The sequence below is a fragment of the Eschrichtius robustus genome, chromosome 16 (genome assembly GCF_028021215.1).
Source record: "Eschrichtius robustus isolate mEscRob2 chromosome 16, mEscRob2.pri, whole genome shotgun sequence".
Taxonomy (NCBI): domain Eukaryota; kingdom Metazoa; phylum Chordata; class Mammalia; order Artiodactyla; family Eschrichtiidae; genus Eschrichtius; species Eschrichtius robustus.
The window spans coordinates 28,587,878-28,658,692 of record NC_090839.1 but is presented as its reverse complement, the minus strand read 5'-3'; the positions used below and the strand labels follow the sequence as shown (position 1 = coordinate 28,658,692).

Below are 70,815 nucleotides of genomic sequence, written 5' to 3'. Positions count from 1 at the left end.
TCCTTACAAGTACATAAAATATCTCTGGGCAGATTCACAAGAAATTGGTGACAGGGTTGCCTTGGGGAAGGAGAGTCTGGGTGTCTGGAGGACGGGGGTGGGAGAGAGACTCACTTTTCACTATGTCCCCTTCCTTTTGTACCTTCGAGATTTTGTACTATGGATATGAATTATACATTCAGAAAATAAGTATGAATAGAAAATAAAAGCCAAACTCAATGTCCCTACTTTTCCAGGGGTGCTCGGTCTGGCAGATTCTGCCCCAGGTGCACAGCCCTTCACAGTTTGGGAAACCCTCTCATGCTCCTCCTCAGGTTTCCCAGCACAGGACATCCCTGCCAGGCCGGCGTTGATGGAGAATGATTGCTGAGGGAGAATGCCTGCTTCTCAGAAGGAGAAACTGAGGCTCTGAGCAGGACCAACATTCCTGAGGTCACCTGGCCCAAACCAAGGTACATTGTCAGGTATCTACCAGGACCAGAGGGGCTAAGAGCCAGGGAGGAGGACTGCAGTCTTGCCCCGCAGAGACCCAGACCGAGTCACTTAAGGTACTGCTCGGAGCGGAGCCCATCTGGAAGCCATTACCACCGCCCACCCCGGGCTGCAGCGGAGTGTGGGCGGGGCCCGCACTCTGTGTGCATCTGTTCCTCATCAAGGCTCAAGCTCTGGACTGGGCTCCAGCCCTGGAAATCCCACTTTCCAGCCAGGCCAGGCCACCCTCACACCAGCCACCCTCCCCACCAGGACCTGAACAAGGGTCCTGAGAGCAGCAGGAGGTGGGTTTCCAGTTCCAGGCTGCACGTCCCATTACCTCTCAGAGCTTTGGGTTCCTGTTGCTGTAAGGATTAAATAAGCCAGTTCATACAAAGCACTCGGCCCATCAGCGCTCAATAAACAGTAACTGTTCTTGTCTCCTGATACCCCTCCACATTTCATTCCTGTACTGTAGGTGGCCCAATAGCAACAGCTAATGTGCCCAGCACTGTTGTGAGCACCGTGTATGTACTAACTCTTCACAACAACCATCAGAGCTAGATGCTCCTACTAACTTGGCTTTTCTGATGACCCAGCTGAAGCTCAGAGATGTTGAATAACTCGCCCAAAGTCACACAGCCAGCAATGGGCATAGCCAGGATTTGAACCCCAGGCCACCTGGCTCCAGAATCCCCACTCCAAAGCGCTCCCTACACCACTTCTATGGACCCAAACCTCTTCTCCACCGACCTCCGATTCCTGTGGGCGCCTGTGACAGTGTCACCTGAGATGGAGATGAACACTGGTCTCAACCCATGATGGCTGACTGAGAGACGAGCGTCAACAGCACAGCCGAGAGAGGATGCTGGACCTCCACTCACCTTGAAGCTAAGGAGGAGACCAGAGAGGCAGGGATGCTGGGGCCTTCCAGGGTGGAGGGGTGGGGGCGACAGTCACCCTCACACACAGGCTGGGCGAGTGAGTGTGCCAGTCTAGAGCAGCCTGCTGGGGAGGTGGGATTTGACGGTACCCGCCCGCACGCGTTAAAAGCACGTCAGCCTGGGGTCCAGGGATCTGCCTTAGAGAAACGGCGCCCGTGTGGATAAAGAGGCACGAACGAGGGCTGACCCTGCAGCCCTTTCACCAGTGTACGGAGCTGGGCTGCAGCCCAGAGGTCCACCAGGGGCACTGGCCCCACTGACCGCGGCCCAGCCACACTGCGGCAAACTACACCGTGATGGAAAAGCCTGACACAGGGCTCCTGCGCTGCCGGAACTCCGTCCCAACCCCGCTGTGCGCTGGTCAAAGGGGCTTCGGGGCAGCGTGCGCTGGGAACAGCGGAGGGGTGGGGTCTGTGCGCACAGAGTTGGTGGGGGCGGGAAGGGGGCCGTGAGCGGGCCGACTGACAGGATTTTAACTCTGCTTTACACACTTCTAGAACTTCCTTCACTGAATCAGTCATTGTTTTGTCAGAATAAGAGAGAAAGCAGGTGGCACTGTGCCTAATACACAGAGGGGGCTCAGCTGAAACGGGCGGAGGCGTTCTGATCCCCTGGCGGCTGCTGAGCTGGGAGAGCTGTGAAGAGGGCCGGCCCTCGGCAGCCTCTCCCTGCGCTGTGGCCCCAAGTGCCTGATTGAGAGCTGGGTCTATGGAGGTGGCGAAATGGCCAAGATGAGGGGACAGCAGGAGTCTGAGGGCTGAAGTCTTATGGAGGATTTATCGACGCTGGCAGTGGGTCAGGTAAGGTTCGAAGCATGAAATCTTACATTCTCATCCCCATTCTGCAGATGGAGAAACTGAAGCCCGGGAGTGACCCATGGGCTGCCCACCTCACCCTCCGCTCACACCCTCCGCTCACAACCCCTCCATTCACAGCCTCCATCCCCACCCAACCTGAGCACTGAGCCAGGAGTCTGAAGCCTGGCTTGTGATCCACTCTGGCCTCTGCTCCCTTGTCGGTAAGCCCCTTCCAGTGCCGGGTGAGGGCAGCCAGAAGCCGGTGGCCACTCAGCCAAGAAGACTGGGAGCCATTAGGGTCTAGTCGCATTTTTTGGACAGAGGTGCCTTCTGCATTTTAATCAAGCGAGGCATCAAGAGACCAGCCCAAGTTGCTGCTCTGCAGTGGGGCTGGGGCAAGACCCAGGGGAGAGAAGGAGCATCCCTTCAGGAAAGGGGAGGGAAGGATGGGAGGATGGGACTGCAGCCAGGGTGGGGCAGGGAAGCTCAGAGAATGTGGGGAACCTGGTCGCCTGGGCCCTGACTAAGACCTCCCGGAGGCAAAGCTGGGCTTAGGGCTCATCTTCACTTCCTCCCTGCTTCCTCCAGGCTCTCAAGAAATTGGCCTGAATAGTCCTTTAGGCCTCAGGGATTATTTCTGGTCCTGACTGCTCCGCATGGTGGAAACAATCTTGGATCCCAGCAGAAGGGAGTTGGGCAAGGAGAGTGGCAAGGCTGGAGCAGGAAGGGAGGGACTGGGTCCCTCTCGTGGAGAGGAGGTCAAGCCCCATTCCCCACCCCAACTCCAGGCAGAACATCAGTGAGGTAGGTGAGCACTGTCCCTTGACACTGGCTGAGGTGTGGAGGTATAGGCAACAACCAGGTCAGTCTGAAAGCTGGAAGGGGCCTCAGAAAGGATCTGCATTAATATTAATAGCAACAATAACAATAGCAATAGAATGGTAAAATATAGTAATAATAGTCATTCCTAGCAGTTACTGAGCACCAGTCACTGCACATTTAATCCTCATCATAACCCCGGGGACTGGGCCGTCCTCATTGCACAGATGAGGAGACTGAGGCACAGGGGATTAAATAGCTTGCCCAAGGACAGACTGCTGGAAAAGAGTGGAGCCAGACCAGCCCCCTCCTCAAACAGAGGAGAAAAGGGAGGCCCAGAGACAGGCAGAGACAAGCCCCAGGTCACACAGCAAGTTAGAGGCAGGGCAGAGGCTATGAGGCCTTGACTCTCAGGGCTGTCTGTCTCTGTCCTCTGCTCCGTGTCAAGATCTCCAGGAGGTCAGGAGGGTGCCCCTGTCATTCCAAGGGCCTGTAGATTCAAGCCCGGGCCTCGTTTTCCCAAGGGATCCAGCCTCCACATGTGACAAGAAAGAGAGAGCAAGAGAGAGAAGTCAAGTGGAGTAGAAGAGATAAATGTGGGCTGAGATCCTGTCTTCTCTCTTCCTTTGGATACGCCCTCCCTGCAACCCCAGAGCTGACAGCCAGATGAGCCCTTCCAGGGGAGTCCTCTATCCTCCCCCACCATTGCCCACCCAAACCCGTCCTTGGTCCCATCCCAGCCCCCTCCACAGCCTCATCAACCCCTCCCTCTCCTGCTCACTCCACACCAGCTGTACTGCCTTTCTTTCTGTTCCCTGAAGGTGACAAGCTCATTCCAGCCTCAGGGCCTTTGCACTTGCACTTTGCAGGTGCTGTTCCCTCTGCCGGGACACCCTTCCCAGATCTTCAGGGGGCTCACTCCTTTTGCTCTCAGCTCGACGTCAGGAAGGTTTCCACTGACATTGAAATTCGGGGCACTACCTCCTCCCCTCACCCACCCACATCTTCCTGACTTACTGTCTTCCTGTTACTCATCCTTATCTGAACTCATCATTTATCTATTTGCCTATGTGTTTATTGCTTGTTTTCCCCATTAGGGTATCAGCTCCATGGGGCCTGGGATTTCCCCCTATTTTGTTGACTGCTGTGTCCTCAGCTCCATAAATATTGCCTCTCACATAATGAATGAAGGCACAGGCTCCAAGGAAAGGCCGTGCTGTGGGAAGGAAGCTTATCTCAGAAAAATACTGCACTCCAAAGATGCTGCCCTTTGCAAAGTGTCCTGGGATGTCCAATGAGCCTCCATTTTCTCATCTGTAAAATGGGGCAGTGCCTTCCTTGCTGGGTCATCATCATGAGGATGAAATGAGATCAGGCTTATGAAGCAGTGAGTCCAGCGCCTGGCAAGCGGCAAATGCTCTTGAACACTGGCAGCAACTCTCATTATTGTGGTTATTAGTCTCTCACCCCGACTCCAGGCTTGACGTCATGGGCTGCTGTCTGGCGGTCAAGGGAGGAAGACCCAAGGAGAGTCTGGTCTCAGCACAAACCATGTGGTCACCGCTGGCTCCTTGGGCCTCCTCACCTGCCCCCCAACTTCACTGGCGCCCACATGGTGTGCCCTCCATGGCTGGCCGTCCATTCCCACCCCACAAGACTTTACAGGACCCCCGGGCAGTGGATGAGTGAGGGCAACATTAGTAAGCCCAAGAGACAGAATGCACCAAACACCATAGAGGTTTATTTCTCACTCACCTGAAGTCCACCATGGGTGCTCCCAACGAGTGAGCGGCTCTCACCAGCAATGATTCCAGGACCCAAGCTCCTTCCATCTCGTGAGCCACCATGTCCACCCCGAGGTCTCCAGGCCTGCGTGCATCAAGCCCACGGAAGGGGAAGGCGTGTGGTGGAGCGGAACTCAGGGACATGCCCACTGCTACCTGCAAAGGAGGCTGGGGAATATGGCCTCGCCACCTGCCTGGGTTTGCTTACCGCCGGGTGGTTCCTGCCTCTGGTGGGAGCAGATTTGCTACCTGGGATTCTAGGATTGTCGGGGAAGGCTTTGCAGAGAAAGCACCCTGGCTGTTGCTGCTGGCACAGGACCACCGGGGCCAGCCACTGTCTCTCATGCCATCCTCCACCAGAGGGCCATTCTGTCCCCCATGCTGGAGATGCAGGTGCTTTGAGGTGAGGCCCAGGGCCTGAGTGGCTCAGAAGTCTTACAGGGAAAGCGGAGAGGACTGAGGAGGGAAAGGACTGTCTTCCTCTGCTTTCAAGGTAGCAAGGATTGCAATGTGATAGGATGAATTCAGGAAGGTCACAGCCTGGTCCTGTACACGCTTTACGGCTTGTCCTTTACTCCCAGGAAGATGCCCTATCTGGACAGTTCCCCTGCATTATTCTCCCTCCACCTCCCCGATAAAACACCTGCAGGATAAACGAGCTGTTATCTCCCTCATTGTCCCAGGAAATGATGGACGGAAACTCAGACCAAGAACAAGGACTCTGTTGTCTCCCTGGATCCTGGGGTGTAGGGAGAGCAGCCCCCACTTCCCTCCTCTGCTGACAGCCCCCCGCTCACCCACGGCGGAGCCATCCCTGCCCACTCTCAGCCTGTGTGGTGAAGGTGGCCGCCGGGGTGGTTAGCCGGCATAGCCCATCCCTGCGGGCCACCACGGTTGGTCCAGAAGTAGGAACAGGACCCCATTGGAGCCAATGTGATGCCTTCCCAGAGATTTTATGGGGACTTGACAGAGAGGTGCAGCAGTAGAAACGCTTTCTGCTGCAAGTAACAGGGCATTTAATGCAGTGGCTTAAACAATAGAGGCTTATTTTTCTCTTTAGGAAGAAGTCTGAAGGTAGGAATTCAGCTGATTAACAATGTCAGAGCTAATGTCATGATGATTTTTTTGGCCTTTCCCTCGAGGTTGCAAGATGGTCCATGCTCCAAGCATCAGGCTTGTTTTCATTGACCTGAAGTAAACAGACAGCTAGACATTTCTTCCGCAAAGATGGGTTTATTCAGAATCGGCAGAGAATTGCAATTTGGGGTCGGTAACCACGGTGAGCCACATGCAACTCCCTGCACGGCAAGGAAAGGAGAACAATTTTATAGAGAGGAGAAGGAATTGGGAAGGCTGTAGTAAACAAAATGTCCGTGGTTTTTCATTGGCTGAGTCCTTGCCAGGAGAGAAGAGGAGTCTTTCTTCTTCCTGTTGCTCTGCTACCATCACAGGCTGTGAGGGCTCCCCGTTCTGGTCTCTCGACTCCCTTTAATCGAGGTTTCTGTTAATTAATTTTTTATATGTACAACGCAAGACAAAGTGAGGAAAGGCAGCTCCAGCCACTGCTGCCCTTGTTATTAGAGTAGCAAAAACTCTCTTCCTGCCAGCTGGCTTTGGCTTATGTCATATTGACCAGCAGTATGTCATGTGTCCCCACAGCTGTAGAAGAGGCTGAACAGGTGGATATTTGGCTACACAGCCTCTATAGTGGAAAGAAGCCGATAGGAATGGGCACTTGATTAGCCAAGCCCAAGGACTGCGATTAGACATTCTTTTTCCCTCAACACTTGGTTCTTTGGGGAGGGGAGGAAGGGATGGGAGGGCTGGCATTGCAGGCAGCCATCTTGCTACTATGACATGAGAGGCCATCTGAGAATGGAGCCTATTTTGATGGTGTTGTTTGAGACCTTAGATCCAGCCATGCCTGAAGGCTGCCCCTCATGGATATATTTATTACATGAGCAAAAATTAATAATAACAATGAAATATTATATTTATTTTTAAAATTTTATTAAAATTTAAAATATAAAAATATATCATATAAAATATTTTATAAAGTATTTTATTTATAATTTATTTTATATAAAATAGTATATATATTGTTTTTTGCCTGCCCCCTTAGGCTGGACTTAACTTTTTTTCTCTTCCATAAGAAAGGCCTCATGGTAGAAGAAACAGTACTCAGAGTTTAGACTCAGGCCACCCAGTTTCCAGTTCTGGCTCTGCCTTGAGTTTGATTTTCGCCAAGTCATTTCACCTTTCTGAATTCCCAATGCTTACTCTGTGAAGCAGGCTATCGTGTGAATTGAGCCAAATGTGGTGTGTGAGAGGTCCTGTCCCAGGTAGGCCTCAGCACACGGTAACTGCCTTCCTCCCTCCTTGCATTCAGTTTGCAGAAACTGGAGATGAATTTCCCAGCTATGTTTTGCTATGGCATCTGTCCAGCTTTCTCTTTTTCCTTTAGACCAAGTGCTCCTTGAGGCCAAGGACTATGTCTGCTTTATTTTCGTATCCACAGCCCATAGGCTTTCGATGATACTCAGGAAACGTTTGAATTGGAGACTACAACACTTCGCTCATCCACTTAACAAATATTTACTGAACACCTACTGTGTGCCAGGTACCCAATGGGGAGACGAAAGCAAATGCCTTAGACATAGTCCATGCTCTCGGGGGCTCACAATCTAATGAAGGAGACAGACAGAAAATAGATAAATGAAACCCGATGTCAGATAGTAAGAGTGCCATGAAGAAACCACAGAGGGGAAAGGGATAAAGAGTTTGTTTGATAGGTGCCCAGGGAAGACCTCTTCGAGGGCAGATACTGGAACCTAGCTCGAGTGATAAGATATCCACTGGGGGAACAGTGATCCAGGCAGAGGGAACAGCAAACACAAAGATGCCCAGGTTGGTCCTAGGTGACCCACACGCAGGAGATGTCTAAATGAATGAATGAACCTACGTACAGCACCCGCCAGGCCAAATACTCCTCTCACCCCAATGTGGAATGAAAACATGATCCACTTAAGAAAAGAGGCCAATCTGAGAATGTCTGTCGCTGATGGAACTTCTTCTTGGCTGCCAGCTTTCAGAGGATCATTTCTGCCAAGGAGGTGATATCTGTGAGGGAATACGCTTGTCCTCCAGTATTTCCAGGTCTTGGGCTCAGCCTTCACATCCACTCACTCACGTAATCCTCCCACAACCCCTGTGAGGTAAGGAAAATTATCTCACTTTCCACAGGCAGACCCCCTCGCCCCCCCGCCCGGTTCAAGAAGGTCACGTGGCTCGCCCAGGATCACTCAGTGAGAGGGAGGGATGAGCCCAAAATGTCCCAGGCCAGAAGCCAGTGAGCCTGGCGCCCTCCTGCAGCCGGTGTGTGCAGCAGTGTGGACTGAGCCAGCCCCCCACCCTCAGGGGCTCAGAGTCTGCTCCGTCAGGGCCCACGCCTTGCTGTCACCCTCCTCTTTGATGCACTGCTGGCTATGCATGCCCCAGCATTTTATCTTGGGCAATGATAATGAAATATCGTCAGCAACAACAATACCAGCTATCGTTCATGGAGGGGCTTACTGTTTGCAAGGTGGTGTGCCAGGCACGTGGCTCTCACTAGCTCCTTCACTCTTCCCTGCATTGCTGAGAGGTGATATCTATAACACAGCACTTTCTGGAGCGTATGCTGTGCCAACCTCTGTCCTGACTGTTTCACATGTATTCATTCATTTCGTCTTCTCAAGACCTCCATGAGGTAGAAACTACAGCATTTGGAGTGGTTTGGCTTAATCAACAGAGAAGTTTGTTTCTATCTCAGTTACCAGCCAGGGGAAGACAATCAGGTCTGGGATCCAGGCTCCTTCTATCTGCTGCTCTGCCATATGTGACCTCAATACCCAGGTTCAGCTCATGGTCCAGGATGGGTGCTCCAGCTCCAGCCATCACATCTGCATTCTAGACAGCAAGAAGGAGAAAAAGGGCAGGAGAAAAAAAGAGCCCCATCCCTACCCCAGACGTTATACAAACCTTGGCTTAGATCTCACTGGCCAGAATTTAGTCGCAAGGGAGGCTGGGAAATTCCATCTTTAGCCCAGCTAAAATTCACAGTTTGTATAATTGATGAAGAAGAGGGATATAGATGTTGGGAACAACTCATGGTCTCTAACTTCATCTTACAGAGAAGAATGCTGAGGCACAGACAGGTTAAAGATCTTGGCTAAGGTCACACAGCTGGTCAGCAGGCCAGATGTGATGAGATCACAGGCCTATGCTCTGCTGCCTCTCTGTGCTGGCCAAGGAGATCGTATTACTAACTTCTCTGTTTTTCTATTATTCTCTTCTTCAGAGGAGGAATTGGAGGCCAGAGACATGAAGTGACTTTCCCACTGTCTCATAATTATACTGGAAGAGGTGGAACTCGAACCCAGCTCTGTCTGTAAAGCTGAGCTCAAACCCATGGCATCATGCCACACTCCCTCCTCTCCTGCAGACATACTTCCTCCCTACCTGGGGCATCGCAGGCCTGGCAAGGTCCTGCCACCAGCTCTCCCATTCCTGTGCCAGCCTATGTACCTGGTCCAGATTTGAGCCCAAGCCATAGCCCTATCAGGCCTCCCTGAGGTCCCCAGCAGCTTCCTGGCTCTGACTCCCCCTGCTTCTGTGGTAGGTGGGGGTGGGGCGGAGAAGTTACTGGACAGAAAGCTGGAGAGCAGCCACCCAGCCCGCCCGGCCAGATCCCAGCCCTGCAGGGGGATGAAGTGACAGAGGGGCCATTCCATTCTCATTTGGAGCCCAGATCTTCCTGACACACATACGAGGGAGGTCTTCCTTCTTCATGCCTTCTTCCCTGTGTCAGGCCTTTGCCCCTGCTGTGCCTTCTGCTGGAAGGAGCCTCCCGACCCCATGCCTGAGCAACTCCTCACCACCCTCTAGCCCGCCTCAAATGTGCCTTTACAAGGCTGCATTTCCTGACCCTGACTAGGTTGAGACCCTGTTACACTGGCCTGGGGTTCCCTGGAGCCTCCTTCCCAGCGTTTGTCACAAATGGATTCATTTTCTGTCTATTTTTTGCTTGGCATCACTTTCTTGCACTAAAACATAAACCAACAAGGATAGCATTTCTCCTTGTTTGTTCCTGAATCCACAGGGCCAAGCATAGTTCTAGGCAAGTAGCAAGTGCTCAATAGATATGTACTAGATGGACAAGTGGATGGATGGATGAATGGACAGCTGGAGGCATGGGTGGAGGCATGGATGGATGAATTCTTAGTAGATGGGGAGAGGATGCTTAGGCTCCTTAAGGAAACTCACCCATCCTTATGTTTATTAGAGGTAACAATCTTCACCATCACTTACTATGGTCTTTGGGGCTCTTTTCCTGCATCATTTCCAATCGTCACAAGGGATCACACAATGAGGAAGGTGGTGATTCCCATTTGCTGATGAGGTACAGTGCCTTGCACTTTGTTTCAGAGGCAGGCAGTGTTCCAGCACCTTGGTGATCACCAAGAGTCAAGCACCTTCCTACTGACACTACCTGTTATCGTTTTAATCAGCTTCATTAAGGTATAATTTGCATGCAATAAAATCCACGCATTTATGTTTATAGTTTGTTGTGTTTTAACAAATTTGTACACCTGGGTAGCTACCACTCCAATCCAGAATAGAGCACCTCCATCACCCTAAAATGTTCCTTTGTGATGTTCCTTCCCAGTCAATCTCTACCTTTCAGGCCCCAGCCCAGGCAACCACTGATCTGCTTTCTGTACCTATAGATTAGATTTGTCTTTGCTAGAGTTCCACATGAATGGAATCACTATGAATTCTTTTGTGGTTTTGACTTCTTTTACTTGGGATAATGCTTTTGAGATTCATCTATGTTGTTCTACATAATTCATTCCTTTTCGTTGCTAAGTAGTACTCCACTGTTTGCATGTACCACAATTTGTTTATCCATTCACAAATTGTGACATTTGGTTGTTTTCATTTGGGGCCAATTTTCATTTGGGGGTGATTTTTAATTACGAATAATGTTATTCATAGGAACATTTGAATACATATGTGTAGGCATATGTTTTCATTTCCTTTGGGTAAACACCTAAGCAGAGAATTGCTGAGTTGTATGGTAAGTATATGTTTAACTTTATAAGAAACTGCCAAATTGTTTTCCAAAGTGGCTGTACCATTTTGCATTCCCACCAGCAATGAATGGGAGTTCCAACTGCTCCGCATCTTCACCAGCATCTGTTGTCAGTCTTTTTGATTGTAGTCATTTGGTGAATATGTAGTAAGCATCTCACTGTGGCTTTAATTTGCATTTCCCTAATGACTTTTCATGTGCTTATTTGCCATTTGTGTCTCTTTCTTCATTGAGAGTTTTTGTTCAAAACCTTAGCCCATATTTTTGGGGGGTCGTTTTGTTTTTTTATTCTTGAGTTTTGAGATTTCTTTATATACCCTGGATATAAATCCTTTATCAGATATATGTTTTGCAAATATTTTCTCCTCGTCTGTGACTTGCCTTTTCATTATTTTAATCGTGTCTTAGAAGAATAAAAGCAATTAACTTTAATGATGTTCAGTTTATCAATCTCTGATCTATATGTCTGTTTTTGTGCCAATACCACACTGTTTTGTCAATTTATCAATCTTTTCTCTTATGATTCATGCTTTTGGCGTCCTTAGAAATCTTGGCTGAAGTTGCTTTTGTAACTTAATATATCATGGATCTTTCCAACAACCTCACTTTTAATAGCTCCTTGGTTTTTCAGCCCACGAACTTGCTACAGTTTCTTATTCCCCTTCTGAAAGAGGAATCCAGACAGAGGGCCTCTGAATCCCCAAAGCTGGACCTGTGGAGCCTCCTTCCCGTCTCTACAAATGCCATCTCCTCGGAAAAGCCACACACACATCCACCTAGTCACCCTGCTCAGTGTTGACACCCCCTAGTCAGCCAGCTCTGTGAGGAGGGGCCGTTTTGTTCACAGTCCTTCCTCGTTGCCTAGAGAGAAGTGCTGGGCATACAGTAGGCATGTGGTAAATAAAATAAACAGGAAAATAAATAATACAAATGAGTGAATGAATATTGTATGTGGAGCACTGAGCAATGTGCCTGGTGCACAGAAAATCTCACTAAACAGACACTGTGACGACTGCAAGAGGGAACCTTCATTGACTGTTGTATTAGCTAGTGTAAGTTGGTGAATTCGTTTCCTGGGGCTGCCATAACAAAGTACAGCAAACCTGGTGGCTTCAAACAACAGAAATGGATTTTCTCACAGCTCTGGAAGCTAGAAATCAAGGTATCAGCAGAGCCATGTTTCCTCGGAGACTCTGGGTAGATCCTTCCTAGCCTCTGGTTTCCAGTGATGGCCATCAATCCTTGGCGTTCCTTGGCTTGCAGCTGCCTCACTACAACCTCTGCCTCCACCTTCACATGGTGTTCTGCCCTGGTATTGAAGCTGAGCAGGACCCTGTGGGGCCTTCACAGGTACAAAAGCCCCTCTGTGTTCCCCGTTTCTTATTTGTAGAAAAAAGGCTTTAGTCTCCTAGGCCTTCCCTGAGTTCCAAAGAGCAGACACATTCGGTTACTAATTAGGGAAGTGAGGGAGTGCAGAAACAAAGGAAAAGAAGGCAAGCAAGAAAAGTGATGATAGCTCAAACAATGATTCAGTGATAAAACAGAGTCCTAGTTCCTCCTCAAGTGATGTACATAACAATCTGAACACCCCCACCCAGGTGGAAGATGGTGACTACATGCTGACCCCAGACTGGTTGGAACCAGAATGTTGATGATTAAGATTCCCTCAACCCTCACCCCAAATGTTGCCTTTAAAAACCCTTCCTTAAAAGCCAGTGGGGAGGGGCTTCCCTGGTGGCGCAGTGGTTGAGAATCTGCCTGCCAATGCAGGGGACACGGGTTCGAGCCCTGGTCTGGGAAGATCCCACGTGCCGCGGAGCAACTGGGCCCGTGAGCCACAACTACTGAGCCTGCGCGTCGGGAGCCTGTGCTCCGTGACAAGAGAGGCCGCGATAGTGAGAGGCCCGCGCACCGCGATGAAGAGTGGCCCCCACTTGCCGCAACCAGAGAAAGCCCTCGCACAGAAACGAAGACCCAACACAGCCATAAATAAATAAATAAATAAAAATTAAACTTTAAAAAAAAAAAAAAGCCAGTGGGGAGTTCGGGTCTTTTGAGCATGCACTGCCCATTCTCCTTGCTTTGCACCCTGCAGTAAACACTGTACTTTCCTTCAACACAACCCAGTGTCAATAGATTGACTTTGCTGCCCAGGGGCTAGTGGACCTGAATTCCATTTGGTAACAGTATCTTCACATCATCTTCTTATGAGGACAACAGGCATATTGGATTAAGGGCCCACCCTACTCCAGTATGACCTCACCTTAACTAATTACCTCTGCAATGCCCCTTTTTCCAAATAAGGTCACATTTTGAGGTACTGGGGTTAGGACTTCAACATATATTTTGAGGGACACAGGTCAGCCTAAAATAGTTGTTATGCTGCCATAACAAACAGCACAATACAACAAAGGTTTTTTTCGTCTTTCTCCTCCTTCTTGTCCCCAATGGGGATCATCAGGTAAGCTTATGGAAACCTCACTGGGACCAAGAATTTTGACCATTTGATGTTGCTGCTGTCTTAACACAAGGCTTCAGTTTCTCTGCAGTAAGGAAAGGAAGCAGAGAATCCCACAGTGGTTCTTAAAAGTGTCCAGTCACATTCTGTGGTCAAAGCAAGTCACATGGCCATGCGTAACTTCAAGAAGGAGTGCCCTGGAAGGAGAAGAGACGTGGAAATCTAGCACTAGGGATGTTTACTTAAGTGAACATCAAATACTTAAATTATTACGTTTGCCTTTACATTTAAATAGTGATACCCTCCAGAAAACCTGGAAGGATGAGGAAGTTTTGGATAAAGAGGGGCAGCAGGGAGAACAAAGGGGACATAAGAAAAGTCACAAGCCTAAGACCACCAGGACATGAAAGAGGACCTGTTAGGTACCAAGTCCTCACTGGGTGATACTGATATGCACCATCTCATTCAATCCTCACAACGACTTTGAGGGATAGATATTAACCCCCATTTTACTGAAGAGGAATTGAGACTCAGCAACCTGCCTAAGATACACAGCCTTAATGAGCTGAGCAAAGGGAAAACCTGACTGGATCTGCATCAGCTTTTAGTATCTCACAAATCATTCCCAAATTCAGTGGCTTAACACAACAAATATTTACTATCCCCACCTTTCTGTGAGTCAACTGGACAATTCTTCTGGTCTGAGATGTGTGGCCTAGGATGTCTTCAGCTGGCCTGGTGGTCAAGGATGGCCTCACTCATCTGGGGGTTGGTTCAGTGTCAGCTGAGGTGATAGGATGACTTGACCACATGTCCATTATCATCCAGCAGGCTAGCTGGAGCTCACTCACACTGTGGTCCCAGGATTCCAGGTGAGTGAGAGAGCAAGCCCCAGGGCACAGTCTCTTTCAAGCCTCAGGAGCCTCACATTTGAAGGGGTCCCATTGGCGAAAGCGAGTCACATGACCAAAGCCAGCTTCGAGGGGTGGTAACATAGACTCCACCTCTTAAAGGGAGGAGCTGGGAAGTCACATTGCAAAGAAGCGTGCTTACAGGGACCGGAATCTGTGGCCAGTTTTGCAATCTACCCCAAAACAAAGCCCAGTGTCCAACAACAGAGAATGAATTGAGAAAACCTTGGCTGCACCAGTGGAGGCTTACGCCACCATTAAACATGTGCTTATAGAAGAACCTTCTGCTGTAGAAAGTACTTCATAATACATAGAGTGTTAAGTGGGAAACACAGGCTATAAAATTACGTGTACATAATTTCACGTTGATTTCACAGCCATCAGATTGCCACAAAAGTAAAGCCAGACGATACCAAGGGATGGCAGGAGTGCTGAGCAGCAGAGACTCTCCTGCCTGCTGGTGGGTGGTACCTCAGTGCAGCCTCTTGGAAACACAGACTGGAAATCTACTCAGGCTGGCAATGCACATACCCCACATCCCAGGAGGAGCACCCCTCCATTAATACCCTAGAGAAACGCTTGCTCATGGTACAGGGCTAGTGTAAAAGAAAGCCACAGAAGCCTCGTTAGGAACTACAGAAGAACTGAGTCAACCCAAATGTCCATTCGCAGAGGCTGAATAAATAAAGAGTAGTGTGATTATTGATGCAATGCTGCACAGCAGTGAAAAGAAGATGACCCCAGTCACGGGATCTATCTGTGAAATTTGTATAGATCTGGAAAACATGGTGTGCACGCAGGACATTGCTTACAGCTTAATAGCATATGTTTGAGTTTTGGAAACACAGAAATAGTATCATTATTTATGGATACATACATATGGACCTGTGGGCAGGGAGAAGAGAAAATGAGACTGGGGAGGAGGATGTAAGGGATGCCAACTTAACCTGTAACAATATTTCATTTCTTTAAAAATATCTGGGAAAATTTGCAAAATGTGGACAGGTGCCCATTTGGAGTGATGGGTATATGGGGTTGTATTATATTACCCTGTGCATTTTTTATATTTTGTTTTTCAAAAAGTAACACCAACGTAAGTAAAACAAATTTTTAAATAGCTTAGAAATGTTCCTTTGAGGTTCTGGAAGATTTTTGTTTTGGGGGATTGCTAGAAAACCACCCCAAAATATACGTGTCTCTATGTAGAGAGAAATGATTGGGGGAAAAATACTCCAAAATGTTAGCTGTGGTTTTGCCTCTGGCTGGTGAGAGCACAGGCAACATGTATTTTTTTTTCCCTCTTGCTAAGTATGTATTTTCTGACTTTTCTATGAGGGACATGCTGTGCTCGTTTAATAAAAACAAACAAAATACAGAGGGGCCTGTTGGTTCTCTGGGTCACAGGCTCCCCTGGGCCTCCGGGGGGTGCCAGGTTCCAAAATAGATCTGCCCTTCGACCTGGCAGCCTCACTCTTCACGTCCTGCAGCGAGTGCCAGGCGTGGACTCAGAGGCAGTGGGGCTCCCCAGGCCTGAGAAAGGATGGATATGGATAGTGGCCCAGGCTGAGTGGCACAGCTAAGAGGTACGTGTCCTCCACCCTGGTCCCCTCAAACTCTGGGGTAGCAGAGTCAGGCCTGCCATTGTTCAGAGGGGAAACCGAGGCCAGAGGGGATACCCCAGGGCGAGGCAAGTGTCGCTAACAGCAGAGAGAGCTCTGTCCGAGGCCCATCTGGCTGGAACTGGACTGAGTGCTGATATGCTGGGTGGCTTTGGACAAATCTCAGAGCATTTCTGGGCCAATTTTTCTGGCACCCCCGATGGAAATAATCCCACTTCCTGCTGCACCTTTAGCCATTAGAAGGGCTGAAGGACATTTTCATGCAAAGAGATGCTGGATCTTGCCCATAACAGCAGGGATAATAATAACAGCTACCAACTATTAAGCACTTTTGTGCTAAACACTTAAATGACATTTTCTCATCCTGCCCTTCTGTGGCAGATTATATTTTCCAAAATAGGCCACATCTCCCGTCCCACATGCTCTTCTAAAACTTTGCCACTCTCCATTAAGAGGTAGTCTATTCCCTTGCTTCTTGAACTTGGATGGGACTTTGTGAGCTGGCCTTGCATGATTCATGAGGCTAAGTCGTAAAGGTCATATGCCTTCTGCCTGATTCTCTTGAGATTCTCCCCCTTGATAGCCAGCCACCACGTCGTGAGGACCACCCCGCCCCATGACATGCGGAGGCTGTACGTAGTCTTTAGGGCTGACAGCCCCAGCTGAGGTCTCAGCTATATGAATGGATGAGCTTTCAGATGATTCCAGGCTCTAGCCTTCAAGCTGTCCCCGCTGATGTCAAATGGAGTCATGTCAAGCTGTCCCTGCTAAATCTGGCCCAAACTGCACGTTTATGAGTAAAATAGGTGTTGCCATTGCTTTAAACCACTAAGTGTTGGGTGTTTTATTACACAACCCTGGGAACTGGAAGCCCCCCCAAAATCACCTTGCTAATGAGGGACGGCTCTCTCATTATATAGATGAAGAAACCAATTCTCACCTACTAAAATGGAATCAAGATTCAGTACCATGAGTGGGGAGCTCTTAATTGATAGGTGTGTGTCACAGGAGTGACCTCAATACCTAGCCTGGGCCCCTCCTGATCCATCAACTATGTTGTGGCTCTAGGGTTGGGGTGGCAGAAAGCAGAGGCAGGGAACAGTTGACAGACTTGTCTTGAGTGGAAAGTCTCACGGGGGCACCATGATTCGTGCTCCAAAGATCCCCGCCTTGGCCTCCTGGGGACACTGACAGACCATCCCCCCGGTGGTCAGCAACCCCAAAGCTTCCTGCCAAGACTCGCTCTGTTGCAATCAGCAGCCCTAGCAGATGCCAGGCCATGTTCTCAGGAATGTGAATAGTAGAGAACAAGAGGCTTGGGGGCACTTCAGGCTGCCCACTTGCTACCCTCAATTATCACCCTGGGTGTTGAAATGTAGGAAGCTGAAAAGGGAGACGGGCGGGGGAAGTGCTGGATTGTGGAGATGAAGCCAGGAGTAGGAGACTCAGACTTGTGACTAAATCCTCTTCTTTGGATCCAAAATCAGTAAGTGACTCTCCAAGAATGATCCCGTTTTCCCCGCCTTTGTCCCCAGGAGCAGGAAGAGCCATACTTCCAGGAGAATCGACCCCAGTGTGTGACTTGGGGCAAGTCGCCTCATGAGCTAAATGCGAGGTGAGAGACCATGGTATCCCTGGTTATGCCAAGGCTCCCCTGGCTGGGGGCAGGGGGGCAGGAAGCCAGTTCACTTGGTGAGTGACTAGGATGGGGAAGCAGTGGGCAGGTGGTCTGTGCCCATCAACATCCATCTCCCTTCTGGTCTCTCTACCCCAGGTTTCCTTGAGAGCCACCCCACCCTTCCCTCAATCCCTTCGGGTCCCATGAGGTTGACCCATGAGGCACATGGCCCAGCCTGACCTACCAGAGTACCTCATCTCTCTGGCTACAGTAGTCGGTTCAGGAATGTCCATGTGACCCAAGCCAGAATTTTCCCAAGAGCTGTCAGGAAAGGGGTACTCCATTTCTGGGGGGATGGCTAAGTTGATAGATTGGAGCTGCCCTCATCAATGGTAGAGGTGATGGTGGTGAGAACTGTCTGGCGATAAGCTAACAGAGGAAAACAAGAGCCTAGCGCTAGAGAAAAAGGGGAAAAAAAGAATTCCTAATATCATCTGAGTACCTGGATCCAGGCTATGCCTGAAGCCAGGTACCCCTACACTTTTCAGTTACATCGGCCAATAAGTTCTCTTTTTGCCCAAGACATTTGAGCAAAAGCCAAATTCTCCAGATGGATATGAGTATTTTCTCCACGTTCTGGCTCCACGGCAACAGCAGGCCAGCAAAGGGAAAATAAACTAGGGGTAGAGGGGCTGTTTTAAGTATTTGGAGGCAAGATACTTGAAATACCCCAAACAGAAACTTCCTGCTTCCCTTGCCCTGGAAAGGGTGATTTCCTGAGTCTCCACCTGGGGACTGCAGCTCCCGTCCCCACACCAAAGTGGAGACTATTGATTCAACACTCTTGAGGACTTACTATGAAGTTGACCTTAGGAGAGGCAACAGACACAGAAATGGAAAGTGGGGCTGATGCCCTGAAAGAGTTTTCAAACCAGAGGGGGATAAAGGCACACAAACAAGGCTTTATAATACAGGGTGAGAGCTTTGATGGGGAAGCACAGGCAGGGGGCCCTGGGGTCCCAGAGGAAGAGGGCCTATTTCCACCAGAGGAGGGAGGCTGACGGTGAAGGCTTCCCAGAGAAGGTGATGCCTGAGATAAGACCCAGAAGACAGGTAGAAGGAAGCCAGTGAATAAATGTGAGGAGGATTGTCCAAGCAGAGTGACTACAAAAACAAAGGAACTGAGGCTGGAGATAGCAGAGAGAGTGTTGGAAATTAAAACCAATTCCTCATCACAAAGTACCAAGTCCTAGGATAAGAGTGGTGAGGCTGGAGGCCAGATCCTGCAGAGATTTATAAACCATGTAAAGAATTTGGAGTTTAAAACTGAAGGGTCTTAAGCAAAGGAGTCAAGAGCTGGATTTGTGTCTTAGAAAAATCACTGACTGCAGCATCAAAGATGGATTAACAGGAGTTCGATTCTGAGGCTGTTATTCTCCCTTTGGCAAGGGATGAAGACACTGGGTTAAAAGAGTGACAGTGGGGGGAATGATGACATTGCGCTGCCATTTATTGAGCACTTCGTATGTGCCAGACTCTGTGTTAAGCCTTTACAGGGATAGGCTTTTTAATCCTTTTAACAACCCTACCAGGTAATTGCTAGTATCAACCCCATTTGACAGAAGAGAAAACTGAGGTACCAACAGGTTAAGCAAATTGGCCTAGACCATACATTTGGGAGATGGGAAAGCCAGAATTCCAACCCAGACAGGCTGGCTCCAGTATGCCCAGAACAGTGAAGAGGGGCAGAAGGGAGAAATATTTAAAGGGTCATTGGCAGAACAGGTCTGATTGGATGGCAAGTGGGGTTAGGGGGGTGGTGGGGCCTTGTGTCTCCCTGGCAGGACCGGCTACATAATTTGAGGGGCCCGGTGCAGAATGAAAGGGCTGGACCCTTTGTTCAGAACTTATTAAGAATCTAAAGATGGTGACAGCAGAGCATTAAACCAAGTGTGGAACCCTTCTAAGCATGGGGCCCTGTATGACTACAGAGGTCACACACCCATGAAGCCGGCCGGCCCTGCTTCCAGGTTTCTGGTCCAAGTGCCTGGTCAAGGTGGGGCAACTCCCAGGGATGGAAGAATCCAGAAGAAGTTCATTTGGAGTGGAGTAGGGGAGGAGAAAATGAGGAGTTCCGTTTGAGACCTAGGAGATCATGTCCAGAAGGCGAATGGGTCTGGTGCTCAGGAGGGAATTCGGGGCCAGGAGTCCACAGCACAGAGCATGCTGGTTACCAAAGACCCTTCAGGTCCAAAGTTCAATGTTGCCTCTAGGCTCCCTGAGCTCGCTAACCGACCCCAGACGGCATCGTTCCAGTTTCCTCTCTGGGTCTAGGCACCAGCTCCTGCTGCCTGCTGCCACCTGGGCACTTGCTGCTTCTCGTGGGACTGGCTGGTTCCCTTTTCCCGGAAGGCCAAGAGGTCACTTTGTAAAACCTCCGTCTCCTGGCTAGACCTATGCCCAAACCACCTCCGACACTGGCCCTGAGGCCCTGTGTTCAAAGATTCTCAGCGGCCTGAGAGTTTGTAAACTTTCCCTAGAGCTCTCCTCTGCGAGATGTCCGGAGACCTGGTGAACCTGTTCACGCCCTCCGCCCTCCGACTGAGGAGGAGGTAGCTTTGGCCCCAAATGGTGATCTGCCCGAGGCCTCCCAGCGTTGTGCCAGCTGGGACTTGCCCTGGTGCCACAGCCCCGTGGCAGCTCCACGGCATCCCGCCTCCTGCCCCTCATCAGCCCGACGGGGAGAGCCTGGCTCAAGCATTCATTCACTCATTCATTCATTCATGCATTCATCTGACAGATATTTACTTACTGAGAACATACTGTATATCAAATGCTGGGAACAGAGGGAGATAAGTAATTACACAAGTAATTAACCTCTGAGCACCTTGAGGAGGGTTAAGATAAAGGGGTAGGGCTCCAAGAGGGGCGGGTCTGGTTTGAACAGGGCTGAGAGGGGCCGTGTAATCATGTGTCAGTTCTCCGGCCTGTAGCACTTCCCAGAGGCGGCTACACTAACGCACCTCCTGTCCTGCAAGCTCCTCTTGTGACAATGACACTCCTCCATCAAGGGATGGTGTCTACATTCCTGCCGTGAACCTGGGCAGACCCCAACCAATAGCATATGGTAGAGCTTCCACTGAATGCCTTCCGAGGCTAGCTCATAAAAGGTGAGGTAACTTCCACCTGGCTCTCTGAGGACATGTGCCTTTGTAGCCACCGTGCTCGAGACACCACCGTGTGGAGTGAGGAGGATGCCCAGGTACTGACAGGTGAGAGAAGCCTTCAGGATGACCTCGGCTCAGAGCCACCATCTGATTTCAACTTCATGAGTGAATGGAACAGACTGTCCAGCTGAGCTGCTCCTGAATCCCTGACCCACAGAAACCCTGAGAGATACTACATGGTTATTTTTGTTTTAAACCACTAAGTGTTGGGGTCATTTTCTGGCAGCCATAGTAACTGGAACACTGATGAAAGGTGGGGGTGAGGGCATGTGGACAGCAGTGTTCTGGACAGAGAAAGCAGCATATGCAAAGGTCCTGAGGTGAGAAGGAGGTGCTACAATGAAGGTGCACAGGTTGGCAGGGCCATCTCCCAGGCTTTCCAGAACTCTTCTTTTGATTCTACCTGCATTTCTCCTGTGAACAGACAGTCCTATTTCCTCTTCTGTGCAGAGAGCCATTCTGTGTTAGTGCAGTTATGGGGCCCATGTCTATTTAATTAAGCCCTGAGTGGGGGGGGGGGTGGGTAGAAATTAACATTCATTCTTTCTTTCAATCAATAAGATTAAATGCATTGTCTGTGCCAGGAGCTTCCCTTGTCATATTGGTGCCCACGAGGAGGTGTTAATGCTCCCTGCGGTGCACAGATGAGGAGGCTGAGGCTGGGGGGCAGGCGTCCTCACACATGGCCTTGACAGGTACGTGGGAGGAAGTGGGATGGGCTCTGGGGCCAGCATGGCTGTTGAGCCTGCCCTCCTTCGCCACTTCCGGGTCAAGCCCCTCCAGGCTGTGTGACTTTGGACAATTCACTTTCCTTCTCTGGGTTTCAGTTTTCTCCTCTGTAAAACGGGGAGGATAATAATGCTGGCCTTACTGAGATTATCTCGAGGCTCAACCTACACAATCTTAACGATAGCTGCCCTTACTCTGGGCTCATCTGCGCCCGGCACTGTGATAAACTCATGACTTACGTTAACATTCTTCTTTCTTGCAAGGGCAGAGGTGGTGTGACCCCCTTTACAGTGGAGACAGTGGAGGCAGAGGTGGGCAAGCAGGGCTCCGTGAATGCTGGTGGCTGATGACCAGCTGCCTTTCCTTTTCCTGCCAAAGCCTCACACACCTGGTTTCATGTTCTCAGTCCCCCGGATGAGCCCCTACTTTGCTGCTGTCCCAAGCAGCCTGCCCACTTCAAAACTCCGTCAGGATTTGGGAAAACAAAGGGAAAAAAACAATACCAAACAGCCGGGTAAGCCCCCACTCTGGGAAAACAAGCAGAGAAAGCCAGAAGGCAGCCCACACAGGAGGGGCCCAACCAACTCCTGGGCACCTCCTGTCCAGCAACCAGGTCCCCCAAGGACAAATCCTTGCCCCTGTGGTGTTTACATTCCAGCAGGGTGGGGGAGGGGAGGTACGTAATAACTATGACACTGATGACAACAACCAAAAGCATTTATCTAGCGCTCACCTTGTGCCAGCACTGCTGTAACTCAGAATTTTCACACCCTGTGAAGTGCATGGTATTATTTCTCTCTGTTCACCAAGAGGAAATGTAAGCACAGAGAGGTTAAGCGACTTGCCCAAAGTCACACAGCTGATAAGTGGTGGAGCCAGGATTTGAATCAGTAAACAAGTTAACAAGTAAATCCAAAATTCCTCAGTCCCCACGCGCAGAACTCATATATATTCCTCATGCAAGAGATGGGGTTTACGCAGCTTACTCACCAGGGTATGGAAGCCGAGAGAGGTGAAGTTGCCCACCCAAGGTCTCAGGGCCAGTAGTTGGGGCAGGAGGATTTAGAGCCAGCTGCCGCTAACTCGGGAGCTGGTCAAGACACTGCTGCACCCCAAGCTCTTCTCCCCGAAATCTACTTCTCCACTCCAGCCATAGGCGGCCCCAGAACAATCTGCCACAAGACAGGACAATCTCTCATTACTGTCACAGCAATGGAGCCAGGGCCACCTTAAGGCCCAATGTCCCTCCAGGCCCTGAGGGAGAAGGGAGGATGGGAGCCCACTCCGGCTGGGGCGCCCACTTCCCTGGCTTTGCAAGGATGTTCTCTGTCTCTAGAAACAGATTGAACTGGCTGCCTTCTTCCCAGCCTCACCCGTCTGCCCCCCTCCCCTTTGCTCCCTCTAAGGTCACTTCGCTGTGTTCCAAGGCTAACTGGGAATCAAAGGGGGGAAGGTGGAGCAGGGAGAGAAGGGGAAGGCGTTGGGGGCTGAAATTTGAGATCCCAGCCTCCCTGTGGGGGGAGGTTGGAGAGAGAGACACAGAGAGACAGAGACAGGAAGAGAGAATTCAGTTGTCTTTGGTTTTCCAAAGCGGGCAGCTTGGGGGTTTTTGTGTGTGTGTGTGTGTGTGTGTGAGTGTTGTTTTCTTTCCTCCGCTCAGGCAGGGAGGCCAGGCCTCCCCTGGATAATCCAAGGACTCAGAGGTGAGGCAGGCAAGCCAGTGAATGGACATGGCAGCGTGCGGACAAGAGTAAGGAGGCAGGAAGGGAAAGGGGGAAGAAGAGAGGTGAGGGGGTGTCTGGGGCGGGAGCCTGAGGCGGTGGGAGGAAGCAGAGCAGCTGTGGTATTTGGAGCAAGTATAAATAGCCGCCTGGACGGAGCTTGGCCAAACAGGGCTTTGCAGCTGCAGCGGCTGTGCAGGCGGGACTGGCCACTGTTGGCCACGGTGGGTGCAAACTGGGCAGGGAGACAGGCGGTGGACAGGCACGGCCCCTGGGCTCTGACCTGACACCCCTCGCCATCACATCTCTGGATGCCTTCCCGGCCAGCCATGCTGCTGAGTGGCCTCCTCCTCATTGTGGCCACCACGACTGTGGCCCAGCGGAGGGGGCAGGAGGCCGGCGGGCGCCGCCGGGCACACCGAGTCCAGCATGGCCAGTGCAGCTACACCTTCGTGCTGCCCGAGCCTGAGCCCTGCCCGCCCGAGCCCGACGCCTTCGGGGGCTCCAACAGCCTCCAGAGGGACTCCCCGGCAGCCGCGCTGAACCTAGGGGACTGGCCGACCCAGCGGGTACGACAGCTGGAAAAAATGCTAGAGAACAACACACAGTGGCTGCAGAAGGTAAGGGTTGGGCCTGCAGGGCGGTGGTGGGCAGCGAACAGCAGGTGAAACATCTACCCCAGAGGCCTGCCCTGGACACTGATGGCCAGGCTGATAGGACCTTTGTCTCCGAATTGTACGGGTTGGGATGATGAGGCCCAGAAAGAGAGGAGCCTGAGGCCACACAGCAAGACTGGGTGGAGTCAGAGCTGGAAACCTGACTCCCTAACTGCCATTCATTCATTCATCCGATTAAGGGCCAGTCCCATCCTAGGCGCTGGGGATACAACAGTAAACAGAACCGTACATCCCCGTCTGGACTAGTGGAAGAAAGAGGCAATAAAGAGATGAACAATAGACATCTATTCTGTCAGATGGTGAAGCAAAATGAAAAAGGGAAAAAGGCAAGGAATGACCAGAGGTGACTATTTGAGGTCAGATAATCCGAGAGGACTTCTCAGAGGAGGTGACGTTTGAGCCCAGAGAACAAGCAAAGTGATGAGGCAACCCAGGAAGGTATCTGGTGGGAGGGCATTCCTGGCAAAGGGATCAATAAGTACAAAGGCTGTGTGGTGGGAATGTAGTTGGGTTACCTGGGGAACAGCAGGGAGGCCAGCGTGGCTGGAGCAGAAAGGAGGAGGACAGAGGGGTGAGGGACAAAATCTGAGAGATGAGGGGAGGGCAGACCATGTCGGGCCTTGGAGGCCACTGGGAAGGATTTTGGCTCTTTCTCTGAGCATCATGGGAGCCACTGCAGGGTTTTGAGCAGGTGAGAAACACCTGATTTAGTTTTAACAGAATAGACTGTAGGAGAGAGATTCGATGCTGGGAGCCCAGGGAAGAGACCACTGCAGCCACCAGGCAAGAAGTGATGGAGGTGTGGAGCAGGACAGGGCTGGGGGAGGGGGTGTGGCCTGTCAGGTTCTAGTATATTCTGAAGAGGGCGCGAATGGGCTCTGCTGATGAATTGAATATGGTGTGGCACAGATCAAGGAGTTGAGGACCCCACTGCCATTTTGGCCCAAGGCCAGGGCCACTCTAGGGTCTCCTGTCCTCATACTTTCAGCAGACACTCTGAGCACCCTCCATGTGCCAGGCCCTAAGCAAGACACTGAAGTACAGAGGTGAACAAGGCAGGTTTGGCCCTGGGTGGGGTGGGGGCGGGAAAGGCATCCTGTGGTGTCCAAGATGGGGAGCAGTCCCACCTTACCCATGGTTTCCAAATTTTTCAAATCATTCGCCCAATCAGCAAACAATGTTTCGCTCCCCCAATACACGCATATTTATTTAGAATTTACGCACGTGCACCCATATTATTATAGTATGTACAGGGTATGAGACAAATGAAAATGGAACTTTAAGAAGATAAGGTATGAGATCATATAAACTGAAGTTCTGGTGGTTTCCTCCTGTTTTCCAAAGGATTGCCTTCTGCATACCCTGGGTTGATCCATCCCCCAAGTGGAGAGGTTGCCCTATATGTATCTAATCAAGCTGATTTGTGCACACGCTCGAATACACACTTAACCTCCTGTTTCATTCCTGCCCTGGCCATCTATCTCCCTAGCCCCCCACTCATCATCTTCCCATAGTCCCTGCCTACTTGCCCTCCACCCCTCCTGCCCTGCAGCACTTCCAGCTGCCACCATCCCACCCCTGGATCCCCCTTCAAGGGAGCTCTTGGCCTCATACACCAGAGCCCAACCCAGGGGGCTCCATGCTGCCTTGAAATCTGTGTGTGTCTCTTCAGGCAGTTGTTTCCAGTCCCATAAGGGTCGTGCCAAACCTCACCTCCTCCTCAGGCCTCCATCTTCACCCCCTGCCCATCCTCTCACCAGACCATGGACCTCCTACTTCAAAGAGAAATGGGGCCTGCCCCACACTTGCAGATTCACCCGTGCACCCACCAGTCCCCAGGGCCTTTCTCTGGCTCAGAGGGAAGTGTTCCTCCATGAGCCAAGGCCACTCTTCCCTGCCTGCAGGTCCCATCCCTTGCAGCCCCTCAACCTCCTGAAACCAACCATGCCCTCCTATGTCTCTAACAACACCTCCCTCTCTGCTGTTCCTTCCCCTCAGTCTTTAATTGCATCCAAGTATCTCCCATGTTAAAAAAGAAAGAGAAAGAAGAGAATGAGGAGGAGGGAGAACAAGCCCCTTCTCCAACCCCCACCCCCTCTGATGTCTGGCCTGGCTCTCAGAAATCCACAAGCTCTGCCTCCACTTCCTCCTCCATTCCCTCCTTTCCTTAAGTAGCCTCCCACTTCCCACTTCCCACTTCCCACATCCAATGGCCACGGCTCAGTCTTCATCTTACTTGACCTCTTGGCAAATTTAATATTGCTGACCAATATCATCCTTCTAGAAACAGTCTCCATCAGCCAGTCCTCAGCTGCTACTCCGACTACTTTCCCTACCTCCACCCAGGACCAGCCCCCTCCATCTCCTACCTGTATGGTCGTCATGTCCACTGCCCTGGGCTCCATTTCCACCCTGACCCCCATAGTTCATTCTGCACTCAGCAGACAGAGGGGTCCCGTTAAAACCTAAGCTAGATCCTCTCCTCAAAACCCTCCTGGGACTCCCATTCTCTTTAGTTATTCTCTTACTGAACAAAAATCCTTACAGCCTGGAACACCCCTCACCCAGACACTTATGTGGCTCACTCCTGACCCACCTCAGGCCTAGTGCTTAAATGTCACCTGCTCAGAAAGGCCCTGCCTGTCCACCCCATTGAAAATAGCCACAGTCCTTCTGCCACTCTCTGTCCCTTTTCTCAGCTTTGGTTTTCTCCCTTAACACCTACCACCACCTGTTCTTAAAAGCATTCCTTTTGGTCTGTGAGCTCCAAGAAGGGAGGAGCCATGTCTGTTTTGTTCATTGCTGGGTTCCCAGGGCCTAGAACAGTGCCTGGCACATAGTAGGTGCTCAATACATGTCTGTTGAATGGATGAATGCATGGACGCACAAGGGTCCTCCAATCTCTCAGGCCACTCCTGCTCCTCCCCCCACCCTGAAATGTTGGTGTTTCCTAGGACACAGTCTCCATTCTTTGCTTCCTCTCACACTTCGTGGCACAACCCACAGGGCTGCCCCTGTCACTTCCAGCAGCACCGTCTCCAACCTGCCCCCCAGTGACACCAAACCAACATCTGATGGGCTCCTGATCTCCTCTCCGAGGGCTCACAGTGTCTCAACTCCAAAGCTGCCTGAAACTCAGCTCTTCCCTCCCCTGCCCGCCTGTCCTGTTGAAGACATTACCACACAGCCAGTAGGTCATCTATGGCCCTGGGGTGTCCTTCACCCCCAACTCACCCACAGGCAGCAGGTCCCATGCATCCTGTTGCCTCAGCTTCTCAGACCATCCTCCTGTCTTCCTGGCCACTGCCCTGGCTCAGGCCTTGTCACCTCTCCTGTGGACACTTCTCTCCCCTCCCACCTGCTTTTTCTCCCCTAGGTCTCACCCTCTCGTCCATCTTTGACTCCCCTGGGTGCCTAGTGCTTGGATAACATTGGCTGAGCCAAATGATGGATTTAAACCAATGGTTTTCAGGTTAGGAGGTCACCCACCTCGCCTCTTTATCTGGCAGTGGAGTGTCCTCTCCAGGTATCTGTCCACGTAGCCTGATAATCCCAGGCAGGGGTCACCATGGAGCACCATGGGGCTAAAGAGTACTGATGTGGGAATCAGGTGGACCTGAGTTCACATCCCGGCCCCAGCACTTACTTGCCACGTGGCTGTGGATGAGCAAGTCTCAGTTTTCCCTTCTGCAAAGTGGAGAAAAGAACAGCGTGTTAAGTGGGTGGCTGGGAGGACCAGTGAGACCACTCAAGCACCACTCACAGCCTGCTGCCCGGCTACAACATATGAAGACGTGGGGTAGCTCACCTGGGCAAGGATACAGTAGCTCAGTAGGCTTTTACTTAATTCAACATCATCTCTATTTGGAGCCCTGAACCACTGGGTGGGGGAAGCCCAATCCCGGTCAAGTCAGTCCAAGGGTGGCAGGTAACCTCGGGGCAGGGAGTGTCACTTGTCCATGCTGGTATTCTCGGGCGTCCCCAATCCTGCCTGGTCTCTGTTGGGGTCCAAGCAGAGGTTTGTTGTGCCATCTCCTGGGTACCCTTGGGTTGAGTGCCCCCTTCATGCCCTTTGGTCTTTGGGTTACTTCCAGGTCACCCTGTGCCAGTGTAGCCTGCCACAAGGTCAGAGCCACTGGCAGTCACTTTCCTCTGGATCCTGTCACCTCCTTGGCAGCAGCATAGCCTGGAAGGTGAGAGCCCCGACTCTGGAGCCCAACTTCTGGGATTCGAGACCCATTCTGCCCCTTTCTGACTGTGTGACTTGAGGCAAGTTGCTTCACCCCTCTGAGCCTCAGTTTCCTCACCTATAAAATGTGGTGACAACACTATCTACCTTTATGAATATTTAATGAGATGATGCATATGAAGTCCTTGGCCTGGCGCCAGGCGTACAGTAAATTCTCAATCAGTGTTGGCTGTTTCTATTAGGAGTTCTCCCTGGAAAGAAACACAAATCCTGCAATTCTTGAGTTCTTCCTCCCCCAGATGAGACATGTGGCCCCTGGCTCAGAGATACAAGGCCCCTGAACAGTCAGCTCTCTCCCTCTGGTCAGGGATGCTTGCTACCTTCTGTGACCGTGACCTGCCTCTGGCTCTTCTCTTGTGTATTCTCTTGGTCTGGGCTTATCTCAGAGTATTTGAAACTTGAGGGCCTCTTTTTGGCTTCCGCTGTAATCTCCCAGAAGAGAAAAAAAATGAGTTTCAAAATATTCTCATCACCATCGCCATCAGGGATAACCAGGGAGGACTGGGGAGGACTGGCCTCCCAGACCGAGCTCTCAGCAAGATTCGTTCAGCTGGGAGGGGGCAGCAAAGAGCCTCCCTGTTGCAAGCTCGCCATAGCCAATACCTGCTCAGCCCATGCCCCCAGCCCCTCTCCCTGTTCGCAGTATACAGGCGAGCAAACTGAGGCCAGGGAGGGGCAGGAACTTGGCAGAATGGCACAGCAGCGAGACCCAAAGTCCAGCTTCCTTCTCCAACTCTGCAGGGTGTCAACGAGGTGGGGGAAGCCCTATCTGAGACAAGGGGTGCTCCCTTCCGCCTCAGAATTCCCGAATCCCCAGTACCTACTCTCTTCTTGCAGCACTCTGCTGTGGTGTCCTCCTGCCTATGCTCAGGGTGCGTGGGGGGTGCCCCACCCCTGCTCCCCCTCCCCCATCCTCACTCCCCTCCACGCACCCTTCCCCTTCCCTTCCTTTTACTAGTCTCCTCTTCGTCTTCCCTCTCCCTCCTCCTCCCTCTCCCTCCTCCTGGAAGCCTCTGCCCCAATGACTCACGTCTGGAGCCGGCAATCAGCTCAGTGGGATGCACATCAGCTCTTGGCTCTGCTCCACCCCTTCATCTGGGTGAAGAGCTGCAGCAGGAATGTTGGGGGGACAGGGGTGGGGGGGACAGAGCCAGCTGGAGAGCAGGCTTCCCTCGCTGGGCCGTGCAGACCAGTGGTTAGTGCCTGGCTCCTGAGTCCACCACGGATTAGCTCTGTGAGCCTCAGCTGCAAGACGGAGAGCGAAAGCTCCTACTCCTGACATTTGATGCAGGGTCAAGAGAGGCAGAGTCCGGAAAGCATCTGCCCGTAGCAGGTGCTCGATAAAGCCCCACTCTTGTCCTGTCATGTCCCCAGCGCCCCAGGCCTCCCAGCCAGGAAGTGCCATACTTGGCCCTCTCCCGTGCCCCGCAAGGAGACCCGTTCCTTCACATGAGGAGCGTGAGGAAACGCAAGTCCCCAGGCTCCCGTCCCACCCCCAGCACCTGAGGGCAGCAAAGCGTCCGCTAAGAGTGGGGCAGACTCTGAACCCGGAAACCATGGAGCCCTCCACTTTCTTACCTGTACTGAGAACTGCTGGCCCTCTCTGCCGATCTCTCTGTGTGCCTCTGCCTCACTCTGTCTCTGTGTCTGTCTGCCTCTTGTCCTAGGGCTCTCGCGGTGGCCTGACTCGCTTTCTCTAACTCCGTGGGTGCCTCTGTCACTCTTATTCTCTCTCCTGTCTGGCTGGCGTCTACCTGAGTCTCTCCCAGTCTCTTGCTCAGGTCTCCCCTCACCCCTAGGCCATCCATCTCTCCTGCCTCTACCTCCCCGGGTGTCCACATGCTCTGTCCACACTGGAGGACCCGGGACGCACCGGCCCAATGGCTAGCACCCCACCCCTCAGCCAGGCTCAGCTGGGGCCTCTTTCTCTTCCCCTTCTGCACCCAAAGCCAAGCAGGGAAGGGTCAGGGGCTGGGCAGGAGCCCCCCAGCCTCTGCTGTTCGCTCCAGGTCTCTGACGTCAAACCTCAGAATAACTCGGCCCCTCGGCCCAGCGGTCGTGAGGCCTTGCCTGGCTGAACGAGGATCGAAAGTGCATCCAGCGGGAGCGCAGCTTGGGGTCCTGGCCCAGCCCAAGATCCTCCCAAACTGGCTGGGGCTCCCAGCTGCCCTGGCCTCCCCAGGCTGCCCATAAATTCTTGGCATTTTCGGCCTTCAGTTATCCAAACAAGGAATGAATCTTGGTTGCCGAACAAAATGTCTTGAGGTTTGATTTCCTAACCTCACCGCTGGCTCCTCTAAAGAGTCTGGGGCTGGGGAAGGGGGTGGGGAGAACAGCATCTACTTCTTGGAAGAATGGGGTTATTGTTCCAAGGAGGGAACCTAGAAATGGATTGCACAGATGCCCTGGGCGCAGGGATGACCAGGGAGCAGAGGCAGTGTGGCCCCTCATGCAGGATTCCCCAAAGGAACAGGCCATCCCATACGGGCAGCTTCTGGCTCTCTCCTCCCGGGCCCCAGAGCTCGGCCTGGCTGGGGTATACACAGACCCTTTCCCCTTCACTCCTTGCGCAGGAAATGTGAGAAAACAGGCCGCAGGTCTGCCCCTCAGCCTGAACCTCTGCCTGGACTCTGGCCTCTGAGCGTTTGCTTAACCCCAGAGTCAGCTCTGAAATGTCTGGAATGGAGCCTGAGTCAGGGGTCATGTCCCAGGGGGGCCACCGACCAGCTGTGGGCCCTGGGGAAGCCACCTGCATCAAGTAGTTCCTCTGCAAAGTGGAATTTAAAATACTGCCTCCCAGCAAGAGGGTAAGATAAACAGAACAGGTGTTATGGCCAGCATTTATGGAACACTTCCTGTGTGCCAGACACTGTCCTATGTGCCTTGTGAGAATTATTGCACTGAATTCTCACAATGAGCCTAAGATTGTTTGCCCATTAACAGATGAGGAAACTGAGGCACCAAGAGGTGAGGTGACTTGCCCAAGGTCACAAGACCAGGAAGGGTGAGGTCAGGTTCACACTCAGGCTGTCTGATGCCAGAAACCACACTCTCAACACAATAAACAAGACATGTCCATTGTGACCTGGTCCCTGGGTACCTAACTGAGGCCTGGGGAACAGAGAGGCCCTTGGCCATCAGAGGGAAAACTCACAGGTGCTGGATTTTCCCCCTCTCCCAGGAGGCCCTCAGCCAAAGAGAACTTCTCTAGGGCTCTTTTGCCAGAGTAAATTCAGGTAGAACCTCAGTCATCAGGGGCAGCCCTTGAAAGCTGAGGGAACCCTGAACTTCCATCTAGGCGTCCTCGTTACAACCTCCATCCTTGGCCCAGGGCCCGGGGTAAATCCCACAGAGACTGAGCGTGGGCCTTGGGGCCCCATTGACTCAATTTGAATCACATCTCTACTGTTTGCTGGGTGTGTGTTCTCAATCACTTTGCCAGTCTGTGCCTCAGTTTTCTTGTCTGTGAAACAAGGACACTAGTAGAAGCTGCTTTGCAGGTTGTCGTGGAGATTAAATGAATTAATACACATGCAGGGCTGAAGACAGCTCCCGGCATAGAGTCAGAGCCCAGGGAAGCTAGCTGTTGAAAACATGCTTGGGGTGCTCGGCACAGGAAGGCAATCCATCTTGGAGTCAGCACAGGAGCCCGACTCCACCTTCTCTGTGTCCCGCCTTGTGTGATCTTGGGAAAGTCCCTTTTTCTTCTCCCTGGGCCTCAGTTTCCTCATCTGCCAAGTGGGGAGCATGAAAACAAGTACCTCAGGTGAGGACAAAATGAAGTAAAGCATGCAGAGATCTGGTGGGGTCTGCAGGCGAGGAGATGACTGGGGACTCTTGAAGCTGAAAGCAAAACAGCTTCCTTTGGACAGAGGAACAGAGCCTCAGAAGCTCAGGCTGGCGGAGCATTGTGGCCCTTTATTCCTGACTCCAGTCCAACACTCGTTGGTCTACCAAGTAGGGCTGAAGGATGGAAGGTGATTCCCAAGCAGCTGAGGGGAACCCCCATATGAAAGCTCTGCAGAGACTGTAAATGGGTCCCCCAGGAACAGAGATGAGCTAAAGAGAGGCTGTAAATAAAGCGGCTGGGGTCATGCTGACCTAGGGTCCAGTTCCAGCTCTACCTCTTGCCAACAGCCCAGTTTTTTTTCTCAGCTTTTGACGAATTTTCAGCATGCAAAAATTGGGAAATATGGAAGTGTGTGAAGACACAGAGGGAAAAAAATCACTGTCATCCCAATCCCCTGATCATCTCCTGGTTAGTTTCCTTGATGTTCATTCTATGCATTTGAAATTTTTACTGAAATGCTTTAGATGTATGAAAAGGTAGAGAGAAAAATCAGATGAAATTTCTTGTCCCCACAACCCAGCTTAAGGAAAAAACCTTACCAACCCAGTTAAGCCCCTGACCCTCTCCTGCCTCCTTCCCCCACCAGAGGTGGCTACTGTGAATTCTGTGTTGATGACCTCCTACTCCAGGTACCTCCCTAACCGATGTATATCTGTTTCCTATATAAGTGGTCACCCTGTCTATCTCTTTCTACAATTTGCTTTTGTTCACTCGACCTTGTATCTGGGAGATTTATAGCTCTGCAAGTGTGGGAAAAGCCTGAGTCACAGTTTTTCCATCTGTAAGCTGGGGACAATGGTAAGCACATGCCTAAGTTTGCTGTGAGGCCCAAATAACTAGTGCATGCTGAGGTCTGGGAGTGTGCCTGGCACTGCATCTGCTTGCAGGGAAGTAGGAGATGCTGTTATTGCTTCTTCTCTCTTCCGGGGTGAATGCGTTGCTGTGGCTACTCCACAAACAGGACTGTCTCTGTGCCAGGCACTATCATACATGTTTTACAAACATTGACTCATTGAACCTCATGATACCCTAAAAGGTGAGGACTCTTATGATCCCCATTTATTGTGGGGAAACTGAGGCCCAGAGAGTTCACACATCTAGGAAGTGAGGGAGGTAGGCTTGAACCCAGGCAAGCTGGCTCCAGACCTCACACTCTTAATCACTACACTGACTGCCTCTCCATGCCACCCATTTTACAGATGAGTACACTGACCCTGGGTGGAGGAATGACTCGACTACATTCACCCCAGGGTCATTGGCAGGGACAATCTTGTGGTGACAGGACACACAGCATGTCAGAAACCTCATGAAAAATCCATGCGTCCTTACAGTTATGAAGCTCTGGGATTATGTGCAGAAATACAGGCCTGCACACGTGCACACATGCACCGTTCTGAACTTAATTTGCCAGGTAGAGTGTTCATTCCTCCATGCACTTCATCTTCCCCTCCACTGATGTTTACTGCAAGCTTACACGCTAGGCACTGTGCAGGTGATGAGGATTCAGCAGTAAGCAAGGAAGACTTGGTCTCTCCCCTCCGGGAGCAGAGGAAGAGACACTAACCTAGTAATTTCTCATGTGTAATGATCAACCATGATACATGCTGTGAGGGAGGGGCTCACCTGTTCTAAGAGGGGCCCCAACCTTGATGGAGGGTCGGCTCCAGGAGGAAGGACAGAGCTGAGATCTAAAGAGTGGATTAGCAGTTCCTAGGCAAGGAAGAGAAAGGAAAAACATTCCAAGCACAGGGAATGGCAAGTGCAAAGGCCCTGAGGTAGAATGGAGCAAAGTGATTTTGAAGGAGTGAAAAATGTTTGGTGTGGCTGGAACACAGAGGGTCAGCAGAGTGTGGCCAAGATGAGACCAGCGTGTCCATCAGGGCCCAGACCCAACCTCCCTGGGCCTGACCCTGCTCTCGAGGCTTTTGGGTGCTGGGAACTGATGTGGCCACTTTCTGTCCTGCCCCCAGTGATGGGCAGTGGCAATGGACATCTGGACCTGCTCCTCCCCTCCTTGCCTGACCCTGGTCCTATCCCTGTCACCCTGTCTTCAATATCAGCCTTGCCCACCAGAGATGGGGGATGGGGGGATGGGTGAGGGAAAGAGCTTAGCCATTGGATTCAAATCCTCACTTACCAGCTGTGGGTAAAGCTTGGCCTCTCTGGGCCTCAGTTTACTCATTTGTCAAGGGTGGAGCAATCTCTCTTTTCCTCCAGGCTGCTGGGGATCAGAGTTACACACCAGAGTTGTGCAGGCAGGAAACCCTGTTGCTGCATGGGGAGATACCCCAGCAAGGCCTCCTTCCATCTAGAACACACTTGACTCCATTCCCCCAGGTGGAGCTGGGGCTGGGAGGGGAGCTGGGGTTACTGTCACATGATCACTTCAGTCAAGCCAGGTTTGAAGTGCAGCCTGGGAGAGTCACTCCCAGGCAGCCTGGATTTGCCCTCGATGAGCTGTCTGTCCTTGGACAAGTTGCTTAACTTCTATGTGCCTCATCTGTAAAATGGGTTGATAATATCTCCTACCATAGAGGGTGGGATTTAATATACATAGAGGTTAGAACAGTGTCCAGCACATAACAAGCACTAAGTAGACACTTGCCAAGCAAAATGGACACACCACCCCACTCTGTGTAAGGGCTGATGCACAGGTGGCAGGGAGGTGAGTGACTGCAAGAAATGTGTTTCTTTACTTCCTCTTGATTAAACTCCCAATTCCTACACTTGGGAGAATAAGGAAGCCTCATCCACTGGGCCTCATTGTAGACAATCCTTCCAAGATCAAGGTTTAGATACAGACAACCACAAAGGGATAGCTGAACCTGAGGCCAGAGCCCTGGCAGCTCCTTCCCAGCTTATGAGATGCACCCACATCCAGGCGGCAGAGGCACCCACGCCAGCCCCTCTGCAAGGAGGAATCAATGAGCCCATTTTCTGATGAGGCCACTGAGGCTCAGAGAAGCTCCACCACTGTCTCGGAAAGCAAACACCAAAGCTGTGATTGCACCAGCGCCTGACTCCCAGAGCCATGCACCAGGCCCACACTAGACTCAGCACTCCAGCTGGAAGTTTGGCGAAGCCGGGCCTGTGCTGGGAATCGCAGCTTGAGCTGAGAGTTGAAAAGCGCAATCCTCCTCAACAGCCCCGCTGGTCCCTGACACTCTCCACTCCTGGCTCCCTGCCCACTCACTCTGCTTACTCTGAGCCCTGACCCAGAAGAAAAGCAACAGAATCTCCTGCAGGGAGGAAAATAGTCTAGGAAGGCTGGGCCTGGCGGCTCAGAAAAAACAAGACAACCCCCTCTGCCTTGAGCCAAGGGGTCAGGGCCTGTGTGGGCCCCGAGGGGACGGGAAGGGCTGGAGCCAGGCAGAGGAGGAGCGGCCATCAGGCTCACAGCCACAAAGTTAGTTCCATTGGGAAAATGAGGAAACTGAAGCCTGGGGATGGCAGGCCGGGATGTGATGGGCCAGGCAAAGGCGGCAGGGCCGGCGAGATAGAGGGTCTGACTTCTGTGACCTCTGCAAAAGCAGTACAGTAGTTATAGTCATCTATTGTGGTGCAACGAATTACCCTAAGATGTTCAGCAAGTTAAAGTAACCACAAACATTTATTATCTCTCACAGTTTCTGAGAGTCAGGAATCGGGAGCCCCTTAACAAGGTAGTTCCGACTTGGGTTATTTTCCATGCAGCTACACTCGGATGTCAGCCAGGGCTGTGGTCACCTGAAGGCTTGACTAAGGCTGGAGGATCAGCCCCTAAGGTGGCCCCAGCACAGGGCCGGGAGGTTGGTACCAGCTGGTGGTGGGAGCCCTCTGTTCCTCTCCAGATGGGTCCCTCCTCAGGGCTGCTTGAGGGTCCTCAGAACATGGCGGCCAGCTTCCCCCCAAGCAAGAGATTCAAGAGGGGGCAAAGCAGAAGCCACAATGTGACGATGTCACCACGGGCTCACCACCAACATTTCTACAGTATCCTGTTGGTCACACTGGCCAGTCTGACTACACTGGGGCATGAGTACTGGGAGGGGGATCATTAGGGCTGCCTTGGAGTCTGGCTGCTACAAGCAGCCCACTGGAGTGGTGAAGGCTGTGGTCTCAGGAGCCCGAAGGCCTGTGTCCCAAGCCAGCCTCTGCCACTCCCAAGCTGTGAGACTTGGGGAGCGGGCTCATCTTCTCTGTGCTTCTTTTCCTCACCTGTGAAATGGGAGCGATGAGACCAAGGACTAAACGGGCTAAGTAAGGCCCTTGGGGCCACACCTGGCACCCCTCCTCAAGCAGGAACCAGCCTGCTCTGGTCACCGCTCTCTCCCCAGTGCCCCGCAAGAGTCCTGGCACTTCTGAATGAGTTTGTTGAACAGACGAATGAGCCCCGAGACTGTGTCAGGTCTCTGGAACATTTTTCCTGCAGATACCACAAGCTGGCTCCCTCCCTTGCCGTGGGCCTCCCTCGGCTCCTCCCCCTTGCCCTCCAGTCTCTGTGCGGCATTTCTTCCTGCCCTTGGACCAGTGGTCTCCCCAGCACTCTGGCCCTCTGGCCATACCTCTCACAGGGCTCCAGGGGCAGCTGGGGCTGGGTTAGGATGTCTAAACTTATTTCTAACAGCCAAACAATGATTCAGTGGAAATCCAGTGCTCCTTACATAAAATGGACCTATTTGTTCTTTTTAACAAATAGTTTCTGAGCACCTCTTATGTGCCTGGCACTGTTAGAGGCACAGAGGGCGCGGCCATGAACAGGGCAGCCCTGCGCTCCTGGGGCTGATATTCCTGTGGTGGGGAAGAGACAAATAGGAAATGACTGCAGTGATTTCAGATGCGTGACATGCTGTGAAGAAACCACAGTCATGGCAGGTGGAGTAGGGCTGGGGCACAGTTACCTTTGATGGGGCGGCCAGGGAACGCTTCTCAGAGGAGGTGACACTTATGGGCAGACCTGAAAGTCAGAAGGGAGCTGACAGGAGAAGCTCTGGGAGCTCCTGAGATAGGGGCGTGTGGATGTGAGTTGGAGGATTCGAGTAGGTAACACCCTGGCTCCGCGGCCAGACCCCAGGGCCCCTCCTCCAAACGCAGTGTGGGAACCACAGACACAACCTCTGCCCAGGGCAGTTTGTCCACATCACTAGTGTACACACCCTTTAACTCGGCAGTTCTGGTTTAAGGGATTTATCCCCAAGCAGCCTTGCAAGAGAGTTAATGACAAGTGGACAGGATGTTCCCAGCAGCCCTGGTGTGATGGCAAAAGCCTGGAAATAACCTACAGCCAACTATAAGCAAACAGTGGGAGGCTGTTAAAACAGCAAGGCGAGTCTCTCTGGATGAATCTAGAACAATCTCCAAATTATATTAAGAAAAAAGACACAGGGTGCAGGATGGTGAGCTGACATTTTTATAGACTAAAAGCAGGGGGATATAGGCATACTTACTGCTGGTACATGCTTAGAGTTTCTCTGAGAGGAAACCTGGAAGCCCCTTCAGTGGCCTGTGAGTAGGGGAAACAAGGCAGGGCTTATATTACCCATTTGAAAAATTAAAATTAAAATTAACATTACAAGAATTTGCGTTTAAGTTGAAACACATACACAAAACCATCAAAGCTCTGACCTTCCAGATGTCCATATGTCTGGCTAGACAGGGCAGTAGCTCCTGTGTGTAACCTCCTGCAAGTTACTTTCCTGATTGGGGCCTCAGTTTCCCTGTATGTGAAATGGGGCTGGGCTGACTGGGCCCTGCATGTCCTCCAGGCTCGCCAGGTCTCTGCTCCTGTATCCCTCCCTGCCTGGGGCCCAGTGCCTGGGGGACCCCTGCTGAAGCCCTTTCTCCTTCATTAGCCTCTAATCTCTGCCCTTCCTACCCTGGGTCCAAGGTTCAGCCTGTCCTGCTTCACCCTAATTCCCATCCCAAGATGGGATGCTCAAGAAGTAATTTCTGAGTGAATACATGAATGAAACTCAGAGGGTGAGGGATTAGTTTGAGGAAACACATTTGTTATTATAACACGTTTTTATATGGGACATTTTATAGAACCTTGTGTTGCTGGGTTTGTTTTATATTGAGATATAGTCTCAATATGTGGATACAGTGAAATTCACTCTTTTAATGTACAGTTCTATGAATTTTGACAAATGTATATAGTCATGTAACCACTATCACATGATATAGAATATTGCCAACACCCCAAAAAAGTTCCCCTGTGTCCCTTTGCTGTGAATCCCTACCCCCGGGCCCCAGCCCCTGACAACAGCTAATTCTGACTTTTCCAGAAAGTCATATAAATAGAATCCTACAGCATGTAGCCTCTTGAGTCTGGCTTTTCTCGTGCAGCATAATCGGAGGTGCCTCCGTGTTGTTGCATGCGTCAGTAATTCATTCCTTCTCATTGCTGAGTAGAGTTCATTGGATGAATGGACCACAGTTGTTTATGCATTTACCAGTTGAAGTCTTTCTCATTTAGATAATGCAGGAGAGAAGCTGGCTTGAGCAGATCCCCTGGGCCACTGAGGCTGCTCATGCCTGCATGCTCATCCCTCGTCTGTCCGGGGTAGCCTCCTTCCTCCCCCAGCCCCTGCCTGTCAAAACTCCTTTCCTTTCCTTCAAGGCCCTTTTCAAATGCCCCCTCCCCAACAAGGAGCAGGGTTTACTGTCCCCGTGTCACAGGTTGGTAAAGTGAGGCTCAGAGAGAGGTAGCCCTCACCTGCTAGAGGCCCACAGCTAGAGCGTAGCAGAGCCAGAAGTCAAACCCAGGGCCAAGGGGAGAGGGGGTAGCTCAAGGGCCAAACATCAGCCTCTTTGCAGGCCAGAGGGGTGGTGGGAGTTCAGAGCCCCATTCCCCCCATCTCAGCCCTGAGAGTTTACCAGCATGAGGGTGGCAGAGAATGGGGAGGTCCAGTCCTGCATGAGGGTGGGCCGTGGCAGATCCCACCAGGGCCTGTTTCTCCATGGGGGTCCTTCCTTCACCCTTCCAGCTGGTGCCTGAGCCCGGGCTGGGCCAAGCTCCCACCACACAGGCTGACATCAGTCACCAGAGCTGCGGGCTGGCTGAATGGTGCCCATCTTGCCCAGATTACCCATCCTAGGGCCCATGAGCATGCATGGCAAATTGGATGATGGGCCCCAGCTGTGGGTGGCCTTCGCCCCACCCAGCCATTGGCAGCCACAGGACAAGTGGGGGACTAATAAGAGTGCTTAGGGAGCTCCCATCGCTCGAGAGGATCCCAAGCTACCCTGCTCTGCAGACCTGAGGAGTCTTGGAACACCGCCCAGCAGCTGGTGACCTTCAGCAAGTCTTCTGGGTCTCAGTTTGACCATCTGCAAATGAGACTCTTGGGGGAGAGGCTTGAGAAGGTCTCATGGCAGGAATAAACTTGCTGTTTGTCTGGGTGGAGCAAAAGCTCAGGGCCTGGGAGTCTATATTTTAAACCAGGCTCCAGGAGGCTTGTGACACATGGGATAGTCTGAGAGCAGCCTCAGTACAGCTCTGCTTACCCTTGTGCACATAAATGCACGCTGGGCCACATGGTAGAATCCCCAGAGTGTTGATAGAGGCATGGCGAGGAGGCTGACCTGTGGGGATGCTGGTAGCCTGGCCCAGGGTGCAGGGAAGTGAACAGATTGGCAACTCACATTAGGATCATAGTGACCAGAACTTGCTAGTGGATTGAGTACGGTGGGTGACAGTAAGAGTCAAGGATGAAGTCTGGATTTGGGGCTTAAGAACTGAGGCCATTTACTGTGATGGGAAAGAGGGAGGAGAATGGGTTGGGGAGGCAGGGACGGGGTGTTGTGGGAGCTGGGGAATCAAGGGTTACGTGTTGGATGCTTCTGCCTGAGATGCTTTTGGAAGCCCGGGTGGCGATGGCAAGCTGGTGGGACATTCAGGAGAGAAATCTGGGTGGGATGGAGACCGCGCAGTCAGCACATAGGGGGATGTGAAAATCCTAGGACCCACTGGAGCAGCAGGGCCCTGATGCATCTGGGGCCTTGGGCACTTTGCCATCTGGTCCTGGGTGGAGCTTATGGGTCCCTTTTCAGAATATTACTTTTAAATGCATAAAATAAAAGCATAAGAACACCCAGTGATATTGCAATTATAATCAAAACATTAAAAATTAAATCTGTGCCATAGTTGTCACATTATCCAGTGGTGGGTTTGAGAATGTCTGTCATTCTGAAGTGATGATCAATATAATATTTTAAGATACTGTAACATCGGTGCTGTGATGTGAAAATATTTGTGATTTCTATTGGTAATGAAGTTGTAGAATCAGCTAATAGTGCTATGATTTGGGGCCTATGCTCATAATTGAAGAAAATACCAAATTTTAATTACAGGTTAGTGAACAAAAACGTAGTTTTTCTCTCATCCAAGTTCATGAACCCCCTGAATTCTCTTCACAGGCCCTGTGGTTCCCCATTAAGCACCCTTGACCTAGGGAGAGAACGTAAACACCCTTGACAAGGGCCCAGGATGGGGCTTATGAGAGCTCCCTAAGAAGCCTGAAAAAGGAGGACTCAGAGAGGGGGTGATGGGAGGGGAGGGGAAAGGAAGGAGGAGGGGAGAAGGAAAACTCAAGGAGGGTACATCTGGGAAATACTTCCAGAAAAAGGGAGCGGCAATAGGGGTTGACTGCTGCTGAGGTGGAGAGTAAGCTGAGGGCATAGAAGCGTCCCCTGACCCTCCCTCGTCAAGGAGGGTTATAACGAGGTGCATTAAAGAGTGAAGGGGCTCCCTGGGGCTGGGGATAGGTCGGCGGGTGCACAGGATTCAACAATATGGATTGTACTTTTTTCTTGAGTGTGGTAAATACACAGATTTTATTATACTGTTCTTTATGCTTTGTGTGTGTGCGTGAAGTACACCATAATAATATTATTAATTTTTTTAAAAGGTGGGGACTTCCTGGTGGTCCAGTGGTTAAGACTCCATGCTTCCACTGCAGGGCGCAAGGGTTCGATCCCTGGTTGGGGAACAAAGATCCCGCATGCCACAGCCCAAAAATAAATAAATAAATTAATTAATTAAAAACAAAAAAATTAAAAGGCGAGCGTGGGAATGGAGGTGAAAATGGAGACAACTTGTTCAAGAAGTTTTGTTGTTTGGGGGAGCAGAGAAACTGGAGACACACACAGAGGGGGGCTGTGGAGTCAAGGATATTCTTTTTCTTTAACTTTTAGCTGGGAGCCCTTGGAGCACATTTGTGTGTTGGGGTGGGGGGTGGGGGCGCTGATGGTGCAGAGGAGGAAAGAAGGGGCCAAAGGGACAAAGGCTTGAGAAACTCGGACGTACTTGTCTCCCTGGTCCTCAAGTCCCCTTTGTGACCTCTGCACCACGGGTTCTCACACTGAAGCGGGCATCAGCTGGCTGGGCCTCTCCGCAGAATTTCTGATTCAGTAGGTCTGGAGTGGGACCTAGAAACTTGCATTTCTCACAAGCTCCCTGGCGATGCTGCCACAAGGACCACAATTTGAGAACCACTGCTCTAATCGACACCACTTGCGCCCCCTTCAGGATTTAACATTGCACTACAATGGACCATGCCCCTTCTAAAGCACTCAAGGGAGGAAGGTATGGGAGCAGACACTTGAGATGGAAGAGACTAAGGAAGAAGCAGCTGGAACCTGACCGCCAGCCAAGGTCACTGCCTCTCTCTTGGAAGCACCAGTCTTCCCAGGGACCCTGGGACCTGCCCTTTTGGACCTCCTGGAAGACTGACAGGAGAAGGGAAGGAGCCAGGGCTGGGGGATAGAGACTGTGGCAAGAGGCCAGCAAGTATGCCAAATGGAGAGGGAGTGGAGGAGGGGCACCGGCTCTCTGCTTTCAGGCACTGAGCCCTGAGAACATGTTGTTCACCTTTGCAATCTGATCCTGGTCTCACACCAGACCAGTTTCTCCTGCTCTTGGGAAAGACAGCCGCCCTGTCAAAGAAATGAACATTAGCTTGTCAGATCCCAAGACATCTGAGCTGGGAGAACCCTTGGAGACTGGCCATTTCAGCTCCATTTCACGGATGGAGGGGGCCAGAAAATAGAAAGCCCAGCTTGGTGGATGGACCTGCAAACTCTTGTATGGGGAAAGATGCATCCCCACTTCCTGCTACGGACTCAGCCCTAGGAAGCTGGGTAACGGGCGTGACACTGGGCGCTATGCTCTGACCCTTGCTGCTTCCCCTTTTCATCGACTCACTGAACACATTTTTTTTGAGCACCCCACTGTAAGCTAAGCATTGTGCTAGATATGGAGATAAAGCAAGACCAAGCCCCTTGCTTCATGGCACTGACACTCCAAGGGTAAATTTTAAAAGGCAATGAACAGATAAATATGTAATACAAAGTCAGGGAGTGATAAGTGGTAGGAAGAGACCTGAAATGACATGAGGGAGTGAGCCTTGTAGATGGTGTGTGGGTGGGGAGGATCCACACAGAAGGAACAGCATGTGCAAAGGCCCTGAGGTGGTTGTGTGCTTGCTCTGTTGGAGGGGTGTTACAGAGGCCAGTGTGTCTGGAGCTGAGTGAGGGAGAGAAGGCAAGGGGAGGAAATCAGAGTGGTAGCAGGAGGCCAGGTCATGAGAGAACCTGCGGTCAGAGAGGATTTTGGCTTTTCCTCTGAGTGAGACAGGAACCCTGGGAGGGTTTTGAGCAGAGGAGAAATGTGATTTGACTTAGGTTTAACAGGATCCCTCTGGCTGCTGAGTGGAGAATGGCCCTGGTTGCTCTATGTCCTTCCATGGGGACATATGGAAGGGACAGGAGCCTTCCCCCAGGCCCTACCCATGACCCCAGCCCACCGTCTGTCTCCCCACAGCTAGAAAGGTACATCCAGATGAACCTGAGGTTGGAGCTGGCCCAGGCCCAGCAGCACATGGTCCAGAACCAGACAGCCACCATGCTGGAGCTGGGCACCAGCCTCCTGAACCAGACCACCGCCCAGACCCGCAAGCTGACCGACGTGGAGGCTCAGGTACCGGAGGGTGAGGGGGCAGCACTGGGGGGCCTGTGGCTGGCCAGGCTGGCTCACAGCCCCAGTCATCTTGCCCTGACCCCTGTCCCTGGGTGAGGTCAGGGCCTACTCTGACCCTGTAGCCTCCTGGGGCTCCTCCCTGATGACCCCGTTACAAAGCTCTCTCCCACCAGGCCATGAGCCAGGGTAGGGAGAGGGGGGAGAGTAGACACTGGGTTTGGCTCTTCTGCCTCTGTGACTCCAGTGTCCGGGTCCGTGCTGGGCACTGGGATGAGGGGATGCAGCAGCACACACACCCCCCAAAGGACTCACAGTGCTCCAGGGGACGGTGGATAATAAACAATTCATTAGAACTCAGGGGGCCAATGACTCTGAAAGAGGAGGCCACAGGGAGCAGCCGAGAGGGAAGGAGAGGACGGGAATATAAACGAGAGGGTAAGTGAATGGCTGAAAAGACACTGACAAATGGGCACATGTTTGTTAAACCCTACTATGTGCCAGGCACTGTTGGATAGGCCTGGTTCTAGTTTACAGCAGTAAATAAAACAGGCGTGGATGCTTACTCCCCATGAAGCTTCCTTTCTAATGAGCACCAAGAAAACAAACAGGATAAATAACATATGTGTGTGAGACGGTGGTAGCACTGGGGAGAAAGCAGCATGGACGAGATCAGTGGGGAGTGTGTGCCAGGAGTGGCAGGAGGGGCGAGTTGCAAGTTTAGACAGTACGGCCAGGAAGGCACCACTGGGAGGGTAGGACTGGAGCCAGGCTTACTGGGAGAACCTTCCAGACAGGGAGAACAGTATATGCAAAGGCCCAGGGGTGGAACGGTGCTGGGAAGCTCCAGGAGCATCAAGGAGGCCGGTATGGCTGGAGTGACCCAGGGAGACGGGTGGGCTCAGACAGGTGATGGGGGCAGATGGCATCACAGGGCTTTGCAGGCCACTGCCGTGTGAGGCGGGAGCCACAGGGAGATTTTGAGCATAGGGGCTGCTTTTTAAGTCTGCCTCAGACTACCGAGCAGACAAGGACTGTAGTGAGCAAGGGCAGGAACAGAGAGCCCTGTGAGTAGGCTGGCGCGGGATATGGCGAGAGATGGAGGCCAGGGCCTGAGTGCGGACGGGGAAGGGCAGGGAAGTGGTCAGGTACCCGTTTGGAAGGTGGAGCTGATGGGACTTGCTGATGGATTAGATACGGGGGTGGGTGGGTCAAGGGTGAGTCCTCCTGGGGTCTGAGCAGCAGGAGGAATGGAGCTGCCATGCACGGTGATGGGGAAGAGTAAATTTAAGAAGCAGATCATAAGCTCAGTGAGGGTCTGTGAGTGAGTGAGTGAGGAAATACTGAGAGGGTGGAAATAGGTCAGCAAGTTTCTGGAACGGCAGGGCCCAAGGTCAGGCGTGTGGCGGTTGGCAGGGCTCCTGCAGGGCTTACATGGGCCCCCACCTCCCCCCATCCCCCCACTTGCCGGGGCAGGTCCTGAACCAGACATCGAGAATGGAGATCCAGCTTCTGGAGACCTCACTGTCCACCAACAAGCTGGAGAAGCAGCTGCTACTGCAGGGCCACGAGCTCCACCAGCTGCAGGGCCACAACAGGTGGGTGCTGGCACCCTGGCACTGGACAGGGACAAGGGCTGGGACCAGGGTTGAGGGCCAGGGCCAGCCGGGACCCACGTGGGCGTGAGACCGAGGGTGAGCACCAGAGCCGGCCAGGGCTGGGCTCGGGCCGGGGCCGAGGTTGGAAGCTGGACTTGGGCTAGTGCCTGGGATGGGGGTTGGGGCCAGAGCTAGGGGCCTGGGTTAAGACTGGAGTGAGGGGACACTTGGGGGACTAGGGCTGGAGCTAAAGCTGGGACGTGGCCAGGGCTGGGGAAAAGACTGAAACCAGGGCTGGGGATCAGACTGAAGCCGATAGTGAATGTGGATCCTGGGGCTGGCGGCCAGGCAGGCATACGGCCTGGCTACCCCGTCCTGGGTGGGACAGGGGACAGGCATTTTCCTGGGGCTCAGGACACTCTGATTCTTTCTCTGTTCTTTCTATCTTTCCCTCTCTCTCTCCCTCTCTCTCTCTTTCTTTCCTTCTTTTCTTTCTTCCTTTATTTCATAAATTTTTAACAGCTTTATTGAACTACCATTTACATACCATACCATTCACCCTGTGCATTTTAATTTGATTTACTTATTTGTAAATACATAAATCTGATCTCATCTACCAACTCTCCTTCCCAGAAGCAACCACAGTGACCAGTTTCTTTTCTGCATTAGCAGACAGTCTCTGCATTTATAAGCAAAGACACACAAGGGGAACACCCTTTAAATTACAAAGAAAGAAAGAGTCCTGGGGTACAGATAAGGCAGAGACATGGACATCCGAAGCTGATTTCATCTTGGTTTCGAGCTGAGTAGAGAAAACACCGCCAAGGTCAGGCTGCCGGAGGAGGCACCGGAGAAGCCACAGGCCTGTGTACAGGGCGAGATATTATTGTTGCTCACATGCTGGGTCAAGATAAGGCATAAGGATCCTCCGGCTCCCTGTGATCTGGGGACCGTTAATGATAGTTTGTGCACCTTCTTATTCTTACTCTCCACCCTGAGGGGGGAAGGACTGGGACACTAGCAATCACTCTGAATTGAATTACCAAGTGCCTAGAGACCAGTGAAGATGGAGGATATCATCAATAAGCTCTTGGCCCATGGAGACAGCTAAAATTCTAGAATCCAAGTGTGCCCAAATTCTCTCTTTTCCTGCGGCGTAATTTGGGGTCCAGGGAAAATTCCTCCTGCCCTGGCTGGACTCATTTTCTTAGTCTGGCGGATGGGTGGGCATAGCCTCATGTATAGGAAAACATCTCCCTCCTACCCCTATCCCTCAGCCACCCACCCACCCACAGCAGCGGCAAATACGTATGCACAGTCCCTTTTTAAACCCAAGTGAAGCAGACTACTCCTTGGCACATTGGTTTTCTGTCTCATTTTTTCAGTTATCCGAGAGATGGTTCCATAACTGCATGACACACTTGCCCGTTCTTTCCTCCAGCTGCATAATATTCCACTGTATGGCTGTCCCCGCATTTATTTCCCAGTCCCCAATTAATGGGTATTGAGGTCGTTCCAGTCTTTTACGAATCCAACCAGTGATGCTATGAATAACATTCCCATATCTTATTGCACACACATGTGAGCAAATCTGTAGGATAAAATGCCAAAAGTGCAAGAGCTGAGTCAAAAGCTTCTTTCTTTTTTAAGGCTCTTTTTTTTAAACTCATTACAAAAATGCCTCATGCTTATTAGACAATCTTACTTATCAGAGAATAGAGACCTGTGCAAAATGAAAGGGAAAGTCAGTCCCCTCCACCCAACCCCTCCTCTCCACCCCCATCTGCTCAAACCCGCTCTGCAGAAGTAACAGCACTTACTGGATTTTCGTTCACATTCTCTAGAAACACAGGCGCCACTATGTCCTTCCACGTGTCCGTCCACGCCTTTTCCTATAAGCTCCCCAGTATTCCTCTACGTTTACATTAATACATTTTTCTTTCTAATTTCCCACATGTGGGGTTAGACTACATGAGGTACTGATGCGCCAGGGCGCCCACTCCAAGTCCCCGGCATCTTTCCAGTTCTGCGCAAATGCTCTCAGCCTCCCTCCTCTTCACCGCTCCAGAACATTTCCAGGGACACCAGAACAGAACAGACTCAGCCAGTCCTGGCTGTTGGCATTTTGGTTGTTTTGTTTTTCCCTATTACAACCCATCCTCCAAAGGGCATTCATGCCCATGCTCCCTGGAGGTTATCTCCGGTGAGTGGACTGAGAGGTCAAAGGGCACGCATATTTGGGATTTGATAATGGCTACCAGGTTGCTGCTGTGTCCCTCCCACCCCACCTCTTTCCTCTACTGGGCTCCAATCCATTTTACTCCAAGGCCAGGTCTGTCTTTCCTCCCCTCCTCACTCTGTGCTATCTGTGGGGACGGACCTCCGGGCTGTGTAACCCTGGGCGGGACGCTACCGCTCTGAGCCTCAGCGCGGGTCTGAGCCTCACCCCGGGGCCCAGGGGAAAGCCCGCGAGTGTGACTGCCAGGTGGGGACGGCGGGTTCACGCCTGTGCGCCCCCGCCCCGCAGCGCGCTGGAGACGCGGGTGCAGGCCCTGGAGACGCAGCAGCAGGCGGAGCTGGCCAGCCTCCGCGGCGAGAAGGAGCGGCTGCGGCGCCTGCTGGGCCGCCAGAGCGGCGCCCTCGCCGGCCTTGAGAGCAGCCTGCGCGCCGCCAGCAGCAACTCCAGCCTCCTGCAGCGCCAGCAGAGCCAGCTGCTGGAGTCGGTGCAGCGCCTGGTGCGCGTCGTGGCCCAGGGCCCGGGTGAGCAAAGGGGGCCCGCCAGACGCGGGAGGAGGGGAAGAGAGGGGAGGGAGACCCCGCTTACCCTCCTGGTTCACGCCAGTCCTGGAAGCCACCTCGGGGAAGACCACCCCCCGCCCCCACCTATGAAACAGAAATAACACCAAACAGTAGTAATAATGGTGACGACAACAGTCCTAAGAGGAACCAATCCAGACTCTTTCCCCGACTCCATGAGTGACCTTGACCGTACCCCTGTCCCCCTCTAGGCCTTCGTTTCCCCATGCATTTAATGGAGGTGATGATAATAAGGAGGATACCACCAGCCCAGACGGACAAGTCCGGGGTCCAGGATCCACCCTCCATCCTCACTTGCTTGGGCTTGCCCCCCTCCCCAGGCCTCAGTTTTCCTATCTGCAGAATGGAGAGGTTGGACTCAATGCCTCCCAAGGACTTCTCTCGCACTAATGGCCCCTGCCCCTAAGCCCAAGAGGGCCAAACAGAAGTGGGGAGGCACCTGTGGCCCACCTAGGCTTCTGAGAAAGGAGGACAATGGCTGGCCCCGCTCCCCAGCCCTCACTTCTAATGGGACCGACTTCAATCACTCAGTTCCAGCTTCAATCACTCAGTCAACAAGCACTTACTGAGCCAGACCCAGTGCTGGGTGCTGCGGATACAGCTGTGAACAGCATAGTTCCACAACTGTCTCTTGCAAAAGGTGCCCAACCCCCGTCTGTGGGTCTCTGAGGGAAGGAGGAGGGAATACATATTTGCTAAGTGCCTACTATGTGCTAGATGCCCTGCTAGCAGTGTTCCTGAAGTTTCCAGTGGTTAAGAATCCGCCTGCCAATGCAGGGGCATGGGTTCGATCCCTGGTCCTCTGGGAAGATCCCACATGCCGCGGGGCAACTAAGGCCGTGCTGCAACCACTGAAGCCCACATTCCTAGAGCCCGTGCTCCACAGTAAGAGAAGCCACCGCAATGAGAAGCCCACGCACCACAAGGAAGAGTAGCCCCCACTCGCTACAACTAGAGAAAGCCCACGTGCAGCAACGAAGACCCAATGCAGCCAAAAAAAAAAACCAATAGTGATGGATTCCAGACACTATGGCTGGCAGCGATTTAGAGACAGAGGATGGCACCATGGCTCCATCTAAGGTGGGCAGGCCCCACCAGATAGGAGTGTGAGGCCTGAGGTAGCCACAGGCAAGAGAGGTGAACACCTTCCAAACCATGAGATTAGGAGTGACCCGAACCCATCACTGGCTTGTGCATAGAGCCGTAGCAATGAGGCTGCCAGAATTAATCCTGTAGCTCAGCCAAAGGCACGGGGCCTGGGCCCAACACCTCTCCCCACAGGCTCACCGCTAACCCAGTCTCCAGCTGTGGCCCAATGTCTGCTCACCAGTCTGGGTGAGAGGTTGTATAGGGGACTTTGCCTCAGGCACCCTTTGACCAAATGCATGTCCTGCCCCACTGTCACCAGGGAGAGGCACTACGGGTTGTTTCTCCCTACTGTCTAGATGGAGAAACTGGAGGAAGATTAGTCACCAGGTGTAGAACAGAAGATTGGACGGAGACGGGCACAGGAACCAGGCATCCATGAAGGCCAGCAGGAAGCCTGCACCCCCTCTCTGCACAGCTTTGTCCTAGGCAGGTGGAGGCTGGCAAGGGGTGGAGAACTCAGGGCATTCAGAAGGTTAGAAGGACGGGGACACAGGTAGAAAAGACCTAACCCATGCATGGTATCAGAAGCAGCATTCGTTAACGAGGTCTGTTTGTCCAGCCTTGTATGGGCTCAGTAGTGGAGACCCAAGGGGAGGTGGGTAGTAGGAAAGGTACTGGCTCTCCAGTCAAATGGACCAGAGTTCAAGCTCTGGCTCCTTCACTTACTAGCACTGGCACTTTGCACAGGTCATTTAACATCTCAGAGCCTTAATTTTCCTCACCTATAAAATGGGGATAATAATAGCTCCTATCTCTCAGAGTTCTGGCGCAGAGCATCAGATGAGTTCATACACATGAAGGGGCTGAGCATGGTGCCTAGGGCCAAAAGGGGGTGAAGGTGGTACAAAGATTAAGAGGGGTCCAGGCTGAGGCCAAACTATGTTGCATGTCAATACTGGTCCATCCTTGCCGTTATGCTCCCTGAAAATACTTTTCCTGGCCCCAGACTGCCCCTGACAGTACCTGGCTAAGAAACACTACAATGCATGGTGGGTATTTCACTTTTATTGCTATGATTGTCGTTAAGGCTATTGTTGTTGACTAAGGAAAACAATAGTGGACAGACCCTGAGAAGAGTGGCTGGAAATCTGAGGCCACCTCCTAGCTCTGCCCTTGCCTAGCTGGGAAAGTTGGGCCTGTCCCAGCTTGCCTCTAGGCCAGCAACCTACCAGGCTTGGCTAGACTCCAGTTCCCCAGGGACCAGGGGCCTGGCAGATGGGGCCGTGGAGACCCTGCCCAGGGAATGTTTGTGCACAGACTGGGATGGATTTGGGGCCTTTGTCCCTTCATTTGTGACCTGGGCATAACAGCCTCATTTCAACAGGGCCTCAGCTCCAGGACCCAGGATCCAGGTTCAAGAATGAGGCCAAAACAGGAAGTCCCACCCCTTGGTAGCTTCCTGGTTCCTCACTGGTCAGGATACCTATCCATCTGGAACTTCAGCCCTATCCTTGGATACCCACCTACCCAAAGATTGGTTTCTGTTGGAATCATAGACCAAAACTCTAATTGGATCCCAAAAACGGAGCCAGAGAGGGTGTTTGAAACCTCTGTAGTTTATTTACCAACAGTCACTTTTTTCAGGTTAATCCTGGAGGCCTCCAGGGCCCTGGTGGGATTTGGCCATTAAATTAATATTCTCCCTTAAGGCCAGAGGTCAGCTCCCAGGGAGGGCATAATGAGGGGGGCCTGCCTAAGAGCTGCAGGGATATCCAGCTGGTAGAGTGGGCTGTGGAGGGGACCCTGGATCTCCTACCCGAGGGAGCTCCAAGGACAAATCCCCCATAAGACCTGGAGAGAGGGAAAGCCCTGCCCAACCCCTCCCACCCGACCCAGCTGTGTGCCCTTGAGCCAGTTACCTCACTTTTGGGCCTCAGTTTCCTGGTCTGTGAAATGGGGAAGTACCTCAGTGGAGTTCAAGCCCCAATTACCTGTCCTGGAAGACTCTAGCAGCCTCATCTCTGGCCTTCCTGCTTTGAGTCTCATCCCCTCCAATCTCTGTTCTATACTCTGGCCAGAGGGCTCTTCTTCTGCACAGTCTGGGCTCCTCAGCCTGGCATTCAAGGCTGAAATCTCAACCTCATCTCTCCTTCTTTAATGATGCTCTCTGGTCCATCAAACAGCCAGAGCTCCCTCTGGCCTTAGCTCTGGATCTGGGTGTGAGTCATCTCCTCTTTGTGGCCTCAGCCAAATCCCCCTCACCACACCCCGATCCCTGCACACACAGGGCTGTTCCCACCTTGGAGCCTGTGCATATGCTGTTCCCTCTGCCTGAGACACTCGCCCCTTCTCCACCTGGGTGGCCTCTGCTCCTCGTCTAGGTCCCAGCTCCCTGTCAGCTCCTCTAAGAAACCTTCCAGGGTCCAATACATCTCCCTATCCCCAACACCTCCCAGCCCAGAACCTGGCACAAAGCAGACAGGAGTGCCCACCTGACCCCTTCCCTCTCTCCTTAGCTCACTTCCAATTGTTTTTACCTTGTCCCATTGCAGCGTCCATGAGGGCAGCTGAGCAGGTGTTCCAGGACTGTGCAGAGATCCAGCGCTCCGGGGCCAATGCCAGTGGCATCTACACCATCCATGTGGCCAATGTGACAGAGCCCAGAAAGGTTAGGGGGCTCCCTGAGGGCTGAGGCTATCAGAGGGTGCTGAGCCAAAGGACTCTCAGACAACCCTCCACCCCACCCCACCCCCTGCCCCCACCAACATCATCTCCAGGCCTTGTCCAACATCTGAGATTCCAGAGAAGGTGGGGGTGACCCTACCCTCTGGAGCCCCCACTCATTCAGGGGTCAGATCATGTGGTTAAAGCAGAAGTTCCCAAAGTTGGCAATGCATCCTTCTCCAGCATGTTTTCCTGGGATGCTTTTAAGTTGGAATAGCAATAAATGGTTCTGTGTTGGTTCAGGTAATGCTAGCTGATACAGCAAACAAACCTGCAAGAATTTCAGTTCCAGGGGCTTAACACAAAGAAGTTTATTTCTAATTTACTTACAGTCCAGTTGAAGGCAGTTGTGGGAGCTTGCTTTATGTGGGAAATTAGAGACCAGGGCTGATGGAAGCTCCACCATCTTCAGTGAGTGGCTCCCAAGGTTACCCAGAACTTTGAGGTCCAGTTATCAGATGTGTGGGGGGAGGGCAGTCAAGGGAAAATGTGGATGTCCGGAGGGAGGGTTTGGGGGCCAGGCCCAGACGTGGAAGAGTTTGGGGAACAACTAGCCAGTCTTCCCACTTCATATTCCCTTTTCAGTTTTCTTTCAACCCTGCTGAATATATCAAGGAGAATGGCTCAGATTATCTTTAACAGTTCTCACACACCTGCTAAATCCCCCTTTTTACAAAGAGAGATCAGGCCCTCAACCTCTAGCTAGAATTTTGTAACACTATTTTGTTTTCTTTATATATATTTTTAAAATTATCTGAATAAAGGCAAGTGTTACTAATTTTCCCTCTATGGTACTAATAAGATTTCCTTTTAAGATGCATTTAGTCTGAGTATTTATTTAAGTAAAAAAAAAAAAAGACACCATTTTTTTTAACATCTTTATTGGAGTATAATTGCTTTACAATGGTGTGTTAGTTTCTGCTGTATAACAAAGTGAATCAGCTATACATATACATACATCCCCATATCTCCTCCCTCTTGCATGTCCCTCCCACCCTCCCTATCCCACCCCTCTAGGTGGTCACAAAGCACTGAGCTGATCTCCCTGTGCTATGCAGCTGCTTCCCATAAGCTATCTATGTTACATTTGGTAGTGTATATATGTCCATGCCACTCTCTCACTTCGTCCTATCTTACCCTTCCCACTCCCCGTATCCTCAAGTCCATTCTCTATGAAAGATACCATTTTTAAAGTAAATATTTTATATGAAATTAGTTCAGCTATGGTGGAATTTGGGAAGCTGTGAATAACTAAAATTTGGGAACACTGATAGAGAGGGAAGAGCTGGCCTGGGAGGCAAGAGATCTGGGCTCAAACCTCAGCTTTACTTTTGACTCATTTGCCTTGAGCAAGTCCTTTCCCTTCTCTGGGCCTCAGTTTCCCTTCCTGCAACCTCTGCTACCCTCACAACAGATGCCACTGTCTTCTCTCCCTGAGCAGACCTTCACCATCTCAGAGCCTCTACTCCTGCTGCTCCCTCCACTGGAAACGCTCTTCCCACTCATCTCTGTCTGGCAGGCACATCATCATCCAAAGCCTTGTTCTAATGCCACCTCCCCTGGGAAGCCTTCCAGGATTGCCCCGTGACTCCCTGGGAACTCTCTGTGTAGCTGCCCAAATGTTCATATTCAATAGTCTGCCAGCCCTATCAGTCTGCTAGCCTCCTCCAGACCAAGCCAGCCCTGGGGGTTAATTTATCTCTGATTTGTCTCTGATTCACCTAGTACAGGGGCAGGCACCAAGTGTTTCCTCATCAAACACTGAAATGTACTGAGCTGGCTGGAAAAATAATATGTGAACAAAAGTTAAACTGAAAGATGTGATTGTGGTGGATGGTAAGCTCTTTGAAAGAATCATTCTGTCTTATCCATATTGGCATTCCCCATGCCTTGAACGGAACCTGGCACCTAGTAAGTGCTCAGAAAACATTTGTCTGCTGAATGTAATAACATTTCCTCTTTTTTTTTTTTTCGTATTTTGGCCGTGCCGCCTGGCATGCAGGATGGTTCCCCAACCAGGGATCGAACCTGGGCTTCCACAATGAAAGCACGGAATCCCAACCATTAGGCCACCAGGGAACCCCTGTAATAACATTTCCTGAGTCTACACCATGTGCCAAGCACTTTACACCTCTTGGCATTTAATTCTTACAGCAACCCTGCAATAATAGCCAGTGAAAGGCCTCCATTTACTGAGTTCCTAGTATGTTATGTGCCAGGCTCTGTTCTTTTGATGGATGACTCATCTCATTTAATTTTCACAACAATCCCAGCGTGCAGATGAGAAACTGAGGCACAAAAAGGTTAAGGTATTAACATCCCCATTTTACAACTGAGGAAAAGAAGGCTCCGAGAGGACATCACTTGCCCACCATTTTAGAAAAATGAAGACAACGGGTGGGGGACTTGGACCTGGATCCTTGGGATGCCCTTGACCACCAAGCTCACCTGTTGCTCTGTGAGGTTCTGTCAGCCAAATCACCCTCGGGCTGGCCCAGACCTGGCTTCTGGCTGCCTCCTGGGACTTCCAACTTCCCACCTCCCCAATTTCCTCCAGGTGTTCTGTGACATGGAGGCCAGTGGAGGTGGGTGGACCCTCATCCAGCGCCGTGAGAATGGCAGCATGAATTTCCAGCGCAACTGGAGGGATTACAAACAGGTAACATTTCTGCCCTGGGGAGGAGCTTGTCAGCTCTGAAACCTGGGGCAGGAAGTGGGTTGTGGGCAGGGGTCTGGTTTGCCCCCAACCCTTCTCAGAAAAAAAATCAGCCCACCTAAACCAACTGCCTTCAAACAGATTTGACCAGTGCAAATACGCTATCAGGGACTCCATCACCCGAAATTGAACCCTCTTTTGGCAAGTCCTGACATATATCCTAAGAATGAAAGTTTAAGTTTTATTTTGTTTTAATTTTTGGAAAAGATAATGCACGTACATTGCTAAAAATTTTTAAAGAATACAAAAAACGGAACAGAAAAAAGTGATCTCCGCTGCTCACCACTGGCTGCATTGCTTAAATGCATGTCTTTGTCTTAGCACACATACATGACTACATCTGCAGGAGAGATTTTTTAAATTCAGAATTGCTGGCTTAAAGACCCCATGCATTTTACAAGACGAGGAATAGTGCCTGATTGTCTTCCAATTTTTTAATTAAATTTTGGATAAAGGATTTTTGGCAAGCTGACTTAAAAGCTCTTAAAGTTTTTAAGAGCAAAAGAAATAGAAAAAGATACACAGAAATACAACAATACTATTTTTTGTGTGTCTGCTTGCTGTTCCTTTGATAAATACTTTTTAAAAAGTACCAAATTAATCTATGAGTGTTCTTGAACCAATTGGGTTTTAAAGAATCATTCAACTGGCAAAGAGAAATAGGGTACTCAGAAGCAGAAATACACAAAAGACTGCTGAATATTAACCATTAGGCTAATAAGTGGTACAGCATAACTAAAATGGGGAGTGGGGCTTAGGTGTGCCCTGTCCTCGGTGCTGAATTATTGTTCTGGCCAAGGGCATTGGTCATGTGTCACTCTGGGACACTGGTGACTCTCAATGCTCTTAGCTTTACATTCCTATGTTACTGAAATTTTGCAGTGGCTGCCATGTCACTGAACAATGTTTGCTCAACCGCTTATGCAGCTGATTTAAGTTTTTAATTTTTTAATTGAGATTTAATATTCATGCAGCTAAGTGCACAAATCTTAAGTGTAAGACTCAGTGAATTTTCACATATGTATTCACCCATGTGACCACCATTCAAAGCTAGATATACAACACTTCCAGCACCCCAGAAACCCTCCTTGTGTCCCATCCAAGTCAAGACTCCCCTAAAGGTAGTAGCTATTCTGACTTCTACCACCACAGACTTTTTTTTGCCTGTTCTTGAACTTCATAGATTTCAATTATGATTCATGTGATTTCAATTATTTTTAACAGGCTTTTACATTTACAAAAGTCTTAGTCTTTTTGCTCTAGGAGTTGGGGAGCTCCTAGCAAAGTGGTTTTGGGTAAGTGTCCCCAGAGCCCAGCCCAGCCCAGCTCCTTAACCAGAGACATAACCTTCCTCCTCGGCATGCAGCCTACCCCCATTCTCCTCTTCCCTAGGGCTTTGGCAACCCAGCCGGGGAGCACTGGTTAGGTAACGAGGTGGTGCACCAGCTCACCAGCAGGGCAGCCTACTCTCTGCGCGTGGAGCTGCAAGATTGGGAAGGCAACGAGGCCTACGCCCAGTATGAGCATTTCCAGCTGGGCAGCGAGGGGCAGCTGTACAGGTGGGCTTGGGGCCCAGGCTCATGGGTGGGCTGGGAGCCCTGGGCTAGTGGCTACAGGGTATGCACCAGCGGTCAGTCCCTGGGCGTCTCCAGTTCCTGCCATCTGTCCCCCATTTGGGCGCATGTCATGGGATCTGGAGGTGGCTGGTTAGCACTCAGCACATCCTGGCCACTGGGTGGGGTGGAGAGAATGTCGCTGACACTGCCATGCCAGGAACAGGAAGGGGCCTTCCAAGGTCAGTCACCCCAAGGCGGTCATTTTACAGAGGCCCAGAAGTGGGGAGGTGACTTTCCCAGCCTGTCCTATGCTGTGGGGTGAGGTGGAAATTCCAGGCTGGGAATCAGGGGAACTGGGCTCATTCTGGCCCTGCTCCAGCTCAGTGTGTGAACTCAGGCAAGTCAAGTGGGCTTCTCTGTACCTCTGCTTCTTAACCACAGGATGGGCTTGAATATGAGCACATTATAAAATCATCAAGGTCTCTCACCCCTCCCTCAGCCTGGTTCTTGGCTCTGTTCAGGAAAAGGAATGAACATTTCTTGAGCACCTATTATGTTCCAGGCACATGACTCCATTTAATCCTCCCCACAACCTTCTGAGGTAAGCATTGCTGTACCTGCTTTAGCGATGTGGAAACTGAGACACAGAGCTCAAGTCCCCTGCCCAAAGTTACAAAACAAGTAGGGCCTGGTTTTGAACTCAGTTTTGCTGCCAAAACTCATGGTGTTTCTCCTACATAATGTTACGTCTCTGAGAAACTCAAGGATCTTAAAGATAAGCTATCTTGGAACCAGGACAGAATTGAATTCATAGACTCATGCTCTAGGGCCGCAAAGGACCTCACATGTCGTCTGGTTCTTCACATGATGCTAGAATCTCCTCCACAGCCACATTCATCATCCAGCCATGCTGGAATGCCTTCACTGATGGGAGGTCACTTCCTCCCAAAGAATCTCTGATGACTCTCTGTCTGCCGGCATTGTATGCCTAATTCCACCTCTGAGAGCTTCTCGGTGACGTGCCCCCAACTCCTCTATTAAATGCCCCTGGTTCCTCCAGCTAGCTGGTTCTGACATCCCTTCTATGGGACCCAACCCAGTCTGTTAATGTTCCTCCTTAAAGTGCAATGTCTAGAGCTGAATGAAACATCCCCGGGTCTGGGCTAGGCGGGGCTCAGCTGGATGCCTCCGACTCCTTAAGCTGACCAGTGAGTAGCCACAACACCCTGCTGACTCCTCTTTAAGCCACTGACCACCAAAGCCAAGGCTTAAACCCTGACTTTATCCCTATCTCTCTGAGTGACCCTGAGCAAGTCCCTTCACCTTCTCATCTGCAAAATGGGCGCCACAGGTGTACCTACCTCATTTAAAGTGTTGTGAAGCTTGAATGAGATACTACACATAGAGCATTAATGCTGGCACTTAGTATATGTTCAGCAAATAATATTATAACATTATATTATAATATTATAATTACTGTCCCCAAGCCAGCCCTTCACACACTTGGCTGGACTGCTCTGTGAGAGTTCACTGCTGTTCCCATCTCCAGTGCCTGGGACATGGTAAGTGCATAACAGGAAGCTGGGGGAGCCTCCCTTTCCTACACAAGTAACAGTTAAACCTCATCTCCATGACCCAATTCTTGGGCAGCAGCTTCTGTGGCCCTAAGTCCAGGATCTGCCATTTTTCTTGGGGAAGAAACATCGGGAAAAGTATCTCATTGTGCTAAAGAACATGGCCCTGGAGCCAGATTGCCTGGGTATGAACCCTGACTCTATCACTTGTTGGATTCATGACCTTAGACAAGTTACTTACCTCTCTGTGCCTCAGTCTCCTCATCTGTAAAATATAGTATCTATGTCATAATTGAGATAATCTGCAGAAAACGCATAGCATATGGTAAGTGTTACATAAATGTTAGAGATATACAAACAATATATTCAAAGACAGAAATATAATATTTCTGCATCTGTGTATATCTCAATTACTTATGTCCATTTATACAAACATATACATGTATGTTACATTTAGAACCCCTTGCTGTGCTGTCCTCTGTGAATTTGATGCGCTGCCACTGGCTTTTTATCTGAGACATGGAGAGCTCCCTGCCCATGGTTCCAGACTGTTATGCTCAGGTTTCAAAGGGCCCACATCTATGTGACCCTTTGCAGAACCCTAAATAATAATAATGATATACTGAACACTTGCCCTGTGCCAGGCATGGGCTGGCTCTGGTCATTTGTGGAAGAATCAGACCTGCGCTCTACCCCTCAAAGTTGTTCACAGTCCAGTGCGTCGAGTGTGTCCACAAGCAAACCCACACCCCCGAGAAGACAGGAGCTGCCTAAGGGGAAAGCACAGGGGCTTAGAGATGCTTGTGCTATCGGGGAGGGCTCCCTGGAGGAGGTGGTGCCTATGAAGAGTAGGCATTCTCCAGACAGAGAGAGGATAGAAAGGGCTCCCCAGGCAGCAGGGAGATTCTGAAAAGAAGGCAGAAAGAAGAGTTGACATGCAGCTGGCCACAGAAACCCCAAACCTGAGCAAGGCTCTTTCAAGGGCTCCGGGGATCGTAAGGAATAGGCCCTGCTCATTCAGGAAAAGCTTGGAAGATCCTGGAAAACACATAGGGACCTGGAAACTGCCAGAGAAGGGCTAAGGGGAGAGTGACAGAAACAGGTGCTGTCCCTGGGTCGCCACCGTACAGAGTCAGCTGCCTGGTGAGGTGGGGTGGATCCCCATAGGGAAGCCTAGAGGTGGCGAAACCTGGGCAGTCAGCAGCTGGGGCATGGGCATCGGGGTGGGAGGGGCACCCTTATTTGTCAGACACAATAATGGGAACCCTCTGGAGCCCGGCTGGGGTGCATGCATAAGCCTGCAGAGAAGTGGCCCACGGAGCGGGATGGGGGAGGCACAGACAAGGCACAGGCACACACTGACACCAGACGCAGGCCTCCCAGAGGTGCCCACACACCCGGACCCGGCAACAAGCACAAGATACACACAGAGATACACAGGGACACACACAGACACACATGCACATGTGGAGGGGCTCACCACACCCCTCGGGTACACACTTGAACCTTCAGAGCACAGACTTACACAAGTGCCATAGCTACACAAACAAGCACAGACACACACCCAGGCACATGTACAAATATACCTCAGAGAAGCCCTCTCAGGTAAACACGCACACAATCTCAGGCACAAAGACATATTCCAGAGCACACACTCAGACCCACCATAGAGATTGCTGCACACACTTAAACGCACACATAAACACGCAGTCACAGAGACTTGTATCCAAATGCTCACGACCTCAGACACAGACTCACGCACCTTGTGTGTCTCACTTGGGGGTGTCCAAGGACTCGTGTGTATGTTTGTGTTCCCCAGGCCTGAGCCATGATTATGTCCAAAGTGCATCTGAGCAATGGGTCAAGTGGGGCTTCCCGGCTCATGACTTGAGGGTCCCTTAGAGATCACAGATCCCCCTTCTGGCTCCCAGAGAGGAGGGGAAGGGAGGCTGAGGACTTGGGGCCAGTGCTGCTGCAGTGACCCCACGAGATCATTCGGCTTTGTCCAGCACTGATTCCAAACAGCCCCAGACTAAAGGTGACGCCAAACTTCAGCCTGCGTCCCGAGCCTGGCCTTGAACTGACATGACTGAGCCCTCAAATGGAGCCCTCAGTGGCCACAAGGAGAAGCTGGGACCATATGAGCAGGTGGGCCGGCCAGCCTGTCCCCACCCCAGGGAGCCCCTGGCCAGGTGGGCCTCTTGGCGGGGGATTTGCAACGCCACTCAGGCAAGCCCAGGGTGGCATATTTAAGGGCACAGTTAAGGCTTCACGGCTGGCCACCCTGAGCCAGCCCTGCCCTCACCACAGACAGAGAACACAGGTGGTAGGTGCAGGGACTGAGGTGGCCTCATGCCCAGACCCCACATTCCCTCTGGATCCCAGTGGGGGCGTCTCGCAGGCCCTGCCCTGGGGAACCAGGGCTTCCCTGAGCTGCCCCAGCTGCATCTGGTGTCCACTTGCCTCCACCCGTAGGACCTTCTATTGCTCCCAAACTGGCTCCCGCCTCAGCTGCCAGTACAGCCCCTGCCCTGCTACAAGCCCCCAACACTCTCTCCTGCCAGGCTCAGTGGAAGCCTGTGCCAGCCATGCACACGGGCTGGGAACACAGGGACAGGACGGGACGAATCAACAGGCACTGAACGTGCCAGGCACTTACCATGTGCCAGTGCTGCCCTGCGCCTGTCACATGCTGAGGTCACCCCATCACAATGACTGTTAATATACTATCGTTACCGTTTTAACAGATGAAGAAACTGAAGCTGAGAGGCGAAGCAATCTGCCCAAGGCCACACAGCTGACGAGCGGCACAGCTGGGATTTGAATCCAGGCATTTTACCCCCAGAACTTGTGGTCATAATCGCCACACAGGTCTGGATGTGCCTGCCAGGGCCTCGTAGCCTGACCAAGAAATAGAAACCCTCCCCAGCTGGCTGCAGGGGTGGAAGTCACAGGGCTGGGGGTGCCTCAGGGCCCTGATCCTTGTGGGCTGGTGTGGTCAAGGAAGGCTTCCCAGAGGGCGTGGGTGAGTGTGAGGAGGTGTGACAGGGCTGGGGTTGCCGGATGGTCAGCTGGGAAGGTAATGCACACAGCTCCCAAGTCAGGCCAAATGGGGCTGGGATCTGGCTCTCACCCTCATTTGTTCTGAGATCTCAGGCAGGCTCCTGTGGCTCTTGGGAGCTCTGTTTCCTCTTCTGTAAAATGGGAATGCTAAGGTATTTTGAGGATTAAATGAGAATGAATTAACCCATGTAAAGTGCTTTAAACAATGCCTGGCACATAGTAGATGTTCAAAAAAATGTTAGCCATGGTCCTCAGTATTATTATTATCATGATCATTCTCACAACTGTCCAAGACTCAGGTTCAGCCAGCTGAGGGAGGCCTGGCACACGGTGAGTGCTCTGTCCCTGCAGGCAGCAGACAGGGAGGGGAGATGCCTCAGCACAACCAGAGGGGAACCCCTTCCTCAACCATCCCCAACCTGACTCTGGGCCCCTCTCCCATCACCACCTCCGGGTGGCCTCCAGGCTTTCTCTGAGTGGGTACAGCGGCTCGGCGGGGCGCCAGAGCAGCCTGGTCCTGCAGGGCACCAACTTCAGCACCCGCGACGCAGACAACGACAACTGCCTCTGCAAGTGTGCCCAGATGCTGTCTGGAGGTGGGTGCCGGGCGGGGTGAAGCCCCACCTCCCCACAGGCACGCCTGGCTGAATACCCCCATCCCCTCCCCACTTGGGTCCTTGTGCAGCCAGGTGCCATCAAGAGGCGGGTGCAGGTCAGGGTCTCGCTCACCCACGGCCTGGCCTGGCTGTGCCTCATCCATACCTTCCCCCCGACAGGGTCCTTGAGGTCCCCTCCAAGGTCTCACCTCCTCCTAAAGCTGGCATCACCAGTTCTCCTCTGAGACCTCTGAGAAGCACTGAGAGTGGGGCCCAGGGTGCACCCTAGGGGGGTACAATGCCTAATCTGCCCAACCCCAGGCCTGAGACTTCCTCCCCAACCCTCCTCCTGGGCCAAGCAGGATCCGGAGGAGGGAGACCTGGGTGGAGGGGAGAGGGGCAGCTGCCGACCAACTCTGGCTTAGGCAGTGTTTTCTGTGGGGAGAGACATCAGAGAGTGGGAGATGAGGAGTGAGAGACAGAATGGGAAGGACAGAGATCAGAGGAGACCTCCAGAGACACAGAGACAGGGACAGATGGAGACGAGAGAGACATCAGGATGGACAGACAGAGTGCTGGGCACAGAGCTACACGGGGACAGAGGGAAGTACAGAGGGAAAGATGGAGAGAGAAACGCAGACCACAGAAAGACAGATGGACAAAGTGTGTGAAAGACAGAGAGACCCAGAAAGGTAGGGTAAGGGAGAGCAAAGAGAGACAGAGAGATCAGAGAGAGACACAGAGAGACAGACATGAGTGCACTGCCTTTGGAGGCCCCATACTGAGCAGAGGGTCTGGGAGCCTCCCCCCGCCCCACCACCCAATGCCCGTTGCCACCCAGCCCCGTCTCCAGCGAGCTGGCTTCCCAGAGGAGCCAACAGCCCTGATTCATCTTTGGGGTAGGGGGCTGCCCTCACCCCACTGGCTGGGCCCCCACCTCCCCAAAGCCTCTTCCTCCCCCTCCACCAGGATGGTGGTTTGATGCCTGCGGCCTCTCAAACCTCAATGGCATCTACTACCCGGCCCGCCACCACGTGCGCAAGCTCAACGGCATCCGCTGGCACTACTTCCAAGGCCCCAGCTACTCACTGCGTTCTACTCGCATGATGGTGCGTCCCACAGACATCTAAGGAGAAGCCACGCCTGGAGGCTGGTCCCGCGGGAGGACCTGGATGTGGTTTCCTCTGAACAAGCTGGACCCAAACACAGGACACAATGCCAGGACCTTGTCCTGGACACCCTGGGTCCCCTGAGCCAGGCCTCCTTACCCCAGGAGTCCAGAAGAGTCACCTCCCTCCCTTTTTCCCTCAAGTTGTGAAATGGTGGGTGCCTGGGGGTTCCTGCCTCTGCATTGTCCCTGTTTCCTCTTCCCTCCTGCCTCCTGCAGAGCCCTCCGGCCAGCTTGAGGGTCACAGTACCCTGGATGAGCTGAGAACAGATTTAACTGGGCTCCTCAAAGGAATACACGACTAATGGTGGGATGTCAGGCAGGCGGGAAGGTATTTACAGGCAGGAAACTGCCCAGATGGAGGCCCAGATTCTGTCCCTGGGTTGTTGGGAAGGCCATCTCTTGTTCCAAACTTTCTCAGCCTCGAGATGTCCTTGAACTTTCTGTTCAGGACTGAAGGAGCTGCATCCACCCTATAACGGGAGTTATTTCCACCGACACTGTCCACCACTCCTAGGCCCCAGCATCTAAAGCTCAGACATGGTTTCTCGGGGGCTCCAGGAGATCTAAGAGGGATTCCTTTACCCCTTGAATGTCCTAGAATATATTCCAGAGAGAATAACTAGGACTCCCCTCTAAAAGTACCTGTGGTCAAGTGAGGGAGGGAAACACCAGGTTAAATCAACGTGAACAGGCATTCTTAGCTGCAGGCCTTGTCAAAGCCATTACTGTGGTCATGTGCTTAGTGACTGCCCATGAAAGGGCTAGAGTAGGCAGCTTTCCCCAAATTTATTTATTTGAAAATGGGCCCTGATTATCCCAGAGCATCTCTCTGGGCTGCGGATACCCTTGGAAAAAGCTGGTCCTCGTATGTCATGAGCTGAAACCCCAGGTCACTATCCCCATCCCCGGCTGCTTTCACCATTTCTAGCTACGAGGGACACAGTGACATTCTCAGCCTCTAAAAACAACTGGAAGGAACCTTTGGGTTAAAACAGACACCCCGTCGCTGAAGAAGGGTCTAGAACTAAGTTTCCTGTCTGTGCTCCAAGACTTCTCTGGCCGTAGAAAGCCAGATCTCTGTCTGGGGGCTGCCCTCAGCACTCCCTGTGACCCCAGCTCATACCAGCTCAAGTTCAGGGGCTCTTGGGGCCCCCTCTGCCTTGAACAGGACACCAGTCGCTGGGTCCAGATCCCTCCTGCCTCCAAGCCAGAGCTCCTAGCCTCCTCTTGCCTTGTCCAACAGCGATGCTGTGGCTAGGGGTCCATGGAGACTGGGCGGGCCTTTGCTGAGTCTGGGAGACCAGGGGCTCCTCATGAACTTCCTTCAGAGAGGGGCCGCAGCCACTCTGCCACCCAGTCCCATTACTGTGTCACCCTCCTCAGACCTGAGAAGGCCACCAAAGTCCTGTCACCCTCAGCCAACACCCGGGCCCAGCCCGCGACCGGCCTGTCCTACCGCCAGGTTGCGCCTCTGTCTTCAGAAGGTTTTCTGCTGGCTGAGGCTGCACGGTGGAAATGGGGCACCTTCAGCCCACTGGGCTCTGCCCCCGCCCCTGAGTCCCACCTCAGCCAATCCACTGATTAAACCCAGCACAGATTAATGCTGATCTCCTCCAGGGAAACCAAAGGTTGTGGTTGCTAGTGGTGACTTCAGGCGGGAGGGAAAAGTACTTAGGGGCAGGCGGCTGCCCAGAAGGCTGACACAGCCTTATCCAGCATTTGCTCGGCAAGCCTTTATTTAGTGTCTACGGTGTGCAGTGTGGTGCTGTTGGCAGGACTTTGGAGTCAGACAGACCTGCTCCAGCTCTTGAACTTGAAGCCAGTGGCTCAGCCTCTCAAGGCCTCAATCATCTGGTCTGTGAAATGGAGATGGTGATACTCCCTCCTTGCTGTGCTGGGGCAGGAGGAAATGAAACCTTGTATTGCAACTTCTTAACAGAGCCTGGCGTGAAACAGGTGCCTAATAAATGTTAGTTCCCAAAGAGGTGAATAGGGTGGAGAAATCGGCCCCCTAGTGCATGCCACCCCTTCTTCTGGACCCAGGGAAGGTAAGTATTTTTTTTTTTTTTTGTATCTACAGCATTTATTTTTGTACTACAAGTGTATAGGCAATGCTGTGTGGCCCAGGGACAGAACTCCTCTGGGTGGGGTGAAGGCCCAAATCCCTGTCTGCGCTCCAGTTGTCTAAGAAGACCAAGAAGCCGATTTGGGTAACCCTCACACATCTGTTCTTTAAAACATTCATCCTTCCTTCTTACTTTCCTTCCTTCTCTGTGCCAGGACTCTCAAGTGCAAGGGATAGAAACCTTATCCTGAGGAATGGATTGACTCACATACAGGGAGTCTAGGGATGGATTCAAATGTGGTTAGATCCAGCTGCTCAAGTGATGTCCCTCCCCACCTCTCAGGCCTGCCATCCACCGTGCTGACCTCATTCTCAGTCAGGTTCTCTCCTGAAAGACGGCTCCAGCAGCCCCAGGCTTGTGTCCTGCCTGCTTAGCATCCCTCAGACAGAAAGCTCCCCTGTCCCAGGGATTCCAGCAAAGGCAGGATTCTTTCCAGCCAGGACTGGTCCTGTGTCCATCCCTGCGCTTATCACTGTGATTCTGGTTGACCAGACCTGGGTCACACTGTCATGCCTGGAACCAGGGGGTGGGGTTAGTTCCCTCCAAGTCGTGTGGACTGGCCTTGGGGAAACTGAGGAGCCGCTTTAGGAAGCAGGGATGCTGGGCAGGCAAGAACAGAGGTTCACTTTTTCTCTTTCCATCTCTCAGACTCCCATCTCTCTTATTTCCATCTCTGCCCCTTCTCCTAGCCTCCCTGCCCCCAAGGCCTGCCCCTCAGGCTCCAGCCAATCCCTGGTTTGCCCCAGACTATCAAGGACACTGCTGTGTTCTGCCCAGAGGTGTCAGACCCTGGTTCGCAGTCCAGGCTCTGTGGCTGGAGCAGAGCCCCTGCCCTCTCTAAGCCTACAGTTCTCATCTGTGCAGTAAGGATGGAGCGCCTGCAAACATCTAAAAGAGAGCAACGCTGACTCACCGTGGCTGCAGACATGAACAGCTAAAGGATTCTGGGTGCACAAGGCCGTAGGGGGCCTGGCTGGCGAGGTCTTGGCCTTGGATGGGTCTCCTGGAGGCCACCGCTTGCAGGAACTGGCTTCTGAGATACCTACATCTGCAGGTTCCTATGTAGAATCCTTGTCCCCTCTCCCTGCATCAGACCAGCGTTCCCCCATTTTAGTAATGAAGAAATTAGAGCTCAGAGAGGGAAAGAGTTTCATCCGAGCGGCACAGCCAGTCACCGCCTCCAGTGCACTTGCACCTATCAGCTGCCTCCCTCATCCAGAGCTCTCTGGAGGCACCTTGGCACCGACCACAGAAATGCTGGAGTGGTGTCCCCTCCACCTATATCAAGGGCTGATGGCACTTTCTGGAAAGTTTTCCAAGACTAATCTGTCTTTCCCACTGGCACCTGGTATGTCCCGATGGAGCCAGGCAGGCAGAATGCATTGTTCCCGCGATCTCTGCACGTTCGCAGCAAAGGCAGTTGCCACGCTGGGGGAGAGAGTTCACTGTGCACAGCCCAGAGACAACCAATCATGGGTGGGGTAGGAGGTGGCCCTTTGCAGGGCGCAAGGGATAAGTCAGCATCAGGATGGTTTGTCTTACTGGCTGGGTGATTTGACCCCTTTTTCCAGACTTTCCCCCCCTCAGTGTCCATCTGGGCCTTCACCTCTCTCATTGAAGATGCTTCGGAAAGCTAACAGTGTTGCCTTGGCAACAGCAGCATCAGCATCTTTTGATGGAGCAGCCCTTCTGAGAATGGAATCTGGTCCAGGCCACATCCAGCAAAAATGTGTTACTTTCTTGTGTTAGATTAACGTGTAATGTGGCCTGTGAGCTGCTGTTGCCTGTGTCCTGAGGGCAGGGAAGTCCAATGGCCTTTAACATCCAACACATTCCCACCCTCCCCTGTGGGACCTCTCTGAGCCTCACTTTCCTCATCTGCACAATGCAGAGACTGTGATCTAGTCATGGGGAAGTCGTGCAAATTCAGTGCTGTGGTGGACATCCAAGCCTGGCACATTCACTCATGTATTTATTCGTTCATACACGTATTCATTCATTCACATGGCAAGGACGTACTGAGGACCTGCCTGGGCCAAGGCCTGCCTCGGTGATGGGGAGGGAGCAGCAAACGAGACAGACAGATGGCCACAGTCCTGAAATCATAGAGCTTAACAGGCTAGAGGGAGAGACTCGCCAAAATTTAAAAAAAAAAAAAAAATTTTTATTTAACTAAATTAATTAATATATTGTAAGTGAAGAAAATAAACAGGAGTTACAGATAAAAGATTTCAGAGGCAGGGTGATCAGGGAAAGACTCTCTGAAGAGGGACACTTAAATTGAGGACTAAAGGTGAGAAAGAGGCAGCCAGGTGAGGAGCTGGGGGAAGAGTAGGCCCACTGGAGGGAACAGCATGTGCAAAGGCCCTGAGGTAGTTGTGAGGAACCATAAGGAGGCTAGTGTGGGAGAGTGATGCCACTGAGCCAGTGAGCCAGGGGAGAGAGGTGGGAAAAGTTACCCCCGACACCTATATCGGAAATCAACTCCCCACCCTGGTGCCCATGAAGGACTGGATCCAGCACCACTCTGCCCGAGTTGCTGTGGAGCTGGGGCAAATTCCTGCCTCTCTCTGGACCTCAGTTTCCTAATCTGTAAAATTCAGGAGAGGGATCACCTCTGTCTGAAAGTCATCCAGACCCTGGGTCTAACGTCTGTTGTGTCCACTGCCCTGAGCCTGTGCCACCAAGGGAGTCAGAAGGAGGAAGAGAAAATAAAAGTCTTGCCACCGGGCTAAACGGGAGTTAGGGGCCAGCCAGGGGCTTGTGTGGGGGTAAGGGGCATTAACTGCATGGCTCCTCCGTGTTAGTTCTACACACACCACTTCTGAATCCTAGTGGGTTCTATTATTGCCCCTGTTTTACAAATGTGGAAACTGAGAAGTAAACTGCTTTGCCTGAGGTCGCACAGTGAGTTCCAGTACAGGCTAAGCTGCTGTAGCAGAAAGACCCCAAAATGCAGTAAGTTAAATATTTCTCTTTTGTGTATGTCTGGAGTTGAGCCGTCTATGTCTGGTGGGTGGCTCTGCCATCCTCCACCACAGCTTCCTTCTCTGGGAGCAGGGCAAGCTGTACCCAAAGGTGACATTTCCCAGCTGGCAGGAAGGGAAGCAGGACATCCGGCACCGCTTCCCCTCCAGCACCTGCCCTCTCACCCCAGCCTCATGTTTTGCCTGGAAGATCCCAGCAGCCTCCCGATAGAGCCCCATCTCCAGGTTTGCTCCCTCCTGGCCTACAGTCATGTCACTTCCCCTGCCTAGAGCCTTCAGTGGCTCCCAAGTACCCTGAGCTCAGCCTACAAGGAGGACTCTTCACCGCCTAGCTCAGCCCCTCTCCAGCTCCACTCCTGCTCCAGGGGTTCCTAAACTGGAGTGCAGAGGCTTCGGGCCTGAAGTATTCCTTCGGAAGAAAGGGTCCCAGAGGGCCATCAGTTGTCCTAGAGGAACTGTCCATTTCCACTTGACCTTTATTGCCCTATGGGACAGAATGCAGGGCCCAGCATGCAGTAGCTGCTCTCTCTAAGTAACATGGTTCTTTGGTTCAGCCCTCTGGTTCTGTAGAGAGCTAGGTCCAAGTTCCAATTCTGCCCCTTTCAAGGATCATGCTGGAGCCTCCAAAATCCACATGAAGGCTTAGTAAATTGTAAGGGCCCTCGTACTGGGCCTGTACATAGTAAGTTCTCTGTGGCATTATTTCTCTATGCCAGGCATCCCACGAAGAACTTCCCTTAGAATATCTGGGGAAGCCCTATAATGACCGTATGGGATAGGTACTATTATCATCTCCCCCTTTTACAGATGGGGAAATGGAGGTCCAGAGAAGCCAAGATACTTGGCCAAAGTCACACAGTGAGGGGTTTCAGAGGTGGTTTTGGACCCAAATCACCTGCTCCAGAGTCTTATCTTCCCTGTGACCAAGATTAAAGGAAAATAAATACATACATAAGCAATTGCTGAGTCCAAGCTGGCCAGTGCTTGAAACACACAGGAAGATAAAGGCCACTGAGTCCTCTGGATCCTCCTGGGGCAGGGACGGGAACTTCCTTCCTGCTTCTGACTTCCTGACTCCCCTGCCCTGGCTTCAGAACGTGACCACAGCTCCGCCACCCCCCAACTCTTCTGCAAGTAGGACTTAGCTTTCTTCCTTGTCTACCTCCTCGGCCTTCTCGCTGCTCAGATCCCACCTCCCGCTGCACCCACGCACCCCCCCCACCCCGCCCACCAGGTCCTGGGCAGGGGAGGGTCACACTTGTCACTTCCAACCTGGGAAACAAGGGAGGACTATGGGAGCCCTGGAAGCCCCCCTGGCTGGCTGAGGCCCCACCCCTCAGTCTGGGAGACGTGTCAGGACCACAGTCACCCAGGCCTGGTTGTGTCCACAAATCACAGGGGACTGGACCCTTCCCTCTCTGGGCTTCACTCTCCTCATCTGTAAAAATGGGAGTGAGCAGCCCAGCCCTGCTTGCTTCACAGGGTTGCCATGAGACTCAAGTAAGATGGTCCCTTCCCTCAACAAATGTTATTGAGTGCCTACTATGTGCCAGCAACTGTGCTAGGCTCTGTGGACACAGCCATGAACAAGACAGACAGACACCTGCTCTAAGGTGCCTACAGTCTGGGGTGGGTGGGAGGAGACAGAAATTCAATACCAAACAACGAAAAGCACAGTGACAGTGACAGGAGAACTATACAGTGCTATTGGAGCAAGGATACCAACTTAGTGAAGGCGTCCTTGAAGGACGAGGAGGAGTTAGGTGAAGAGGAGAAAGAGGGTTCCAGGCAGAGGGAGCAGCATGTGCAAAGGCCCAGGGGCTGGCTCAGGGAAAAGCTTGAGAACATTCAGGAAGGGGAAGGAAGAGGCCAGAGCTCTGAAAGAGGCAGAGGAGGCAGAGCCTTGGGTGCCAGACTGAGAAGAGGACACAAAGATGTGGTCTAAACCGAAGGAAGCCAGGGCCGTTGGGGAGCCCAGAGCCTATAGGTTTTCCCATCCTCCAATGTGAGCGATGAACCTTGAGCAAGTTACTTCCCCTCTCAGAGCCTGGGTTTTCACTCCCAGTGAAAGAGGGGTCACAATACCTATTTCACCAAGGCTTTTGAAGATTAGAGAAGATCTGTCTACTGTACGTAAAAGACCCTATCCCCATGCAAAAGACTTCGCCATAGATGATGACCACTGTTATTCTCAGTAGCAGCCCATGACATTTCTGGGTCTTCCCATTATTTCCTGTTTCTTGAACATCTGTCATTGCTAAAACTTGGTAGCCAACAAGTGGGAACGAACCCCAAAGGTTTTAGGGAAATTTTTGCACTGAGAAGAGCCAATCCATGCATTTGTTCTTTTTCCTGTCATTTGAGAAAGAACCCCAGGGTTCCACAGGAACCTAGTTTGAGAACAATAACCCAACAGAATGGCAGAACCATAGAGGAGGATCTAACAAACCTGACATCTGTGCAACAGGTTCTGATGACTATAATAAAAACGAAGGAGCATAGAATGTATTAGCCCCTAACGGGAAATACCAAAAGGAAATTGGATAAATAGTGGTAAATTCATACCACGGAAGGGTGTATTCACTGGGGAGGGGGACTAGGGCAGCTTTTAGGTTGCTAGGAATGTTTGTTTCTTGACCTGGGTGAGGGTTACACATGTGTTTAGTTTCATCAAGAATTCATCAAGCTGTACCTCTATGCATTTTTCTCTATGTATGTTTCTCTGTAGGTATGTTGGGGAGGGGGATTATACATGTACAAATATACTGTAAACACAAAGAAGGCTGTTTAGAGAGGAATTTGGCAATAACTAACAAAATTGTGTATGCATTTTACCCTTCGACACAGTAATCCTCATTTCTAGGAATCTGCCCTAAATATACATAAACTATGCACAAAGTTATTCATTGCAGCTTCATTTGTATTAACAAAAGATTGGAATCAACCCGAATGAATAAACTACGATACATTTATTTCTGCATATCAAATTACCCTAATCTCTGGCAAAACATAACAACCATGTGTTTTATTTTGTTCACGGATTCTGTAGATCAGGAACTCAGACAGGGTACTGCAGGGATGGCTTGTCTCTACTCCATGAAGGCTGGGTCTCAGCTGGAAGACCCAGATGGATGGAGCTGTCTGGAAGTTGAGGTGGGGCTGGGGGAGGGCTAGGAGAGGTAGGAGTGGAATCATCTGAAGGCTGTATTTCTGTCACCTGTGCTGGGATGCCCCAAAGGCTGGGCTTGGGCAGAACTGTTGACTGGAGCACGTACACGTGCCCTTTCCATATGGCTTGGGCTTGCTCCCAACATGGCAGCTGCGTTCTGAGAGGAAGCGTCCTGACAGCAAGCTTTCCAAAGCGGGCCAGCAACATAATTTGCAGGGCCCAATGCAAAATGAAAATGTGGGCCCCCTTGTTCAAAAAGTAGGAAAAACGTGCCAGTAGGAGTACTGAAATATAAAGCTGTTTCCTCTCTTCTAGTCTCTCTCAACTTGTCATGGTGTTTTTTATTTACTACTAAATGTTGTCCTAAGAAAAATTAATTTAAAATTATTAGCATGAATTTTACCATTCATGTTTATATTGTGCAATGACAGTTTTAAATGCAATATAAGAGCATTTAACTCATATGTGGAATCACTGAAACTACACCATTGGTATTTCATAGTTCATACATTCTTACCAGGACAGTGCACAGCTGCACCAAACCAACTGTATTGCTTTTATTTCACTTCTTGATATTCACACATTTTACCAACACTCCCTACTTCCTACTTACTAATGAATAAGGAAGGCTGAAAGGAAAGGGAAGTACGGGGTGTCCTATGTTTCCCCTT

General features: G+C 51.6%; 1 protein-coding gene across 2 annotated transcripts; it reads left to right on the top strand.

Moving 5' to 3' along the window:
- The first annotated feature begins 23,343 nt into the window (after window positions 1-23,343).
- Window positions 23,344-63,830, top strand: ANGPT4 (angiopoietin 4). 2 transcript variants are annotated; one of them, XM_068565931.1, is made up of 9 exons: window positions 23,344-23,851; window positions 42,806-42,961; window positions 44,435-44,556; window positions 47,084-47,316; window positions 51,015-51,130; window positions 53,744-53,845; window positions 55,295-55,461; window positions 60,561-60,691; window positions 61,661-63,830. In XM_068565931.1, exons 1-9 carry the CDS (start codon window positions 23,543-23,545, stop codon window positions 61,819-61,821), a joined length of 1,497 nt encoding a protein of 498 aa, XP_068422032.1. In that variant the 5' UTR covers window positions 23,344-23,542; the 3' UTR covers window positions 61,822-63,830. The 2 variants fall into 2 exon arrangements, with proteins under 2 accessions (XP_068422032.1, XP_068422033.1); XM_068565932.1 differs by lacking the exons at window positions 60,561-60,691; window positions 61,661-63,830 and adding an exon at window positions 59,780-59,987.
- The last annotated feature ends 6,985 nt before the right edge of the window (window positions 63,831-70,815 follow it).

What these genes read in the sequence shown, in the direction of transcription:
- ANGPT4 (XM_068565931.1), top strand. Translation starts at nt 23,543, where the DNA reads ATGCCTTCCCGGCCAGCCATGCTGCTGAGTGGCCTCCTCCTCATTGTG. An exon ending in ACACACAGTGGCTGCAGAAG is followed by an intron (nt 23,852 to 42,805) that starts GTAAGGGTTGGG and finishes GTCTCCCCACAG; the next exon opens with CTAGAAAGGTACATCCAGAT. An exon ending in ATGTGACAGAGCCCAGAAAG is followed by an intron (nt 51,131 to 53,743) that starts GTTAGGGGGCTC and finishes AATTTCCTCCAG; the next exon opens with GTGTTCTGTGACATGGAGGC.